General features: G+C 54.5%; 1 protein-coding gene across 2 annotated transcripts; it reads right to left on the bottom strand.

Moving 5' to 3' along the window:
• Nucleotides 1-749: 749 nt before the first annotated feature.
• On the bottom strand, nt 750-36,085 carry CREB3L1 (cAMP responsive element binding protein 3 like 1). Of its 2 annotated transcripts, none has more exons than XM_070564972.1 (12): nt 35,514-36,085; nt 15,990-16,218; nt 12,842-13,029; nt 10,533-10,611; nt 8,096-8,253; nt 7,254-7,403; nt 7,043-7,101; nt 6,805-6,873; nt 4,918-5,017; nt 3,901-4,027; nt 1,640-1,907; nt 750-1,465 (listed from the first exon to the last, which is right to left on the bottom strand). In XM_070564972.1, exons 1-12 carry the CDS (start codon nt 35,613-35,615, stop codon nt 1,429-1,431), a joined length of 1,566 nt encoding a protein of 521 aa, XP_070421073.1. In that variant the 5' UTR covers nt 35,616-36,085; the 3' UTR covers nt 750-1,428. The 2 variants fall into 2 exon arrangements, with proteins under 2 accessions (XP_070421073.1, XP_070421074.1); XM_070564973.1 differs by having other exon boundaries at nt 8,096-8,250; nt 35,514-35,756.
• Nucleotides 36,086-57,057: the final 20,972 nt, after the last annotated feature.

Raw genomic sequence — 57,057 nt, 5'->3', positions numbered from 1 at the left:
CATGTTCACAGGTCCCCTCCATACCCTAGGGGAGGGGATGAAACAGGGCATGTCTGCCATGGGGCAGGAACTTTGGAGGCCATGTTAGAACTCTGCCTACCACACACAGCTAGCAAGTGGCAGCTGCAGCGGTCAAACACAGCTCTTGTTACTCTGAAGTCTGCTTTTGTAATCCAGCTGAGGCCAAGGATACAAGGACCAAGGCAGTGGCAGGTCCTAGGAGGGTCAACTTGGGTACCACGTGGAAAGCATCTAGCACAGTGCTTGGGAACTTGGAGGAGCCTTGGGGTGGGGGAATGCAGCAGAAATCTTTGAGCGTCTCGTTTGAATTCTGCGCCTGGCTGGGAGCGGGAACCCAGCAGATAGGGATTCTTACACCCCTTGCCCCCCCATCGCCTGCCGTCAGAATATAAAATAAGGGGTTGGCCCGGTGGCACAGCGGTTAAGTTCGCATGTTCCACTTCGGCGGTCCGGGGTTCGCCAGTTCAGATCCCGCGTGCGGACACAGCACCGCTTATCAAGCCATGCTGTGGTAGGCGTCCCACGTATAAAGTAGAGAAAGATGGGCACGGATGTGAGCTCAGGGCCAGTCTTCCTCAGCAAAAAGAGGAGGATTGGCAGCAGTTAGCTCAGGGCTAATCTCCCTCAAACAAACAAACAAACAAACAAGTTAAAAAAGAAAAAGAATATAAAATAAACCTACTCTTGTTACCCCCCGCTCCCCACAAAGAAAGGCACAGAGTCAGGAATTGATGCTGCATCTTTTTTTTTTTTTACTTTTGCTTTCTTAAAGCATGTGCTGAGCCGGTAGGTGAAGCAATTTGGCAATTCAAAAGGCCCAGCGGCTTGGGCAGCGGCAGGGGGAGGCCAGGGGAGGGGTGGGGGGGGCCCTCTTTCCCCGGCCGGGGAGCAGCAAAGCCCGCACTAACTTCATAAAATATAAAACACGGGAGGGGGGACGGGGGGGGGGAGACGTGTACAATACAATACCTTAGGGGATTGGCAATAATAAAAAATAAGGTTCATTATTTACAAACAATTTCTGTTCTTGGTCTCTGTACAGTGGGGGGTGGGGGGTGTCGGTGAGTTGACGTGTGTGTTTGTGGGTGGGTGGGGGCGGGGAGGCAGTGGTCGTGTTGGTCATTATGGGGGGGCAGCCCAGTGAGTGGTTTATCTGAGGACGGATGGTTGTGGGAGGGAGGGGTCAGGATGGAGTGGTCCGCCCAAAGGAATGATCCAAATGTCAGGGGGCGAGGAGAGGCCCCAGTCAAGATCTGGGGCAAAGAAGGGTTGGGGGAGAAGTGGAACCCTTTCCCCTGGGATGGGACCCCAGGGGGCAGGGGTACGAGCCGGATCCGGGTTAGTGAGCAAGACAACCCCTCTTCCGGGTGCCGGGGGGATGTCCTGGGTCCTGGGTCTTGGCACGGCCTAGGAGAGTTTGATGGTGGTGTTGGGCCCCAGATCCCTGGAAAGAGAAGAGAAGTCAGGGGTCACCCTGTCCAGTAAGGACGCACACCCGTCTGCAAGCTGGATCTGGACACAGGAGGGATGGGAGGGTGTGGCTGACATGGGGACCAGGGGGCTGGCAGAGGGCAGGTGGAGCCTGGGACCCCAGGAGGGGAAGGGGCCGCCCGCCCACCTCTCGTGGAACCACTCCTTGGGATGGGAGAAGTCGGGGCTGGTGCCGTTCCCACTGCCGTCCTTCGGCCAGGCTTCGCTCAGGTACTTGCTGGTCTCGTGGGTGCTGTCCAGGTGGTCGAGCTGCAGGTGGTCCTGGGGGCGCTGCTCCGCCGGCCCCCCTGGCTTGATTTCCCAGCCGTCCGGGGGCTCCACAGGCAGGAGGGCGCTGCGGCCGTCCTCCCAGGAGCCTGCGCCCTCATCGTAGAACAGGAGGCTTCGAGAGGGCACTGGAGAGGGAGCCTGGGGTGAGCCACGGCGCCAAGGAAGCCCCGCCTCCTTCCTCATCCCGGCCACGTGCGTGCCTGGATGTGGGCCCCGGAATCTCACAGGCCTGAGTCCAAATCCCAACTCTAACAACACTGAGCTGTGTGACCTCAGGCGAGCCAGGTCCTTAACCTTTCTGAGCCTCAGTTTGCACATCTGTAAAATATGGATGCTAGGCCCCACCTCCCGCAGATGTGAGGTTTGAACGAGATAAGACAGGGGAAGTGATGCAACCTGTGTTTAATCAGCACTCAGAGAAAGCAGCTCTTCGGAAGCAGAGGGTACAGGCCCGGGCGTCTGAGAGCTGCCTCTGGTCCTACCTGTACTACCCACTTTCTGTGACCTTGACGAAATCGCTTCCCCCTCCTGGGCCCTCCTGTGCCCTTCGGGGAAATGGATGGGAAGAAAACACACTCATTGGATATCCACTGTGTGCCAGGCCTTGTGCAAAGCCCTTCGGCCTATAGTGAATCATCGTCCTCTCCCAGAAAGTCTTGGGAACGAGATATTTTTAGCCCCGTTTCACAGAACGGGTAATTGAGGTCCCAGGATATCAGGAACGGTGTCCCATGCTAGTTGTGAGTTGGTGCTGCAGGTGAGAGGCGAACCCGGGTCTGCGTGGCTCCAGGGTCCTCCCCCGACCCCGCACGCCTAACAGTCCGTGTGAAAGGTGCTCCCTGGAATTGTGTGATGCACCCGCTCTGCAAGCCAGCCCCCTCCAAAAGCCATTTGCTCCTGCAGAGGTGTCCCCCTTGCCCTGCCCAGAGACAGGGCCTGACGCCCGCTGTGCTCACTCCTCCAGGCCCTCCCAGCCTCCTCCGACTCGACTCGGGCTTTATTCAACACTACCCGCACCCGCCCCCCAACTTCCAGCCCTCCTGTCCGCAGCCTTTCTCTCCCTCCAAATGCACACGGCCCGCTCTGGCCTCGGAGCAACGGACACGTGGCTCCCAAGACCTCACCTCCCTCTCTCCCGCCTCCCTCAGCAACTGTCCTGTTCTCTCCCTCAGGCCGCTGTGCTTGTCCAGGGAGGGTTTCCACTCCCTGCCTCCACCTCCTCTGCAGCCTCCTCCCCTCAAGGCCCTGCGGGGTCCAGCTCCTCCTCCAGGCAGTGTCTCACTTTCTCTCGGACCTCCCATCTGTTTCCTCTTCCTCCTCCTGCCCTGCCAGACAGCTCGCTCCTGCTCAATGATGAAGGACACTCTGGAAGTTCCTCTGTAGGTCTACCCAAAGTATCTTCTGCCTCTGGAGATCCACAGTATTCTCTGCTGTGCCCTATGCCAGTTCTCCTTTGCCGCCCACGGGTTGTATCTTTTCTCTCCTCCCTGGAGCTCTTTAAAAGGGAGGGAGTGTGCTCGCATAGAAGGTGCCTTGTCTGTACCAGACACTCTGCTAAGAGTGTTCACGTACCGTGTCAGGTGTGACTGACTCTGATCTCCGTACCTCACGGTCCCCTATGGGATGGCAAATATCTGAGCCCACACCACCACTGCCCCTCCTCTGCCTGTGGGAGACATTACTCATGGATCATGGCTCTCCTTCCTGTTGATCCTGAGGGGTGCATCAGAGTCCTTCTTAACACAGTGCTTCAGGCAAACACCACCATCTTACTGGAAATGGCCCTAGAGCTGAGACTCATTTGCTATCCCGTTGTGAAATACTGAGGGTGCTTAGCAGATGCCCCATAACCACTGGCACCATAATACATGGGGGCTAGGGTGGGGACATTCCTATTGTCCCCTAAACCTACCTCCCCTGAGCCACTCCTGGGTGGGCTGGGAATCTGGGGGCGGGGGAGTCTGCATTGTAGTCCCAATTCTACAACTAACATTGAATATATCATAGACCCTTGGGAGGCCTCAGTTTCCCCATCTGTAAAATGAGGAGGTAGAATGAGATGGTGCCAAGCCCAAACTTGGCTCCTCTCTGTGTCTGGCTTCTGCCTGGGGTACTCACTCTGACTGGCTGTGTAGACGCTGTCAGTGGCCATGGGGTCCTCCTTCACGGTCTGGGAGCCGGAGGAGAACTCGGGGAGGCAGGGCACGAGGGAGCCCAGCACCAGAACGAAGCACAAGGCTGCCACCTGGTAGTGGAGAGAGCGGGGGGTCAGACCTGGGGGAGGGAGGGGCTGCAACGCTGGCCTCCCCCAGTCCTCATCCCCCAAAACCAGTGGGTGCCAAGGGCTCCGTATTTTTCCAAGAAAGCAGCCCCTGGAGCCCACCCCCCCGACATGGGGTCTCCCACCCTCTGTGGAGAAGGTGGAGGAGGCTGCTCAGGCCCATTGTGGGGGCACCACAGGCAGTGCTGGAAAAAAGAGGGAAGTAGCCAGTGCGGTTGTCACCTACAGGATGGAAAAATCAGGAAAAGAAGAAAGGGGGAGGACTGGCGGGGGCTGGGACAAGGGAGGGGGACACAGCGTGACACCAGACTCTCAGCAGGGGGAGCTAAGAGTCACAAAGCCCGAACTAACCCGTGCCCACATCATGGCTCTGCCACCTCAGCATCTCAGAGGGGCTCAGGAGGCAAAGGGCTGGACATTTCCAGGAGAGGGTGGAAGAGGGACCAGCAGCGACCTGAGCCACACCCTGGGCACTCTTGTGGGTTTTTAGACATTTGCTCAGCTTTCTCCCCACCATTCATTCCAGAAAGGACAAAGTCCACACTTCCCTGAGTCTCCCCGAGCCCTTCACTCCACAGGGTATGGAAGCCGCCCCCTCAAGGGACTTGCCCTGCCATTGCCTAGCTGGGTTCACGTGAGTCACTACATATGCACAGTGTAAGAAGTGGTCAGGGAAGGTCATGTTCTAGAAGGTTCCATGGGCTTGGTGAAAGAGGCTGGGGTCCGTGAGAGCTTGACCCGAGGGACGTCGCCGGCAATATTGCCAATCCCTCAGAGCTCTCCCCATCCCTTAAAAAGCCAGCCTGGGGAAGGCTTGTCCTCCCGTGGCCCTGTGGGGAGGGAACGGCACCTACCATGAGGCAGGTCCCAGTCTGGGTGGCGGCCATCTTGTAAGGTCTGGAGATCTTGTTGGTGACCAGGGTCTGGAGTTTCTGCAGCTGCTGGAGCAGGGTCCTGAGGAGGGCACAGCGGTCACCCGGCAGGCTCCAACCTGGCAGGCATGTCTGCCTCCTGGAGCTCTCCTGGGGCGCACCTGGGCGGACTCCAGACTTGCCTTCCACACCAGGTGCCCATTCAGCCAAGACAGAGAAGGTCACCTCCCACTTGGCTCCTCTGTGTGGTGGCTCGGGCACCTGGGGCCTCGTGGGGAGTAGCTGGGCCACCCTGTGGGAGCTCAGGGGGACCCTATGATGCTCTTGGCCAAGATGGGGGTTGGAGGAGGGCCTGCCCCACCCGGGCTCAGGTCACCTTTTTCTCACCCTCCATCAGCCACAGCTAAGTTGACTCTCCCTCCTTTGTAACCCACAACATCGGAAGGGCCTGTGAATGTCCAGTAAATAGCAGCTACCGTGTTTGTTAATTGTGGTGGTGTTTTCGCTTTTATCACAGCCCCTCTAACAGCTGGTTTATTTATGGATTTCCATGTGGGTCTCCTTCGCTACCTGTGGGCCCCCTGAGGGAAAGGGCTGGGTCCCACCCAGCGTGAAATCCTCTTGGTACCCACAGAAGGTGCCAGCCCACGCTTGGTGAACAAATGTTTCATCATCTCTTTCCTCCACCCAGCCCAGCGGCGGGGGCTGCAGTTCCCAGAATGTACAGCAGGTGGCGGAATAGCTCCAAGGGCCGGGCCCTATTTTGGGCCACAGAGGAATCTGGGCCAGGGGCAAGGGGTGAGGGGTGAGGGCCCCGGCTCCCCTTCCCTGAGTGGGGGGCCTTCTCCAGGTCAGCCAGGGGAGGGGCTGGAGGCCCCTGAACACGCCTGGGGGGAAGGATGGAAAGAAGGAACAGCTTCCTTGAGCACCTGCTCCATACCAGCTGTTATCTGTTATTTTGATTAATCTCAGCAAATAATTATTGAAGCGCTCCTGTGGGCTCATGGCTGGGCACTATCAAGAATTCAGAATAATAACCATAAAAGAAGAAGAAGAAAGCTAACACGAATGGAACATTCTTAGATGCCAAGCACAGTGCTGGCCCTTGTCTTACAGCGTCTTATTAACTTCCTCATCTGGACCCCGGGAGATGGTGCTCGTCCCATCTCCGTTTAGACAAAGAAACGGGTCCACGGAGGATTGAGTTTTCCCGGAATCACAAAAATGGCAGAGCAGGATGAGAACTCTGAGCTGTGACCTTAGGTAGCTACGGCGCGCCAGGCCCGCTGCCGGCTCTCTACTGGTGTTCCTAGAACTTCATTGTGCACGCAAGTCACCCAAGGGTCTTGCTAAAATGCAGCTTCTGATTCAGTAAGTCTGCGGAGGGTCCTGAGAGTCTGCATTTTGAACAAGCCCCCAGGTGTTGCCGATGCCGCTTGTCAGAGAAATTCCCTTTGTGCTAGCAGGGATGGACACCAGGGGTTCTCAAACTTGACGGCGCGTCAGAATTAGAAAAGAAGGAGGGCTTCTGAAGACAGATTGCAGAGCCCGCTGGAGTTCCTGACTCAGTGGGCCTCGCGTGAGGCCTGAAAATAAGCATTCCTAATGAGTTCCCAGGTGCTGACCACACTTTGCAAACCACTGCCCTCGACCATCTCACCTGAGTGTCCCCCCTCTGGTCGGGTGTCTAGAGCTAGAGCAGATGAAGAAGGCTGGGAAACCGGGGTCCCGGGCTGCTGTCGTCCTGAACTCAGATATTGCTCCTCTCTCCCGCCTCCCAGAGCTACGCCAGAGCCAGGCACTGGCTGCAGAAGGGCAGGGGGTGGGGGGGGGGGCGGTTGGGGGGACGACGCAGGTGGCACCACCCACCTGTTGGCATTCTCCAGGGTCTCCACCTTCTTCCACAGTTCGTTGTTCTCTGATGTAAATGTCTCCACCCTGCGGGCCCCAAGCAGGGACGGACTCAGGGGCAGCCCCCAGACTCGCTGCCCGCCCCCCCCTGGCCCTGCCCACCAGCATCCCAGTCCCTGGGCCCACTGCCCCTGGCGCCCTGTGAGGGAGGACCCGGGGGGCAGGGCAGGCTGGGCAGTGGCGCCCAGGACCTTACTTCTTTTCTAGACACTCCACGTACTCCTTCTTCTTACGGCGGCTCTCCTGGGCCGAGATCTGGTGGAGGAAGCCCCCAGACATGGGTTACCGCTGCCATACATCCACTTCCTGGGGCCCCCCGCTTTCAGGGCTGGCATCCCCAGGGGAGCAGAGGCCCCCGCCCACCCAGGAAGCCCCAGGGCAGGGCGGGGGTCTGGCTCACGTTTTACCTTGTTCTTGATTTTTCTGCGGACCCTTTTCAGAGCCTTCTCCTCGGCTTTGGTGAGGGGGAGTTTCGTGGGGATGGGGTAGCCCTCAGCAATCAGCGTGCGCTTCTCCTCCTCTGTCAGAAGCAGCGGCCCTGATGTCCCCTGCAGTTTCTGGAGGATGGAGGACACGGCGCTTAGGAACCAGACAGCCCGGGGGGCAAACGGAAGCTCTGCCATTTACTGTCTGTGTGACCTGGGCAATGCACGCAACTCTCTGAGCCTCAGTTTCCTCATCTGAGAAAGGGGGTGAATCTGAATTAACCCACTAACATGTATCAAGGGCTTAAGATGGTGCTGAGAGCCTGGCATATTCGGCACTAAGTACATTGTTGGGGGGCTTCCTAGACCCCATCCGGGACCCCAGAACCTCAAAGCTCACTTGTCCAGGGCCCCCAAACAGCAGCCCCCTCACTCCCCTATAGTCTGGACTTGGGAGGCTCCACACCCCTCCCAGGGCTCAGGACCTGGCTCCCTGTTTCCTGGGGGATTGATCCCCACACAGTGCTCCCTGGAGGCAGCTTGGGCCATCCCCCTGGAGCCCAGGAATGCCACCTTCTAGTCCTGGCTCTGCATCAGTGTGGGTCCAGCTGGCCTTTTGGACCTCTCCACCTGTTTCCTATTTACTGCAAGGCAGGATTAAAAGAATCTCACTTCCATCGGCCAGGCAGGCACCTCTCTGAATCCTGACAGGGGAGGGGATCAGGCTTGGGGGCCCCCAGACCCTTCCCTGCTGGCTGGTCATGTGCCAGGGTGCATTTACTCAATTCCTTGCCTCCAGGGTCAGCCCACCCCCAGCTGCTTACGTGCGGGGCGGTGAGGAGCGGGGAGGTGGAGATGGCTGTGGAGGAGCGGGCCATGGGCCGGACAGGGCTGGAGGGGGGCAGAGAGCGGGGACTCTGGGAGCCGTCGCTGTCACTGCCGTGGCTGCTGGGGGGAGTCGGAGGCATCTGCACCAGGTCTTCTGGGGAACAGCAGGGGAAGACAGGTTAGCAGGGTTGCACCCAGCTCTGCTCGGACGTCAGAGGTCAGCAGAGTGTGGGCCTACACCAGCCCTGACATCATGGTCAACACTGCTGGGACCTTGACTAGTTGTCACCTCAGAAGCCCTTCTGTGGTGTCAGAAAGACAGGAGCTGATATCCCGGAAGCTAATTCCTGAGTGCCACCCATCTCTCACACTACAGAGGCCTGGCTCCTTTTTTTTTTTTTTTTTTGAGGAAGATTAGCCCTGAGTTAACATATACTGCCAATCCTCCTCTTTTTGCTGAGGAAGACTGGCCCTGAGCTAGCATGGACCTCAGCAAAAAGAGGAGGAAGCCTGGCCCTGAGCTAACGTCCGTGCCCATCTTTCTCTACTTTATATGTGGGACACTTACCACAGCATGGCTTGTCAAGCAGTGCCATGTCCGCACCCCGGATCTGAACTGGCAAACCCCGGACCGCTGAAGCGAATGTGCGAACTTAACCGCTGCGACACCGGGCCAGCCCCGAGGCCTGGCTCCTTTAAGCCTAGTCCTTGTGTGGATATCAGAGAGGCTGGATTCTTGGAGTCCCTCTCCCATCCCAAAGGGCCCAGGGTCTTTGAGCCTCCAGCTTGGCAACCCCAGGAGGTGATTGGAGTCTCCCCAGAGCCAGACTCCAGGGGATCAGACTGGGCAAGCAGCAGCCTCTGTCCCTTTCTTCCTTCCACCCCAAAGTTCAGCCATAACTACCCCAGGGTTTCCATTTCTGACTTCAGGGAAACAGGACATCAGGCACCAGACTTTGAGCAGACCAGCCAGGAGCACTCTCTCCCCAGCCTCTGCTCCATGCTGTCCCTCTGTGGCCACAGCACCAGAGAGACTGACACTCTGCAGGTGGTCAGGAAGAGGCCTGGGCAGAGCCATGAGGACCCAGGGCCCCGCTGCGGGGAGCACTCCCAGGACCACACAGAATGCCCAGGTGACTCCAGCTGCGGGGACCTGGGGCTCTACTGAGCTGCAGAGCAGGGCTGAGGCGGGAGGAGGACCTGCCCCGTCCCCCCCAGGCCCTGCACAAGGCTGCCTCCTGCGGGAGCCCTCTCTCCCCTCTTGGACTCTTGTTTGCCTCTCAGGGACGCCACACTGTAAAGAGCACTGAAGCTGGAGTCAGAGAGACCTGAGTTCAAGTCCTGATGGTCACACCCCTGACTGTGTGACCTCTGGTTACATTTATTTAACCTCTCCCAGCCTCACTTTCCTGTAGAATGGGGATGAAAGGGCTCCCTGTGTGGAGCCATGAGGAGGCAATGAGCTGATGCATGTGAACTGGCTTTACGAATTGAAGGGCATTCTATACTGTAAGGGGTCGCCACGCTGGTCCCTTCCTACCCTCTGTGAATCCTGTCTTCTCTCCGAGGCAGTCAGCACCTTGAGGGTGAAACTTGGGCCTTATTCATCCTTCTAAACTTTGTGGTCCTTAGCCCAGGGCCTGACACCCAGGAGATGCTAAACCAATGTTTATGAATCGATGTGAATCGATGTGGTGGGATTGGAAACATTCACTTAGCCCTTTCTCTTTCTGGCCCATCCAAGAAACGTCCTCCCCTGTTCCCTTCTCCCCCATCGGGTCTGGGGATGTGCTGCCCAGGCTCCCTGGGGATCTGCCATCTTCAACCCCTATCACTGCTGTGCATCTGGTAGTCTGTGGCCCTCACCGCCCTGTGATCTACTTGGGTACAGGGATTGTCTTCTCTCTCTGCTTTCCCAGTTCCTGGGACTGGGAGATGCCCAGTGAACTCTGGATGGATGGATGGATGGATGGACGGATGGATGGACAGAAGGATGGGTGGGTGCATGGATGGTTGAATGGATGGATGGACAGATAGATGGATGGGTGGATGGATGGACAGATGGACAGAAGGATGGGTGGGTGCATGGATGGATGGATGGATGGATGAATGGACAGATGGATACATGGACAGATGAATGGATAGATGGATGGATGGATAGAAGGATAGGTGGCTGCATGGATGGTTGAATAGATGGCTATAGAGTTAGTGAATGATGGGAGAGGGATTAGCAGAGAGGGTGAGAGGATACCGATATTAGTGATGACAGTCGTAGACTAGGAAAGAAGCGGAACGGATGGAGAGTGGGCAGGGAAGAAAGGATATTCTGGGGAGAGCTGGGGGTACTGAGGGAGATGCATGGGCTGGACCAAGGGAGTCGGGATGTTGTTGCCTAGGACTGGATAGGAAGAGTCCCCCTCTGGACACACGTACCTGGTGTCACTTTAAGGAACTGGTTCACCTCCTGGGGCTCTGCTTTGATCACTGGCAGCTGAGTCATTTCTCCTGGGGCCTGAGGAAGAGACAGGTCCAGCTCCATCAGCTGCCCTGGGGCTCTCCCCGCCACGCAATCCAACCTTCCTCCCTCCCTCCCTCCCTGAGGCTGGGGGACTGCCCTGAACAGTTAAGGACGTGGCTGGGCTCAGAGTTCTGCGCACCGCCCAGAGGGGGCCGAGGCAAGTTCTCATGCTTAGAGAAGCCAAGTCAGACCCGAGAAGAGAACGGTGGCCAAGTCATGCAGTTCACGCCTTAAGCTCAGACAAAGAGGCTTTCCTGGGGCCTCTGTGGCCAGGGCCATCTTCTCAGTGGCAGCTGACCCTGCATGGACTTTGAAGGCCACATAGGCCTTGGAGTGTGGGTTGCCATGAGGATGAGAGGTAATGCCTGGCACATCGTAGCTGTTCAATGAATGGTAACAACAGCACACTCAGAGGGGGCATTAACTGGCTGGGGGCTCAGAGAAATCTCCCCGAGCAGCTGACATCTGAAATGAGTCCTGAAGTATACATAAGAGTATTCCACATAAAGGATGGGGCAGGTGGTGAGTGAGAGGAAAAGCATTCCAAGCAGAGGGAAAAGCGTCCACAAAGGCACAGAGGCCAGACAGAGCATGGCTGGATCTGGAAACTGCAAGTATTCCGCGTGTCCAGAATGTAGGCGTGTGTGTCAGGGGCAGAGCAGTATGACACAAGCCCAGAAGATCTGGGGGGCAGGGGAGCAGAATCCCAACAGTGGAGTTTGAACAATGAGGAGCCCCTAATGGGTTTTGAGCAAGGGACCGAGAAAATTAGGTTAACACTCTAAACAGACGTGCATTCCTATTTCTTTATATTCCAACTTGCTGTTCCAGAAAGGACTTCAAGAACACGTGGCTTTCTACACATGACCACCAACACACGTACAAATGGTGTTCTCTCTGAGGAAGGCACTGTGTCGGGTGCTGGATTCCAGGACGGCCTCTGCCCTCAGGGTCTGCAGCCAGCAGAGAGAGGTCACGAGATTGTGCGTGGGACACAGAATCTCAGATTTGGGCAGATGAATAATAAGCACAAAAAATTAAAGGTGGCAGGGACCTTGGAGATTCCCTGGTCCACACCTCCGCTCAGCCCTCAAGTGACAGATGAGGGGCAGTGATGCAGAAGGATGATGGCATTTATGTGGGTCTCACAGCTCATCATTGACTGTGCCAACTCCTGGTTCCTGTGCCTTCCTAGGGTGTTAGGAGCTCAGGAGAGTGGAAGGTGTGGGCTCTGTCATCTGGTGGCCGAGTTTGGAACGCAGCTCCATTGTTTCCGACTGTGTGACTTGGGGCAAGTTCCTTAACTCCTTGAGCCTCAGTTTCCCTCTCTGAGGCATGTCCCCAATCTCTAAGACCCTTCCTGCTGTGGCAAGGCCCAAGGAGTCTCTGAACCATTCTTGGAGATGGTCTCAGAAGATCCTCCACATCTGCCCCAACCTTGATCCTTCCGGTCCGTGGTAGGGTGCAGAGGGGCTGATCCTTCTTGCCTTTGGCCACATATATTCTCATCAGTGAGCCTAGTGGCCAGCGGGGGGCAGGACCAGCCCACATCTGACTCTAGGGGTTTCAAGATGACCCCCATATAGCAGAAATTGAGGACTAGAAGCCCCTTAGAGGTAGTTCACGCTCCCATTCTACAGAGAAGGAAGCTGAGGAAGAAGGAGGGAATGCACTGTGCCCGGAGCACCAGTGAGGGCCGAGCTGGGACCCAGGGACAGGGCTCTGGGCCTCACCTTCCCAGAAGGGTCTTCAGACGTCAGCTTTGGATCTGTAGCTGAACATTGTTATCTATACATCCATGGAGTTGGGGGTTGGCATGGGAGTATGGGTTAAAAATACTAATCTCACGAATGCAACCAATGAAATATAGCACAATTTGTGTATTTCTATTTGGGTCTTTCTTCCTTTTTGAAAATCCTGATGCTTGGAGAAAAGCAAGTGGCCTGGGTTGTGTCCATTCCCAACATCCTGGACCGGGCCCCTGGTGCACGGTCCTGCCTGGGTCCCTGTAAGCTTCCTTCTGCACGCAGTGAGGGCCCAGCTGACTCTGAGGGTGTTGTGGTTTGTGCCCATTCTAGGATGGCGAAGAGGTGGCCGGGGGGACGCAGAGGCAGAGGACGCAGTCCTGAGGGTCACATTGCTCCCCATTCATAGAGATGCGCCTTCCCACAGAGACCCACCACTCCTCCCTCCCTCAGCCCCTACAAACAGTCCCCAGGCTCACCTGGTGGGGGACGACGGGCAGCCTGGACAGGGGGCTGAGGCCCAGCAATGGGGTGGTGGCCATGGCGGCAGCGGCAGCCATGGCCGAGGAGGCAGCCAGAGGGTCCACGGGCAGCTCCGGGCTCTGCTCCTGCTTCACCATGACGGAGCACAGTTTGTGTCCCAACACCCACGCTCCGTGTTCCACGTCTGGGGGAAGGGAGCAGGACCCAGGCTCAGGGGACTCCCAGGGCAGAGGGCTCAGTGCCCCTCCTACCCGCTGGGAGCTGCTCTGGACCGCACTGAGGAGAGATGCTAGGGGATACCAGGAAGCAGGCAGGACAGGGCAGAGGGGGGTGCTTGTGAGGCGGGGAGGCAGAAGTGGGCTGGGGCCAGAAGAGGTGGGGGCAGCTTCTTCATTCGGCAGCTTACAGCGTGGGCTTGGACGACAGACCTAGACCCTTCCTGACTGGCTGTGTGACCTTAGGTAAGTTGCCTAACCTCTCTGAACCTCAGCTTCGTCATCTGTAAAAGTGCCCGACAAGAAGTAAACATTCAATAAATGGCAGCTATTGTTGATACAGTTATTGTTATTCAGTAAACACTTGCTGAGTGCTGTGCTAGGTACTGGGGACCTAGCGAGAGTCACAAGCAGCATAATGTAGTTGGAATGGAAAGGGGAGGGGAAGATGGGGTCAGAGAGGCCAGCAGGGGTGGCATGGCCCTGGAGGCCGGGCTCTGAGCTATGACTTTATCCTACGGTAACGGGGAGCCACCGAAGAATTTTAAGCATGCTCAAATTTGTAATGTTAAAAAGATCACTCTGCATCCCATAACTAGAAGAACCTGCAACTATGATATACAACTATGGACAGGGGGGGTTTGGGGAGATAAAACAGAAAAAAAAAAAAAAGATTGGCAACAGTTGTTAGCCCAGGTGCCGATCTTTAAAAAAAAAAAAAAAAAGATGACTCTGCCTGTGTGTGCAGACTGGACTGGCTGCAGGCAAGATGGAGGTGGGGAGCCTGTTGAAACCATCCAGCAAGAGAAGCTGAGGCCTGAGCAAAGGCGGCAGCCATGGGGATGGACAGGAAGGACAGACTAGAGACAAATGGAGAAGGAAGACTCCATAGGACCGTGTGACTGGGGACAGGTGGGGGACGAGGGGTGTGCTCAGGTTTCCCAGGGCAGTGTCCACCTCCTGCCCACCTAGTGGGCCTCCTGGCCTCCCCTGGGCTCCAGGGCTGGCAAGCTTCATTCCTTTTCCTGATGGGAGCCCACAGTCCCCCACCCCGAGCCAGCCCTGCTCACAGTGGCCCCAGCACCTGGCAGCCAGAGAAGCAGCCACTGAGGCAGGTCCCGAGTCAGCCTGCGGGGGAAGGGCTACAGGGACCTTTGGGGCCCGCTGCGGGTGGGGAGAGGGGTCAGAGGCTCCTGAGCCCCCTCGGAGGCCAGGCCCCACCCTGCTGGGAGCATGACTGGCTCAGCTCTGGGCCACAGGCCGCTCCTGAGCATCAGGAACACGCACAATCTTCCCAAATTACAGGCCAGCCCGCCAGCCTCTGGGGAAGTGGACCCCTGCAAAGGGCCCAGAGACAAATGGCTCTAAAAATAGACTTGGGGGGGCCAAGGCGGTGCTGGGCTGGTCCAGCAGGGGTGGATGGAGAACCTGCCATGGGAGGGAATGCGCCCCATACCCTGCTTGGCTGAGGCCAGGGCATGCCAGGAAGCTGGGACCTCAGCGGCCACAAGCCCGGAGCCACTTCAAACCCCAGAAGGTGTCCCTGCCCTTGGGGGTGGGGTTGGGGAGGGGCTACAAAGGCCTGTCTCTGCCCCCAGGGAATCTCAAAGACCCTCAGCACAGCTCTAAGCCTTTGATATATATGAACTCATTTATTCCTCCCCACAATCCTATGGGGCAGGCAGCATTATTCTCCCCATTTAACAGATGAGAATATCGAGAAACTCACTCAAGACCATTGTCCTCTGAAGGGAAAGAGGAGTAAGAACCCCGCTCATTGCTCTAGCCACTACAGTATTAACAGGACTTTTACAGGCATGATGAGAATAGCCACTAATTATTGATATATATTATGTGCTGGGTACTTTACATACATATTTTTTAATCCTGGCCAGAGTTCTCAAGGTACATGTTATCTTCTTTTTATAACTGAGAAAACAGAGGCCCAGAGAGGTTAAGTAACTTGCCCAAGGTCACACAGCAGCTGATGGAGGCATACCAAAGACTGTTTGGTTCCAAACCCAGTAACCCTTACTGCCCCCCGAGGCTGGCAGATGGGGTGGTGGCAAGGGTGTGGGGTTTAGAATCAGGGGGGTTGCTTGCTCTCAAGACCCCACTCTGTGTTTTACTCTGTGTGTGACCTAGACAACTCAGCTTTCCTGAAGCCTCATTTTCCTTATCTCTCAAATGGGGATTATGGTCAAAGCAATTCCTACATCACCTGTGAGTTGTGAGAAGTAGATGAGATAATTAACATGAAGGCACTTATGAGGGCTTTAGAAATGTTTATTGCGATTCCCATTTGTAGATGAAGAAACTGAGGCTTCCAGAGGCTGAGTCCCTGATCCCCTCGCCAAATATGATGGGGCACGATGCCTGTATTTGAGGAAATGCCCAAAGGAACCATTTCTAGGTGGGGCACAGTCTGGAGTTCTCGAAGGCTCATGATGTGAGAGGATGGACTCACAGGGCCCTTTGCTTAAAGTGGGGGAGTTGGGGAGAGGGGACCTTTAGAGGACCCTACCTTCGGGAATAAAAGTAGGGTGCAGGGGTCTCTCCCAGGTGGCAGTCAGAGGACATCACAGGATGGGGGGTAGGTTCAGAGTCTGGGTAACTTGTCCACATTTACTGTTTAACCGCCCCCAGCCCCTGGACCGTTCCCTCAAAGTCAGTTGTTCTCAGACCCAAGCATGCATCAGAATCACTTGGAATGCTGGGCCCTACCCACAGGGTTCCTGATCCAGCAGGTCTGGGTGGGACCTGAGAATCTGCATTTCTAACAAGCTCCCAGTTGGTGCTGCTGGTCTGGACCACACCACTGATCTAAGTCAGCAAAAACCCCTTTCGAGAAGTGCCCATATGAGATTGATGTAGTGGCCCCTCTGGTCCCTCTGGGCCCGTGCTGTCTCTGGGTCCTCCCACCCTTTACCTTGGGTGGTGTCCTCCATCTTGATGGGCACCAGGGGGCTCTGTGGCGCCGAGTCCCCGCTCAGGGAGTAGCTGTGCTCCGCCTGGATGCCCGGGGTGGGGGAGTCCAGTTCCATGTCCAGCAGAGGGCCCTTCTCGTCCAGCACGGGGTCATCAAAGAAGCTGCTGAACAGGTCGTTGGAGAAGTCCTCCATATTCTCCGTAAAGTGGTCCAGATGCTCTGGGAAGTGCTAGGAAGAAGGAAGGGAGAGCGGGGAGGCAGCTTAGCTTGGGAAGGGGGTGCAGATGCTGCTGTGGTGGTCCCCCAGCCCTGCCACGACCATCACTGTCACATCAACCTCCCCATGACTCTTCCCGGCCATCATTAATACCACCACACCACCACATCCCCACTCCCCACATCCCCAGAGCCAACTATTATCATTTCTATCATTACCACCAGCACGGTCATCACGATATCTCCACCACCACCTCCACCCTCATTGTCATCATCCTCAAATGGCAGCTGTGGATGGCGTGAAAGAATCCCTGGCCCAGGGGACAGGACATGTGGCTCTGTGACCTTGGTCACATCACTTAGATCGCCCATGTCTGTTTCTCAGTCCATCCTACTTCCTTCATGGGAAGACTAAATAAAAGAGTAAACGTGTGTCTACGCCAGCAAATTTGCATCCCAAAGGCAATATTAGCGACTTCTGTTTCTCTTTCGCTCAGATGCAAGGTGGTGAGATTATAGAGGCCTCCTCCCCCCACCTCATTAGCACTGTCCCCACCTGTCCTCATGCCTCCAGCATCCCTCTTTTCCAAGCCATTCTTTATACCAAGACATTAGACTCTGGAGTCACATTACTTGGGTTCGAATCCTGGCTTGTATACCTTCTAGCTATGACTCAGGGCCGTTCAAACTGTGGGTGGTGACTCATGAATGGATTACGAAATCAATTTCACAGGTCACGACCAGAATTTAAGAAAAAATAAAACAGAACGAAAGAGAGAAGAAATATCAGAGCACACTGCACATAGAGAGCTTGAGTACCTGGTGAAATTTTTATCTGTTATGTCTGTGTGTGTATGTTTCTGGTCATGATGTAAACTATACTTCTTAGAAACAAAAAAGTCTGAAAAATATTGGTCTCCGTGATCTTGGGAAAGTTAATTAACCTCTCTCTGTTTCATTTCCTCCTTTGTGCAGTGGGGACAGTAACAGCTCCGTCTGCTAGGATTATAGTGAGGATTTAAGAAGTTAATACATGTGAAGCATTTAGAATAGTCCCTGGGACCTAGTAATCATTCGACAAACGTGACCTCTTCTTATTCATAAAGCACCCAGTGGCTGCCACATAGTAGGTGCTTATTTTTTCCTCTCTAAAGGAAAATTCCTCTCTAAGGAATCCTAAATATGTAAGGAAATGTTACTGCTGTCTATTCACTATTCACTGACTGGATGAACTTGCTGGTGGGTTGGAAGAGATGGTGGGGGGTTCTCGTCAGACCCTGGGGGCCCAGCTGGTCAGTGCGTAGGGATGGTTTCTGGGGGATTGGCTCAAGGTCTGTGGGTGGTGGCTCCTTCTGGCCTGGAATACTCGGAGGCTGTCCCAGTCCAGAAGGGAGGAGCAGAAAAGCCCTCTGCCTGAGCATAAGGGTCAGAAAGCCACATCCGTCCCTGGGGAGCAGGGAGAGAGCACAGCTCTGCCACCAGATGGACTTTCTTTCAACTCCTCGCTCCACGACTGTTATTGCATTTCTCCATGCCTCAGTTTCCTCATCTCTAAAGGGGAAATAAGAATTCCTACCTCACAGCACTGTCATGCAGATCAAACATTTGTTAGGTGCTTCATACTCACCTCAGGACTACAGGGGAAAATGAGTAAATACACATAAACACTTAGAACAGTGCCTAGTATGTAGGGAGCGCCTGATCATTGTTAGCCATTATTCTTATGAAACCACAGCTTCTAAGAGCTCAACTCTGGGCTGGGCTGAGCTGAGCTTGGAGCCAGTAGGGGGAGGTGGTTTGGTCTTCCCCCTGAAGATCAGAGAATCCAGGACAAAGTGAGTTCAGAAGGCACATTCACTTAGGTGCTCTGCTTTCTTCCCAGTTTGCCAGAACGCATCCTTGCCACCCTATATTTTTGTCGTGGTTTTAACCTTCCGAAGGGCTTTCACAGCGTTTCGTTTTATTTGATCCTAACAATTCCCCAATGACATAAGGAAGTTGCATATGGGCATTTGACAGATAGGGAAACTGAGGCCCAGAGAGCCAAGTAGAAAAGGGAAGGGGTCACAAGCCCACCCCACCCAGTCCTTCTCCAACAGCGGCAGACATTCCCCTTTGCAGGAGCTGCCCGTGTGCCAGATCGTCAACTCCCAGAGGCGGGGTCTGTATCTGGTCCACCTGCTGGATCCCAGCACCCCGCCCATGAGAGCCACTCAATAACTTCTGGTGGAGGCACAGGACTTTGTACCCCAGAGGGTAATGCCATCAGTGTGTCAATCGTGCACCAGTGGGTGTGAGGCAATACCAGGAGGTCACAGGCCTCAGCTGAGCAAGTTTCTAAGAATAACTGATCCCAGATGAGGGCCATTTACAGGGGACAACCCGGGCCCCCAATCGCCCAGCCAGCGCAGGCAGGACTGTGCTGGCCACACCCTCCGCACAGCCTGGGCCAGCCCAGCTGGGGGCGCTTGCCCGGCTCTCTTTGTCTCTCTCAGGGTCTCTCTAAGGCCTGCTGTGGGGCCCCAGTGGGAGGGGGCTGTGAAGAGAGCGAGGGCAGTGAGTCAGCCGCTAAGGTATTTCTCCAGCAGCTGCTTCTCAGGAGATAAGGGTCTGCCAAGCCTTTCCCCGGGAACTGGGAGAGGAGCACAGCTTCCCAGTCTGGGCTGGGGTCTCTGAAGGCCTAAGCGCCAGGCAGATGCGCCAGGTCCTTCTCAGAGACCCCTTTTGGGGTGCCCAGAGGAACCTGCTGAGGGAGCTCAGTTGGCCCCCTTTTGTGAGCAGCCCCCACCCTACCTGCTGGAAACGGCAGCCAAGGCCCAGCAGGATGGAGCTTCAGAGAGTGGGAGCCAAGTGGAAGGGGAGGGCGGCCAAGGGGCAGGCCGGGTAGGGGCGGAGGACACTCAGAAAAGCAGGTCCTCCTTCTCAGGGCTTCCTTGTGTGCGAGGTGGACCTCCGTGGCAACAGTGGGCATGTCCCATCACCCCTAGTCCCACCTCCTGCTCCTGGGAGCATGCCAGAAGGGACTCCCTTTGGAGAGCTCTGTAGTCCTACTTCCGCCTGGTGTCTGGCCTCCCAGAGCAGCTCAGTTATGGTTGGTTTATACCATCAATTTAGATGCAGAAGGGACCTGAGAAAGCCCATGGTCCATGCCCCCCACCCCTACCTCCATTTGCTAATGAGGAAACTGAGGTCCAGAGAGGGAAAGCCGACTCCCCAGGGTCACACAGCGAGCTGGTGATGTTGAGGGAGGGGTTCTTTGCAGCTCGGGGCTGCACAGGAATGCGGGGCACCTTATCCCTGTCCTCTTACCTCTTCCTCTGCACCCACCCTCCCCTCAACCCTGGAAGGCCCACTCTGGCCATCTCAGGCCTCCTCAGCTCCAGCACCGCCCCTTGGTTTCCCCGCAACCACACCCAGCTCTCGCTCCAGCTCACACACGAAAAGTTCAGGTTTCAGACTATCCGATGGAAATTATTAGGGGTGAAGGGCAGGATTCTATAAACGGCGGGGGGTCGTGGGTCCACGTTGAGGGGGATGGGGTCCCACTGGGGGTGAACGTCCTATGGGGGAGTCTTTCCAGGCAACGGGGGTGGGAAGTGAGAGAAGGAAATATTATGATGTGTTCCCCTCCTGCTTAAAGACTTTTTCCTACAATCCTGCCAACATAAGCTCCTTCTCGGCTGCCATGCGCGGCCGGCGCCGGCTCCAGTCTCTCGGAGGAGAGGTCCGGGGCCGTCCTGCTCGCAGCCCCGCACGCCCCACCTCTCGGCGGCACCTCCTCCCGGACCTGGTCTCGGCCGCCGGCCCTTTAAACCTAAAGGAGGACCGGGTCCTGCCCGCGCGGCGCGGCTCCCCAGGAGTTAACGCAGGCGCGCTGGGGGCCGCCCCCCGCGCAGGGATCCGGCCCGCTCATTGGTGGGATCCGCGCAGCCCTCGGCCAATGGGAGGAGGCTGCGAGCGTCCGGCCGCGGCGGCGGGAGGAGCGGGAGGCGGGCAGGGCTGGCGCGGAGGAGCGTCCCGGCTCCGTGGAAGGCCAGGCAGGGTAGGGCAGGGCAGGGGTGCCAGATCGGACCTTGTGTCCCCTTCTGCGCCTGGGGCAGAGGCAGAAATGGCCCCTTTGAGCTTCCAGGTGGGCCCGGCAGTCCCACCGTGACCTAAGTCCCACGGTGTCCTAAGACCCTGGTCGGTTGCACGGCCCCGACCCCGCATCGCGAGCCTGGGGAATTAGAGAGGGAGGGTCTCCTCCGACGTGTCCCGCTCGAAGGGGAACCCAGGCCCCAATCTTAAGTCCTTTCGCGTCTCTTCCAGCTCAGCTCCTTCCGCCCCTCCTCGAATAATCCTACCACGGGGCGCACTGATGGGGCAGCCGGGGCTCTGTCCCTAGTGGTGGGAACGGGGCACTCCTGGGGCGCTAATAGGGCCGTCTGAAGCTCCTCTCAGTTCGCCTCCCCTAGTTCCTCCCTTGGGGTCAATGCAGAGAGAGGGAAAACTCTGGGGGCGCAGCTGTCTGCTGAGGGGGCGTGTGGGAGAAGCATCTCCCCGGACAAGGCAGCCTCAGAGCGCCCCCTTCCCTCTGGCCCCTAGCCCCTCAGCGTCTGCACCCCCATCCCTGGCTCTTGCCCCTCCCCCAGCCCAGGCTGATTCAGTCTGGGCTTGGGGAGAGGAGGGAGGAGACCGTAGTGGGTTCAGGCTGAGCTGTGGGATAGGAGTGGGGGGAAATCCCGAGCCGGACATTCCTTCCGAGAGAGTGAGCGCTGGGGAGAGATGGGAGGAGAGTCCTCTCACATTTCCCCCTTCCCTTCTCCCGCAGGCTGCACACCGCCCCCCGCCCCCCGCCCCCCCCCCCCCCCCCGCCTCTCGCCCCCCTACACACACTGACCCATACATTCCGGGACGGTTACTTGCCTCGTGGTCACTAGAAAATTGCCCCCGTTTCAAGCTGAAGGGACACCAGTCTGAGTCACTGCTGTGCCCTGAGTGTGTGTGGGGGTAGGGTCAAGAGAGAGCAGGGAGGGGCTTACGCGAGGGGTGGTGGGTCCCTGGTACCCAGCTGTCAGACAGTCCCTCCCTGTTCTTCAGCATCACCATCCAGCCATTTATCTGGGGGTCGTCTTCCCAGAGCTGGACTCTAGAAGGCTGTCCTTTGAAGGGGAAAAGGCCCTGGACTCAGAGGCAGGAGGCCCCAGGTCAAGATCCAGCTGTGCTCTGAAACCTGGGCAAGGCAGGTGGGTGTCTCCTCTCCAGGCCTCAGTTTCCCCATCAGCTACCGTCTGTGCCCCTATTGAGGCAGGGGTGGTGGGGACAGGGTGAAGTGAGCTAGTTCTCAGAAAGTGGGCTCTTTTCCTCTGCCCTGGCCTCCGGGGACTGGGAAGGGATGGAGTCGGTTCTCCCCGTCCCTGGAGCCAGCCCCTCCCTGAGCCTTCCTGGCAGGGCCGTGGGGGTTAAGGGGAGCGCATTGTTCCAACCTCCAACCTCACTCTCATCCCTGTTCCCCACAGGCCTGGGGAAGGCGGCTGCTGAGTTTCATATTTTCCCCTACAGAACTATTCACCACAGAGCCCAAGTCCAAATAAGCAGAAATGCTTGTGTGTGTGTGTGTGTGTGTGCATGCGTGTGCACATGCTACGCAGACATGGGCTGGGGCTCCTTCTCACACAGGGAAACACCACCTCTCTGACAGCGCAGGATGTCAGATCCACACCCGTGGACACATTCAGACAGTTCCCTATGCAACCTGGCACAGGTGGTCTTGCACAAACACGCTCTCATGGGCTCACAGAGGCTGACGCTGGCAGGCACTGACACAGACCCACCAAGGACACACTCCTTGGGTGTGACCAGACAGACATAGATTCTCATATGCTCACACGCATACATGCACTCACCCCAGACACGGTCACAGACGTGGTCATGCACACTCTCACACGAACACACACAACATCTCACAACACGGCAGAACTGAATGCTAAGAGTGCCAAGCCACATGTCTGAGTCATGTGACCCCCGTGAGGAAGCTGGGGCTAGGACAGGGAGGGTTAGGACTGGAGGAGGGGGCATCATGGGGATTGAGTGTTCCTGTGTGTGTTTGTGCTGGAGAAAGGAAGGGGGAGAGGACGGGGTGGGCGGCACTCGCCACAGGCTGCTTCTATGCAGAGCGGGGTCCCGGGGAGGGTGTGTATTCTCTGCAGCCCTCAGTCCTGTTTGTCTGGCCCTCCAGTTGCCCCTCCTGACACGGCTAACCCTTCCTGGTTGGACCACAGGTCCCTCAGGAAGGTAGAGAGCTGGCCTGCAGGTTCCGGGCCAGCCCCTGGCATCGTCCAACCAGGCGGCCCATGAATGTGGCCCAACCCTGGGGCTGGTGCCAGGTACTGTCTGGGCAGGAGGAAGCGATGGCAGTGAGTACCGCCGCCCAGGGCTGGGATGAGCTGTGACTGGCACCCCTGAGGGCCCAGCAGCCCATGGTCTGGCCCCTGGAGATGTTGGTCCATAGGCAGTGGCCAGGGGATCCCTGTGGGACAGCTCAGGACACTGGAGACTAAGTGGCAGGGCTGGTGCTGGGGCCTCTGGAACATAAGGGCACCTTCACATCCATTTACTCATCACTCATGCATTTGTTCAGTCTTTACTGAGTACCTACTGTGTGCCCAGCCCTGTGGATACAGAGATGAACAAAACCTGATTCCTTCTAGCAAAAGGCTTTGTGACCAGCGGCGTGACTACCCCATTTATGAAGCTGGTCCAAGGCTTGAACTCTAGAACATTCTCCACCTTACATCAAGAGGGATCTTCTAACACACATATGACTGTGTGACTCCCCTGCTCAATAACCATTGATGACTCCCTACTGCCCTTAGGATCGTTTCCAAGTTCTTTTCGTCTAGCTTGAAGTGATCCAGCCACGTTGCCTCTATGTCTTACTGTGTCCAATTCCCATCTGTATCTCTAGAGCCTAGCGTTGGTCCAGTCCATGCTAGGTGCTCAGGTGTTTGCTGACTGACTGACTGACTGACTGAGTGGGTGAATGAAGGAATGTGTCAGTGAGCTAAAGGACTGAGGCCTTTTTTTTGCAGCTGAGCCTCCAGGAATGACCGCCCTGGATTCCGCTCCCATGCCAGCTTGTTCCCGCTCCAGCAGTTTCCATGCACCTGGACTCTTTTTCTCGGCTCCTCCCTAGTGGGGCCCATTGTACCCATTCTCCGGGTTCTTCTTCCCCAAAGCTTTTTTGTTCTGAAGCCCCAGCCAGACCAGCTACTGGGGGACCACAGCCCCCCAGCTCAGCACTGGAGGAGCTGCCTCCAGGCTTAGGCCAGGCCCAAGAGTATAAACAGAGCCCAGTGGCCAACTGGCCGAGCTGCTCTCCCGGCCCCTGGCCAGCTGGAAGGCCCTCCTCGGCTGGAGCCTGCCACCAGGCGCTGGCTGGAGTTCCCTTGGCCTCTTCCCTCTCCTTAGTGCGCTCTGCGTTGTCCTGGCCTGTCTGAGTTGTCCTCAGGTTTTATTTTTGGAAGAAGTTGCTTTCTCTCTCCTTATTTACTCCCTTTCTTCGGGGAAGGAAGGTGTGGGACCCCTGGGCTCGGCTGGGGATCAGGCTGTGACTCCCGCCCCTGGGGTCTGGCCCTCTCTGGGGCTCTAAGGGAGGGGACCTCCAGAGACTCCTGATCCATCCATTGCTTCAAAGCCAGCTGCCTCTGCCCTCCCTCCCCCACCCAGTGTGTGACTAATGCCTGCCCCTGCCCTTCTTGAACAGCCCCACAACAGCCAAAAGAAATCATTACAGTTTGGGAGCCCAGAGGAATTCTGGCATCATTAGGCCCATCCCTGCTTATCTGCAGAGGCAGTGTTGCTCAGTGGTTAGGAGCAAGGCAGGCAGACCCATCTGGTTCTAATGCTGGCTCTGCCACCTCCTGTGTAGCCTTGGGCAAGTTACTTCACCTCTCTGAGCCTCAGTCTCAGCTAGAATATAAGGGTACTTATATCTACCCCATCAGTTTGCTGTGAGGATTAAATGAGATATTTGTTAAGTGTTTTATGCAACACAGGCATTTGGGGGGTTTGATTAAAGGTAGCTATTAGTATTAGTACAGAAGGAAAACTGAGAGCTCAGGATGGCACAGCTCAAGGTAAGCAGCCATCTCCAGAGTCTTTCCTCTGTCTCTAGCTCCCTTCCAAGGAGGAGGTGGGCGGAGGGGGTGGGGCTGGCATCAGTCCAAAGGAGGAATCTGCTTGAGCTGATGGCACGGGCAAACCCCTGGGTCGTCCGTATCTGCCTCCTCCCACCGTGCCCAGGCCTCCTCTGGGGCAGGGTTTCCTCCACCGCCCCCAGGGGCCTCTTTCCTGCTCACGGAGAGTGAGGAGACCCCAGCACTCAGCCCCAAGTGGACCCCAGGCCAGTGGGACTCTGTGAGGAGGGGCAAGCTGGGTCCTGACATCACAGAGCGGAGAAGCTGGAGCCACAGGCGTCTGGGCCAGCTGGGGCCCTTCCAGCCCGTCCAGATGTCTCAGGAATGTGCTGAGCTGGGAGCTACCTCGCTCCCTCCCTCACCACCCCCAACCCTCATCCCCTCATCTGCTTGCTCAAGCTCTGCCTCTGCCCCACCCCCTCCCCTTCCTCTTTCATCTCTCCCCTGGAGGGCCTCGTGTCCACTTTCCCTCCAGTACCCTCCCCCAGTCCAGCTCCCTCTCAGACCTCTGAACGGGTCATGAGGGCAGGACCCCCTCCCCTTCTGCAGACCCCACAGGCTGGCCATGTGGGGTGAGGGGAGATGGGAGCCTGAGCTAACTGGGAGGGGAGCGCTCTGAGCAGATAGTGCATGCCAGATCCCAAATGTGGAACTGATTTGCAGCCCTGGGAGAGAAAGGGGTGAAGGCTTTGGGGCGGCAGAGGGCAGGGCTGGGCCTCCTCTCTGGGAGGATGATGAAAGGGGCTCCGGGCATCTTGTCCCAGCTGATGGGTGGGAGGGCCAAGGAGGCGAAGTGCCAGGCTGGGCTGGGCTCAGAAGGAGGGCTCAGATCTTTTGAGGCCTCTGGGGCCAAGAGGGACATGGTTTGCCTTATAGTGGAGGGTCCTGACCTGTAGGAGGGGTCGGGGAACCCTGTTTAGGGTCCTGGGGTTGGACCAGGAGGAAGGACATGGTTCAGGCCGGAGCTCTCAGTCCCAAAGACAGACAGCCAGTCCCTCTGCAAGGGTGGAGGTCTTTGGGCCTCCCCAGGCCAGCCTGGCCCCCAGTGCTAGGGAAGAAAGAGCCAGAAGGGAAGTGGTACTCCTGGCCCAGTGTGAGAGTCACCTCAGGGCATGGGGTGGAAGTCAGAGGAGAGAAGGGACCTGGGGTGGCTGCTGCCTCTGGCTGCTGTGGGGCTCAGGGAAGGCCCACAATTCTGTCTCCCCTGAGGGAGGTCCCTTGTCACCCAGATTCCCCAATGGACTCTAGGCCTCCTAGTGCTGAGATGGCTCAGAGTTGCTGGGACCACCACCTTGTCCAGTTCAGAACTATCATTGGCTCCCTCCTGCCTGCTGAAAAAACTCCAGCTCCTAAGCACAGCGTTCCAGGTCTGTCATAAACGGATCTCAACCTAGCACTCAGCCTGGGGCCCCTCAGCTTTCTTTTCCCTCCAGCCTAGTGTGTGACCACTCCCAGCTCCTCCAACCTGCTGTGAGCCCCAGGGCTGCAGGGCCTTTGCTAGTACCACTTCTTGTGCCTGGAGTGCCTTTGCCCTTTATCTCCTCATTCTAACACCTCTCATCTTTTAAGGCCCAATTCAAATGCCGCTTCCTCCAGGAAGCCCTCCTGGATCACCCAGCTGGAAGAGTTTTCTCCCTCTTGTGCCACTTATAGACTGTTAGGTCACTGGTTAATATCATGCCTTGAACTCTAATTATTCACAATGAGACTCATCTCTCCTTCTGAACTTTAACTTCCTTGAGGGTAGGATCTGGGATAGAGTTCATCCTTGAACCCTGTGCAGGGCCTTACACAGAGCCTACCATACAGTAGGCCTAATAGTAATGATGATAATAAATAATAATAATAATAATAATAGTAGTAGCTAATATTTATGTTCCAGGTACTGTTCTAGCCCCTTCCATCAGCATCTCATTTAAGTTTCAGAAGATAAGGTAGGCACTATTAATAACCCTATTTAATGTTTGAGGAAACTGAGGCACAGAGAAGTTAAGTAGCTTACCCAGCTTCATTCAGTTCACAAGAGGTTGAGCCAGGATTTGAACCCATGCTCTGATGGCAAAGCGTGTGCTCTTAAGCACACCTGACAATACTGGTTGTTGAAGGAATGACTGATTTCCTGCTATCCCATCCCAACACCTGCTACAGGGTCAGAAACGAAATACGTGCCCCCCGTCCATGCACTGGGTCCTCACCTGGCACCCTGGTTTTGCTCGTCCCTGGCCACCTGTCTCCTGATGCCCAGAAAGACAAAGCCTTGAGAAGGGGCCTGGCGTCTCCTGGCTTTACCCAAAGAATCTTCCAGCTCGAGAAAGGTCAGACAGACAGGAAAATAAAATCCCTATGATGAGGGCTCAGCACAGGGGTGGGGAAGGTGGGACGTTCCTCCAAGGGCTGTCCAATGCCGGGGACCTTCCTTTCCAGCAATGACAACAACGATCAGAATAAAAACGGCAGCAACAGCTATTGTTTACAGATGGCTCACCACGCGCCAGGCCCGTGCGAGGCCCTCTACACAAGGTGTCTAACGGAATCCTCATAAGGACCTATGTTCCATGGTCATCCCCACTTTATGGATGAGGAACACGCTGGGAGACGGAGGGGCACCTGTCCAGGCTCACACAGATGACAAACAGCGAGAGCCAGGATTTGCTCCCAGGTCTGAGCAGCTAAAGGCAACCACTAATGGCCAGGCCACCTCACCTCAGGTACGGCTCAGCTCCCCAGTGTTTGTCGAGGTATCTGCCACTTGACCTGTGGACTCGCTGCCTGGTCGGGTCAGGTCTGGGAGCAGGCACCAGGTCTCAGGACATTCCTGTTCAGAATCTGCCCACCGTGGAGTGGACTCAGGGCCTACAGCTCCCCTCTTCCCCAAACCCGTGCAGCCTTGAGAGACCAGGACATTTAGAGCTGGGTCTATTTCTTCTGCCGGGAGTGAGTCCCCGGGTGTCCATTCTATTCTATTTTATCATTCATATACATGCCTTCTATGCATTCTTTTACGTGCACAATATAGTTCATAATGGTAAAGGCCATCATGGTAAAGTGAAAGATAGGTTTTAGGTTGAGATTTAGCTTAAGATCACTCTTTGAATAAGTAAATAAAATCCACTTAAAAAAAAGTACCATCAAAGCTGGAAGTGTGGAAGTGTCCTTTTGTCCACTATCCATCCACCTACCCATTCATCTATCCATCCATCACCCCTCCCCACTCCTTCCTTCCATCCATCCATCCATCCATCACCTCTCCCCACTCCTTCCATCCATCCATCCATCCATCCATCATCCCTCCCCACTCCTTCCTTCCATCCATCCATCCATCACCTCTCCCCACTCCTTCCATCCATCCATCCATCACCTCTCCCCACTCCTTCCATCCATCCATCCATCACCTCTCCCCACTCCTTCCATCCATCCATCCATCCATCCATCATCCCTCCCCACTCCTTCCTTCCATCCATCCATCCATCATCCCTCCCCACTCCTTCCTTCCATCCATCCATCCATCACCTCTCCCCACTCCTTCCTTCCATCCATCCATCCATCATCCCTCCCCACTCCTTCCTTCCATCCATCCATCCATCACCTCTCCCCACTCCTTCCATCCATCCATCCATCACCTCTCCCCACTCCTTCCATCCATCCATCCATCCATCACCTCTCCCCACTCCTTCCATCCATCCATCCATCCATCCATCCATCCATCCATCATCCCTCCCCACTCCTTCCTTCCATCCATCCATCCATCACCTCTCCCCACTCCTTCCATCCATCCATCCATCACCTCTCCCCACTCCTTCCTTCCATCCATCCATCCATCACCTCTCCCCACTCCTTCCATCCATCCATCCATCCATCCATCCATCCATCATCCCTCCCCACTCCTTCCTTCCATCCATCCATCCATCACCTCTCCCCACTCCTTCCTTCCATCCATCCATCCATCCATCCATCACCCCTCCCCACTCCTTCCATCCATCCATCCATTCCCCGCTCCCCACTCCTTCCTTCCATCCATCCATCATCCCTTCCCACTCCTTCCTTCCTTCCATCCATCCCCCCTCCCCACTCCTTCCATTCATCCATCCATCCCCCCTCCCCACTCCTTCCTTCCATCCATCCATCCATCCATCCATCACCCCTCCCCACTCCTTCCACCCATCCATCCATTCCCCCCTCCCCACTCCTTCCTTCCATCCATCCATCCATCCATCCATCCATCCATCCATCCATCACCCCTCCCCACTCCTTCCACCCATCCATCCATTCCCCCCTCCCCACTCCTTCCTTCCATCCATCCATCATCCCTTCCCACTCCTTCCTTCCTTCCATCCATCCCCCATCCCCACTCCTTCCACCCATCCATCCATCCATCCCCCATCCCCACTCCTTCCTTCTATCCATCCATCTATCCAATAAATAAACATTTCTTGACCACTCAGCCGCTATAGCTATAACTACACAATAGACAAAAACAATTCCTGATACTCCCTGAACTCTCAGTCTAGTTCAGTGATGAGGAAACCAAGCCCTAGAAAAGAGAAGTGATCTGCCCAAGGTCACACAGTGAGTTAGGGAGCTGAGGTGAGGTCCTTCCAGGCAGAGGAGAACACACGGGCAAAGGCTCAGACCTGTCTGCCTCCTGAGCAAGTCCTCTCCATGGCTGCTTTCAGACTGCCTCCCGGCTCTCCACAAGGGCCTGAAGAGCCTGCCTGACTCCACTGTTCTTTCATTTTTGGTATTCTTTTGGAAGGGAAAAGGGGACAGCTGCTGCTGTCCAGCTGTTCTGTGGACCACACAGCCCAGCCCAGATGTGTCAGCCTCTCTGTGATGGGTGAAATGGCTCCTGGGCTAAGAGCCAAGGGCCAAGGAAGCTGCAGTGAGGGCTCTGTTCCCGGAGAGATGGGAGAAAAGGCACGCGGGAGCTGGCCTCAGGAAAGCCCAGTATTGCTCTGGCTGTCAAGTTGGCCTTATTGAGGATATGGTGTGTCCAGGCCATCGGGATCAGGATCTTTGACCTTCCAAGGAAATCATCTTTGCCCTGTTTTCTCTGATGGTTAGAGTTCTGGGCCATATCTTGCCCCTCCCAGCTTCTCCTGAACCAACACCCCCACCTCTACCTTCTCCTCAATCCTGGTCAAGGGTCTTGTCATATATTCTGACTTCCCCTAGCCTGCTCAAGGGGGTGACACAGTGTTCCAGCCAGAGCAACGCTCATGGTCTTAACTTAACTCCACCCAAATCTTCCTTATCCATCCTGCCCCCTGGAGCGCTGAGACTTCCAGAAGAACAGCCTGTTCTCCAGCATCTGGAGCTGGTTTCTTGAGGGAGGTTCAGGGGCAAGCCAGGTCCCAGAGAGGGATCCTCCTGGAGGCCTCAGTACTAGGACTTGCAGGAGGCACATGGTATGGGGAGGGGAAGACACAAAGCGTGGGATGTCCTTCATCCTCCTGTCTCCTGGCACAGTAGCCAGGCCAGACATAAACAGACCCTCCTGGGGAGTCCTGGGAGCTGCCGAGCGGAGGTCCATGTTGCCAGGCGGGCTGCAGAGCAGCATCCGGAGTGAGTATGAGGGATGCTGCATGGGATGGGATGTGGGCCGTCTCCTCTCACAGGCCAGGCAATGTGCTGGCTCTGCCCCTGTAGCTCTAGGCATCCCCGGTGCCCTAAGGATGGGCGTGGCTGAGGATGAAGGCGGGGCCCCTCTGAGAGGAGATCCCAAACTTTCCTTGCCCTAGAGGGCAAAGTTCAAAGCAGAACAAGAGCAGGAGAGATGGTTCTGTCTCCTCTGTGACTCATTCCACGGGACCACTGCCCAGAGGACAGAGTTAACTGTCCCCTCCTCTCTAAGTCTCAGGGGACAATGATGCCTATAAATGATCCTTGATAAAAGGGACACAGCCCCAATCCTCCCCACTGAAATTTTTTCCAGTAGCTCCTTTGCCAGTAGGGTTGAAGACATGGGAAGGGAGGCTGCAGAGGTCACCTCCTCTGAGAAACCTCTGGTGACCTCCGGCTGGGCTGGATGCTCCTCTTCTCACCATGCTCTGCTTCACCATGGCGCCCCGAAGTGCTGTCACTGTCTACGTCCCTCTCTGAATCTCTCATTCAGCTGCGGGGGGCTGGAGGACCAGGTGTGCCTCCAGCCTTCATCCGGGTAACCCTGGCCCCAGCACAGATGCTCCTTCAGTGCCCAGGTGTTGAAGGACCAGATGTGTGTACTGAAGAATGACCCTCCCCAGCTGGTCCAGGGAAGCCGGAGGGACCTCCCAGCAGATTGGGGCACACAGAGCCTTTCTGTGGGATCGAGCATACCCATCACCCTCAGGGCTGGCCAGGCCAGGACCTTGAGAGCCCCAGGGCCCCTTCTGGAATTATCAGTACACTTCTTCAACACGCAGGCCTGTCTTTTTAAAAATATTCTCCCCTTCTCTTACAAAGATTGCCTGGTCTAAAGTAATTTTCTCTACAAATACAGTAAATCCTTGAAATGGAGCAAAGTTCACCACAATGTGATGGAAACTTGGCTTCTGTCCTGTGCCTGGCAATAAAGGTGGCAAAATAAAGGTGGGCAAAACTCTTATTTCTGTGGGGCTGGTAAAGAAGTGACTGCCTTTAACTCGTGGAATTTTCTCAGTTTGGTTCACTGAATGCAATAAGGTTTCGCAGTCTTTACTTTTGCGCCTTCTGTGATGGCACAGACAAACTGAAAAATATTATTTTTCATTGATCCTGCAATAACACAACTCCACATTTTAGAAATGAAAATTTTAGATTCAGCTTATTGCCTTCTGGTGGAGTTTTACTATATTGAGTACTGTTTTGTGCTATACTAGGTTTATGGCAGTGAACAAAACTGACGTGACCTTGCTATCATGGAATTTACTTTCCATGGAGGAAATGGACAATAAACCAATAAATTAACTGCAAACTGGGATAAGGGATAAAGCAATCAAGGGCTGAAGCAGAAAATGACAGGCACTTGGGGTGGTTCAGGAGGCTACTCCAAAGAGGTGACATTTGAACGGAGGCAGGTGAGATGGAGAGAACTGGAGGGAAAGCCATCTAGATAGCAAGAACAGCATGTGCAAAGGCCCTGAGGCAGGACTTTGAAAAGACTTAGTTTTCAGCTAGGTAACTGTGGGTCCCAGAGTCCCAGAGCAATCTGAAGGAGAGGAAACTGGGGAAGATGGAAGCCTTAGAGCCTTAATGCTCAAGGGTGAGGCCTAAGCCACAAGTCCAAATCTGGTGTGGGTCAGCTAGCTCTAGACTGCCCTAGACCGGGGGGCTGCAGGGCTGTGCATCACACTATGGGGATAGCTCAAGGCAATGACAACTCATTGGAAACCATGGAGAGCCCCTCCTGAATCTCAGAGACAGTGCGGCTGCAGGGTCCTGATGGCCAGGAGCAGATGAGCTTAAGCACCCTTGTTCCCCCTCCCCAAAAGATGTGGAAGCTGGCCTGGGCCCCCTTTCCTTCATCCAGCCATGGTTGGTTGAGGCCTACTTTGGATGCAGCAGTGAGCAAGACAGATGACCCCCTGCCCTCAAGGAGCTCATAGCCCCAAGGGAGAAGCAAAAACAAAACAAAACTCCGCTGTCCCAACAAACTGAGTGTTTTGGAGGAGGAGTGGGTGTCTGGGGAGATCTCCCTTCCCAAATAGGAGGCCTGGGATTTGGGCTGTTCCATTAGTTTTTCTCCATTAGTTTTTTTCTAGCAGATTCTACTCTGAGAACTGAGTGCCTTGGCCCTTGGGTCCTCTTTCCTGTTGGTGAGAATTTAAAGAGAAACACACACACACACACATTCCCCTTTTAAGGGCTCTTAAAGGCCCACACACAGACATAGCAACACCCAAACACACATATTTCTCTAATCTCTCTAAATCCCCCAAAAGGGGGGTGGCGGTGGTGATTCTCTGCTTCCTCATTTATCTCGAGGGAAGCCACGCTGGGGGCCGGGGGAGCAGCCCTCAGCCTCAGCCCCATGCCCCCCTTCCCCTGGGCTGTCCCTGGGTCCGGGTCCTCCCCACACCTTGCCTCCCCAGCTGCCCCAGGTAAACGAGTGTGCTGGGCAAACATCCTTGCCGCTTCCTGCTGCTCCTCTCTGAGACAACAGACGTCCTCTTCCTCGTCCTCCTCGTCCTCCCCACACCCTCCCTGGCTGGGGCTTCTCTGGAATCCAAAGCCATTTCCCCCTAGAGAAACCAGAGTCAGCCCTTGCCCTTCACCAGGGGAGGGAGGCAAGAGGCACCAGACCCAGTGTCTGTATCCGAGACGCGACCTGTTCTCCCTGCGGCCCTTGATCTCGGTTCTCGGGGCACCAGACACTCTCTCATATCTGCCCGGGGCCCAAAGGATCAGAGGGTAGAGGGAGGGGGCTCTAGGGCGGCCCCATCAGGAACGGTGGGAGAGTGGGGAGGGGGAGGGAAGAGCAGCCCCTCTGAGGGGTGTCTCTGAGAATCACACAGACAAGATTGCAAGAGCAGGGAGGTATCTTCACAGAAGAAAAACAAAACAAATCCCCCGGCCACCTCCAGGAGCACCTGCCTTCGCTTTGCCAACTCCTCCTCCCATCTCTGTCCCAGCGAATGTTTGTGTCCTGCCTAGTTGTGTTCACGGTGAGCGTACTTTTTGAATTTTGCTTTTTGCCCAGAGCAACAGAACACGCACATCTTCCATGTGACTAAATGGCCTTCATCTGGATTTTTAGGAATGGGGGATACCCTGCTGTCCACCTTCCAGACTGAGAAGCACACAGACTCCATCCCTTCCCATCCTTAACCCTGGAAACATTTTCCTATCCTTATGCAGGATCAAGAGAGAGTTGTGGGTGGGGTTGGTATGGGGTCCCAGCTGGAAGGGGACTTAGACATCTAAATGGAGGCACCAGAGAAGGTAAGTGACTTGCTCAAGGTCACACAGCAACCCCTAGCCGAGTAGTTCTTACCACCATCCTATCTAGTCTCTGGAGCTAGTTAACTGTGGAAACTTACCTGCCAGGCATCGTCCTATGTTCGTCTTTAATTTCCTCACTAAATCTTTACAATAACACCATGGGAATGTTCTGTGTCTCCATTTCCCAGGTGAGGAAAGCAAGGCCCAAGGGAAGAAAAGTGACTTTGAACTGCCCAGCTGGCTGGCGGCAGAAGTGCCACTAGAATCCAATTTCCTGATTCCCAGCCCAGGAGTTCTTTGTGTCTGCTCTTTGGAATCCTTTCCTCTCCCCCGGCCTCGCCTGGGCCTGAGGGCAGGAGCTGCCCAGCAGGGCTTCCCCCCCCCCGCCAGGCCCAGTGCTGGATCCCACTGTCTGGTCGTGCCTCCTTTCCTGCGCTGGACCAGGCCCAGATGAGCAGCTGGGGATGCAGGCTGAATGGAACAGCGGGAAGAGGCTGTCGGCGGCAGCAGAGTTCATTCAGAAGAAAGCCCAGCTCAGAGCGCCTGAGGGCTCCGGGAAGCCCACGGGGGCTCTGCCCACCCCCGTGGCTGCAAAGGCACCAGCTTCAACAGACGCCCCTCCCTCCGACCAGTATCTGTTACCAACTCCAGGAGGGGGGGATGGAACCCCAGAACCCTGCCACTTTACTCCTAGGATCCGTGCCAGACCATCACAGAAAGACTTGATCCAACCTTTCCCCATTTTACAGACAAAGGGACCGAGGCCCAGGGGGCCCAGGGAGGAGAGCCTGGGGGCCCAGGCTTACAGCAGGAGGCAGAAGCAGAGGCAGGACTAGAACTCAGGCCTCTCCACCAGCATCGCAAGCCCCTCCCCTCCTGGCTTGGCCCGTCATCGGCAGAAGTGTGCTTCCTCTGCCTGGGACCAGGGGCCTTCCTCAGAGAGCAGGGTGACCCGGATGTGCCGCCTAAGGGAGGACTTCAAGATCTGGCACCCCATGCGTCCCTGCCTCAGGTTCCCGTGCTTGGCTTGTTTCCCCGTTAGTCTGGTGGCCTGGGACAGTTTACGTGGAAGTCCAAGATGCCCAGTCCTTTTAGTCTCTAGTGTCTTGGCTTTTGTCTGGCCAAGTTCATCTTAGTCCCAAGAGGTAGAGACCAGCAGGTAGAGACGCCTCTGCCCCCAGGTGATCCCTGGGGGGGGTGTGTGTGACAGAGAGGGAGACTGGAGGTTCATTGCAAGGAGGAGTGGGTTCCCCCCAGGTTGTTCGAGCTGCCTGCATTTCAGCCGGGCAGGCCCTTCTGAACCCAAATATTTTCTCCTGTTACTGAGCCCACGCCCCTCCCCCAGGCAAGGCCTTAGGGCTGAGCCTGAGAGGGAGGGAAGGAGAGAGAGAAGCCACGTTTCCTTAGGGAGGGAGGGGGAGAGAGAGAAGGACAAGTCCAGAGACAGTCACCGCGACACAGGGAGAGAGAGAGAAAGTCGGGGAGACCAGAGGGACAGAGAAACCTAGAGACACAGCCATGGGGAGGAAGGGCTCCCTCCTCCTGAGCGATCACCCTGCGCTGCGCTGAGCAGCTGTTCCTCCCTGGGGGATCTCGGGCCGGACTCCCGGGGGCGGCCGCGGCAGCACCCCTAAGTTTCCAAGTCTGGCTCGGAACCGGGGTCTGGCTCTGGCCTCCTGGTGGTGGTGGTGGGGGTGGGGGTGGGGGTTCGGGTCTCTGGCCCTCCGTACTCTCCCCTGTGCGCCCCCCAGCGGAGAACCAGCCGCAGAGCCACCGAGGCCTTAAAGGGGGCGCAGGAAAGGGCGCCGCCACTTTGCGCCCAATCTGGTCCTGGAACCGCGGGGTGGGTGGAGGACGACTAGAAGACGTGGGCGGGGGGCAGGACGGGTGTCTCTTTTGAGTTCATATCCGAGGATCGGATGGCCCCGACGCCTCGACGTCCCCTTCCCCTGGAAGGCGGAGGCCAGTGTGTCCACAGACGGAGCCCCCAGGAGGGGTGCCCCCTGGCGCGAGCTCAGAGGCCGCGGTCCGGGTTCGGGTTCTAGGGAGGTGTCGAGGGGTCTAGTCGCCAAATCTCAGAGCTGTAAGCACGTGTCTCTCCAGGGGACCCTACACAGAGCCCCCTCCCTCGCTTCTGCCCAGTGATGTGCGGTCCCGTCCTTCAGGGGGAGCCCAGGCGCGCCGCGGAGAGGGGTCGGAGGGATGCAAGGGGGACGCAGACCCTTCATCTTACCGCATTGTTGAGGAAATCCGACTCGTTCAGATCCCCCAAGTCCAGGAAGCTGGATCCGGGGAACAGCCTGTCGGCCGGGAAGGGCTCCAAGACGGCGTCCATCGCGGCCGCTCCGGAGACCCCTTCGGCGGGGCTTCCCTCACTCCAGGGCGGCGGCGCGCCCGGCCCGGAGCTGCTGCCTGAGCGCTGGCAAGCCGGCGGGGGCAGGTCCGGGGCGAAGCCCCGCGGGAGAGGCGGGCGGAGGCGGCGCGGCCCCGGGTGGGGGGCGCGGGGGCGCGGGGGGCGCGGGGGGCGCGTGGCCTTAGGGCAGCGGCGCGGAGCGGGCTGGGCTCAGGGGCCCCGGGCGCACCGCGGGCATTCAGCCGACTCCTCCTCCTCCTGCTCCTCCCGGGGCGCAGCTGGCTTCCATGGGGAGCCCGGGAGAGGGGCTGAGGGCCTGAGGAGCCCCCCGGACAGGGTGGGAGCCGGGGGCGGGGGAGCCGAGCGCTCCCCCGAGACCGAGTGGCCGCCGCGCGCGCCGCTCTCTCTGCGTCTCCCTCTGCACGGCTTCTGTCACTTTCCTCTGTGAAACCGGGAACCCCGGGCTGGAGAGCCCAGCTGGCCGAGGCGCCACGCCCCCACATCAATATTCACGATAATTTCATATTAATGAGGAGGGGGGTGTGGCCCGAGGCATCGCCCCTCCTCTTTTAAAGAGACCGCTGCAAGCTAATCTTTCTTGCCAAGGAACGCTCAAGGAAGGGGCTTGAAGCAACATCGTCCTGGAGCCAATAACTGTGTTCCTGGAACCTCGGCATCTTGTTAAGGTTTTGGCAGCCTCTCTTCCCATAAGTTCATGAGGGAGCTGAGTTATTTCCAGTCTACCAGCCTTATGCTAGAGCCTGAAGCAAATCTAAAGTCAGGGAATTCCATCTCATGGTCCCCTCAACAGGTCTCCTGTCAATGGGGAGATTTTCACAGGCCTCCTCCTCCAGGAAGCCTTCCCTGTTCCCCTGGCTGGAGCAGTTAACCACGGCTGTACACTCACGGGACATCGTGTGCTTATCTCCGCGTGGCGCCTAATGCGCTATTGTCATTGTTTGCGCATGAGTCTATGACCCCACTGGACTCTGAGATCCCTCAGGGCAAGGACTGCACCCAGTTTTCCTGTGTGTGAAGGGGCCTGGTGAACAACAGAGATGGCCGAGGACCTCTCTTCTCATCAAGCATCAAGTCCCCCTAATGGTTTTGAAGGGCGACAAGTTGGAGAACAGCGGCCATGGAGTCCGCCTGAGCCAAGACGCTGGCTGGCTGCATGCCCCATGGTCACCAGACACTCCCAGGCCCCCTGGATCCATTCCCTAAGTGGCCCCGCTCCTGAGCACAGCTTAATCTCTGGAAAGGGCTGATAAACAATTACCAGGCACCTGAACAAATGGAGGTGGTTCAGAAAGGCACTCCCTCCGAGGGCTGGGCACACAGTTTCCTGCCCAGAAGTCATTAATAGGATTAAGTGTGTCCTCTCTCTCTGGGGCTTTTAATTAGCTCAGGAACCAAATGGCCTTTAAGAGGCAGAGATGTCATTGTCGTTAAGCCAGGGATGTCATCGAAATGGCTATCTTGGTGCGGAGGTGGGAGAAGGACACACACACTGAGGCTGAGATGGCAGCTGTGTGCTTGCCTGGGGCTGGCAGGCAGGCACGTGGCTTTTCCTCCATCCCATGACCCAGTTGACATAGTTCTGGAGAATGAAGTTCTGACCCTCCAGGCTGTCACATGACTGTTAGCTCCCGGGCTTCCCGGGGAATTTGCTCCTGAGAAGCTGGGAATACAGCCCATGCTCTGGGGACCAGTTCGCCAGCCATGCAACTTTGAGAAGTTAGGCAGGCCCAAAAAGAAATCAGTTCACTCTCAAAACAGCGGCAGGTGAAATAAGGGTGCTGAGACCACGAGTGTTTTCCTGCAATGCATCACATCTGGCCAACTGGGGAACGTTCAAACGCTGAGAATGTGGCTGATCCTTTTCCGGGATGGGGCAGCGGTCTCTGGCTGGGGGAACAAACCAGTCTCTGGTGGGTGAGCTTGCGGCCGCAGGTGTCTGGAGTCCTGGCTCCTGAGCCAGAGTCCTTGCAGGGCCCCAGGAGAAACTAAAGTTCCCCTCGCCTGAGGTTGGCTGGAAATTGTGCCTGTGTTCCTCCCAGGCTGCTCTGTAATTAGAGACACAGGCACCATTTAAGTGATTGGGGAAGATTATACAGTTTTAGATAAATAGGATTAGAATGTCGTCTCTTTCCTGATTCTTACCCAGGTGAACACCCCAGGAAACCAGTGACAATAATCCTGGGGAGACATTCTGGTTCCGTCGCCTCCTGTGGAGTCTGAGAGCACGATCTCCCAAGAGAAATCCTGGGGGGAAGGGATGGGGGGGAGGAGAGAGGAGGGGATGGGCGGTGCAGACGCCGGCACGTAGTAGGAGCATGATGATTTTTTTTGGGGTGCGGGGATGGCAATTCCAGCAAAGGCGAGAATGGCAGGGGACTTACTCGCACGTTCTCCAAGTATTATTGAGCACTGACGTACAGTCCCTAGACCCGCACTGGCGATACAGTGGTGATTAAGAACATTCCAGAGTCCGTGAAGAAAGCACGAGTAACAAAACTTTAAGATGATTTCAGATAGTGATAGGACCGTGAAGGAAATAGAATAGTATGGTACGATTGAGTGGGTAAGGTGGCCTCTCTGAAGAGGTGATTTGTAAGCTGGGAACTGAATTGTGAACGGGAGTCATTGATGGGGCAAAATGGAGGGAAAAGCATTCCAGGCAGAGGGAACAGCATGTAGAAGAGAAAGAGAACGAAAGACTGGGAAGGGCAAGCAGTGACATGGGAGTGAGATGATGACGGGGAACCCCAATGCCCTACACAGACCCGGTACATATGGTCATACTGAGGCTCAAGGCTCCAATCTATTCAAGTACTGGAAAGAACTGTGCCAGTTCAGATGAGAGGGCCCACTGAAGAAAGCCTTCTGGAGCAGCGTATCCCTTCTATATGGGCTCGTCAAGATTTTCCGGGGTTGGAAATTAGATGGCTCCCAGGCTCTGAAGTCTGGGTTCTGACCCAACAGGGAGGGCCTGCTGCTCCCTCTGGCCAGTCCCTGGGTCTGCTCCCAGAGCCCTGCTTCCTCAGGCCCCTTCTCTCCATCTGAAGGGGGTGGGGAAGGAGGCCACAATCGGTTCCGTGGACACCCCCAAATACTCCGGGTGAAGAAAAGCACAGACCGGAGCTCTTCCTGTTAAGGGTTCACAAACATCTGGCTGTTGGTCTCCGGCAGCTGCTCCAGCTGCGAAGCGAAATGAATAAAGACATCGCTAGGCAGTGACGCATGGGAGGGAAAGGATAGTGACAGGCTTCCTGCCTGTCCCAGGCATATAAGGTCAGGTGGAGAGAGAGGCTCCTGCCGGGCTGAGCTGTGAGCAGGGATGAGGTGTGTGTGCGAGGGTCGGGGGCTTGGCTGGGGACCGCCGCATTTTGACACCCCTAGGGAGCCACTGCCCTTCTCCGGGTCTCAGTTTTCACATCTATAAAATGGGAGAGGTGTTCATGAGCCCTAGGGACCTTCCCAATATGTCCTCACCAGGTTGGGGCCCAGAGGGGAGTGGAGGGCTGGGGTGGAGGGCATTTTCCAGGCTCCTGCCCGGAGCCTCTGGGAGGGTGCAGAGCTGAAAGCTGGGTGTTGACACTCGGCAGGCAGGCCCTGGGTGGTGGTGAGAAGGTCACCCAAAGTAAACCTGTTGTGTTTGCCTGGATTGTAAAGGGAAAAATGCTTTGGCACACACCAACAGGAACTTCTGAGAAACGAAAACATATTCATCCTGGAGATTACTGACTTCCGGGGCGCACATGGGGCTCTCTGTTCTCGGTGGCTCCTAAAATGGGCCGCATGGCTGCTCCCCCGTGCCCCCCGCTGGGGCAGGACCAGGAGTCCCCGGGGGTGGCACCCTGCCAGAAGGGTGGGATGGGCTTCCAAGCCGGCTCTCTCTCTTCCCCGTCCCCTCGGCCCGTGGTTCCTTCTCCGCTCCACCCTGAACCATAAAAACACCTGACATTTACTGAGTCCTTGCCTTGTGCCAGGCACTAAACGCCTCACTTATATCACCTCGTTTAATTCTTGGACGGAGCTGGTGAGATAAGTACCATAGTCACTGATTCCGAGATGCTCCTTTGAACGTCTCTGAAATCAGAGTCTGTCCTATAATGCACGGTGTGTTATAGTCGAATGGACAGTGCTTTTTCCTTCTTAATGTACATAAAATACTGGTGCATTGGACCACTGATGACATCTTAGATTCCACAAAATGAGATATTACTGTCATCCCCGATCTGCAGATGAGAAAAACGAGGCTCAGAGAGTTTGTATGACTTACCACTCCTTTATTTTACAGGAACCCAGGCCTAGGGCCCCAGGAGGCTGGCCTTAGGTCATCAGCTTCGATGGGGAGAGATAGGACTGCAATCCCGGCCTCCAGGCTCCCTCCCCAGCCAGGGCCCTTTCCACTCACCCCAGATGAACTGGTTTGCTCACTAGGGAGAGGCAGGAGCCCAGGCGAGCGCCTTCCAGGGCCTTCCTCAGCAGCTAATGACTCACCAGCCACCCTGCCTTGGAGAAGGGCCTTAAAGAAAGATTTTTTCCCCTCTCCAAATTCTCTGAAGACTGAAGTTCCTTAAGGACTATGAAAACACTTGCCTCCCTTCCAGCTCCTTTTCCTGGTAATTATTTTAGCTTCTCTTTCCCTGAATTTCTGCTCTACTGTCCCATCTTGGCCTGGCAGCAGGCCGTTCCCTTGGCACTCTGTCAGCTCCACCCGCTTCCTGCTTTCCTCTCAGTCCTGCTCTGAACTCACTCTTCTTTCTTCTACCTCGAATCACCTGCACCCACTATGCTTCTAGAGGCCTCTAGAACCCGGGCCACCAGCTCCAACCCCAAAGACACACATTGGGGCACACAGCCCTTCATCCCCCTTAGTGTCCAAGTCTAAAGGAAGGGAGAAAAATCAGTGAACCTGTCTTTCCTCTTGCTTCGGTGAGGCCCCTGCAAGTCCCGCCCCAGCTAGGGCTGGCGGAGCTAGAATCGTGGGACTAAGAGGAAGGGCAGGGCCGTGGAAAATCAGAAGCTCCACACCGCCTATGATCGACTGCACTTGACAAGGCCCCCCCCTCCAGCACCTCCCCCATGCCTCAGTTTCCCCAACCTCCAAGGCTGGTGGGGCTGAAGTGGCTGGTCACCAGGAAGCAGAGAGGCAGCCTCGGGCATTTAAATCGAAGGCTTTGCTAAAATGCGACCAGGCACAGCTCAGTTCAGTGGGGACTGACAACAGTCAAGGTCAAGCCAGGGCCTCAGATTCTGCCCAGTAAAGTGAGGGTTTTGGACAAGACGGTCTCTCAAATTCCATCCCACCAGCTCTGAACTGCTATGATTCTGTCTCCCTCTGCCCAGAAGCCAAATGTGGGCCTGGCGTGTGAGGGGCCCGTGTGTTCCCTGGGCACCGACTGGCCAGGAGCCGAGCGTGCAGCCCACGGCAGTACGACGGTGCATGCGCACGCCGCTCAGGAGGATGATTGTGTGTCTGGAGGTGTGGACCGACGCGGGGGGCTTCTCTCCTTCATGCACGTGTGTGAGCCTCTGGAGGAGGAAGCATCAGATCACACCTAGGGGCAGGCCCAGCCCTCTGTGCACACCCCTGCCAGCGCATGCGGCTGCAAATCTGGTTTCCATCTTCTTCCAATAGGCAGCAGGGCTGGGGGAGACTGAGTGGAATATTAATTGTGCTTCTGCACGTGGCTGAGCTCCATGAATGTGGTGGTCGGAGGGAGCAGCCTGAAGCTATGTGGGGAATGAGGGGGCATCTGCAAGGGTGGGGTTCCCTGGGGTTTATAGGCCTGCTTGGGAGGAGCTGAGACCCAAAAGGGTGGGTGGCAGGGGAAGGAGAGAGCTTCTGAGACAGAGGATCTGGGGACAGAAGAGAAGAATCCAGCTAGGTTTAGGGCTATTCGGGGTTTGCCTAACTTAGAGGCACACAGTCGGTGATCAATAAGTCTGCTGAATGATTGAAGAGCTGACCACGCACATGCACAAAGATCTCAGAGACGACTTACCCGGGAGAAGAGAGAAGATCGCAGGACGAAGGAAGGAAGTGGGCACATATTAAGCACCTGCCATGTGCTGGCCACTCTGAGACTCACCATCAGGCACTTTATTTCATTTCAAACACACAAAGGCCCTAGGAGATATTTTCGCCCTCCCTGCACATACCTCCCCCCTCCCAAACTTGCCCCTTTTGTAAGGTCCGGACAAGAAATTTTTCTTTGACTTCTGAGCTGCTTTCTGGCTGCTTCTGAGTGGCAAGTCTATTTTTAATCTAATGGACACTCTGGGTTTTTAGCTCGTTGTGTTTCCTTCCTTGCTTGGGCTGCCAGGAAGCTCAGAGATGAACATGCTGGGGCCCATCTCTTGCCGCAGGATCTCATGGGGGTGCTTTTCACAAACTAACTGCGTCCCTGGCTTCATCTTAGGTTTCTATCCCCTTTTCCCATATCCTTTTTCTTCTATTAAAAGCCATCTAGGGGGCCAGCCCTGTGGCCTAGTGGTTAAGTTTAGCATGCTCTGCTTTCGCAGCCCAGGGTTCAGTCCCTGGACATGGACCTACACCACTTGTCCGTTGCCATGCTGTGGCAGCAACCCACATACAAGATAGAGGAAGATTGGCACAAATGTTGACTTGTGAGTCTCCCTCAGCAAAAAAAAAAAAAAAAAAAAAAAGCCATCTAATTCCATTGCCTGTAGGGTTTCCCAAATATCTTTCATATAGCCTGAAGTGAGACAAGGAGTAAATGCAAAAATATTTTTACTTTTATAGATGAAGAAAATGAGGCTCAGAGAGCTTGTGTTATTTGCCCAAGGTCATACAGCTATTAAGCAAGAGAGTTGGGAATTTGCTCGTGGGTCTGTTTGACCTCATCTTTCCACTGCACCAGGCTCTAGGATGGACAAGTTGCACAGTAACTAGGGGGCTTCCCGGGGAGCTGGGAGGAGCCTGGGGCCTTTGCAGACTCAGCTTTTAACTCCCATCTGCCCTCAGCCAGGCTCCCCTCCTTGAAGAGCAGGTCCAGGTCGGGGCTCCCATCTGATGTCATACAGAGAGGGGGCTCTGGGGGCCCTGGGCATCCCCATCCTCAGGGACCAGCCCAGCCCCCCTGGCTATGCAGAACAACCCAAAACCAGCACAGCGGGCCTTGGCAACCACCAGTTAAAGTGAATATATATTCCAGATGCTCCAAGGAACGTTGCTGGAGCCTCCAGAGCTGCAGGGCGGACCAATTCCCTGGAGAAAATGGTGGCTGCGGGCCCAGGGGAGTCACGTTTTTTGCTCAGCTCTATGGCAACCAAGCACCAAAGATCCAAGGATCAGGGAGAGGGGCCCCAGTGGTGTGTATGCTGCGCCCCGATCCCATCGGACCTGCCCGCCAGGAGTCTATACCCTGGATGAAGATTAGGATTCCCAGTGTAGGCCTTACACTTAGTGAACTCATCCCTTACAGGGGCTGGCACCACACACCTCCACAAACGGGGGCCCCTTGGGGAAGGCACGAAGAGCGAGTCTAATGTCGAGCGGAAGGGGTATTGTTCTGAGAACGGACGGTCTCTGACAACCCGGGGGACACTGGCGGAGAGGCACGGTGACACAGGGCCAAGGAGTCAGGACTCCGTTCCTTGGTGCTGCCCAGGTGAGTCCTGGGCTCTCCCCTGTGGGACACCTTCAGACACCAGCACGCGTGGCCTTGAGGAGAAATAATCGTAGAAATAATGATTTTCACACATTGCTATTTCTGGTGGCCCTGTTGCCCTTCAGTGCTGGCCGGTTCCCAGTGCATATCTCAATCTTCCGAGTCTAGAAAGAGCTCCCATAAATCAATAAGACAAAGACCAACAATCCAATAAGAATACTGGCAAAGAATGGGAAGAGCGAGTCTGGTACATTTACACAAGAAGATTTATCGCGTCCCAGGATCTATGCTAAGCACTTCCTGTGCGTTTCTCATTTAAGCCCCACCACAGGCCGTGGAGGCAGATACTGTGATTACCTTGTTTTCCTGAGGCTCAGAGAGGTGAAGTCACTTGCCCAAGGTCACACAGCGACTTGGTCTGACTTCATTGTCCGTACTCATAAGGTGTGAGTTGGGATGACAGCCACCGTTTACTGGGACCGGAGGCCTCAGGAAAACCTGGCAGGGACTCGGGAGGGAAAGCGAGAGAGGGGCAGCCAGCCGAGGTGTAGCAGCTTGGGAACAAGCCTAGAACCCTGATACTTAGGCAGAGGGATTTTTTGGTTTTGTTTTATCTTTTTTAAATTTGTTGAATAGATAATGCATTACACAACTAAAAAAAAAATTAAAAAACGGATACAACAAAAAGTAATCCTCCCACCCTTATATCCTAACCACTAAGTTCCCACCCTTCAACCAACATGTAATTAATTTTATTACATTCTTGGGCATCCTTCTCCGGGAGGGGTGTGTGTGTATGCACATGTATATGTATATACATATTTTTTCTTTTTTTAACTGAAAAAGAACATGTCATATTTACTGTTCTGCATCATTTGAGAAAATTTATCGGTTTTAAAGATCTTCGCATATTCGTACACAGAGAACTTACTCTTTCTTTCTTTTAAATAGCTGCACAGCTACCCATTGTATGACTGTACCATGATTTGTTTACCGGTCCCCAACTGATGGACTTTTTCTTTTTATGCCTCTAAGCTGTGACAGCAGCTGCCACTCTTTTTATTTTTTTAAGCATACTTTTTGGTGAGGAAGATTGGCCCTGAGCTAACATGTGTTGCCAATCAGCTCCCCCTTTTTTCTCTCCCCAAAGCCCCAGTATATAGTTGTGTACCCTCGTTGTAAGTCATTCCAGTTCTTCTATGTGGGACGCCACCTCAGCATGGCTTGATGAGCTGTGTGTAGGTCTGCGCCCAGGATCCGAACCGGCGAACCCTGGGCCGCCAAAGTGGAGTGTGCTTGAACTTAAGCACTCGGCCGGCCACAGGACCAGGCCCCTGAAGAAACTGGATCGTTTCCAGTTTTTTACTTAACAAACAATGCTGTTATGATAGCCCTGTTCAAGCACAGCACTGTATATCTGTAGGATGTATTCTCAGAAGTGGGGTTGCTGGGTCAAACAGAATGTGCATTTGTAATGTTGATAGATACTGACAAGTATTTCATATCAATTTGCAACCCCACCAGCAATATATTGCCTGTCTCTCCAACAGAGGATATTTTCAAACTTCTGAATGGTTTCTGGTTTGCATTTCTCCTATTATTAGCGAGGTTGAGAGTCTTTTTAGATGTCCTAGAACAATTTTTTATGTTTCCTTTTCTGTAGACTCTGTCCATACTCTTTAACCTTTTTAAAATTGGTGGTTGGTCTTGTCTTATTGATTTCTAGAAGCTCTTTATATACGAGGGAGATTGTGATATGATTTGCAACAGCAGTGGGGCCACAACTGGCATCCTCTCTGGGAAGGACCATAGAGGTAGATTCTTCTCCACACCTCCACTCTGTCATCCAGCCCAATCATTTATTCAGCGTGCATTTATGGAGTACCTCTTGAGTGCCAGGCTCTGTGCTTGGGCATCTGAGATCAGAGGTGAACAGACAAAGCCCTCGAGTTGCTCAGACTCTGGTGGGGGCCAGATCTGTCATCAGACAGGTTGCAGTCCAGTGTGAGATGAGCTGTAGTGCAGGGATTCAGAATGAGTGCTTCAGGAGCATGGGGAGGAAGCAATAGCCTGTGCCTGTCCGGTGGACTGACATCTGTCTTCACCTGGGCTGGCTCAGAGCTTTGTCCCCCCTCCCCCCTCCCTGTGGCTTCAGCTCTCAGACTCAGACCGTGCAGATGCTCTGCGCCAGGAAGATGGCTCCCTCAGCACACCGTACAGAGTGCTTACGCCCGCCAGACCTCCAGGTGCCCGTCTTCTCCACTCTGCCTCCATCCCTGCCCTGCACTTGTCCTCCCCGTCCGATTCTGCCCTGTCCTCCACTGCTTGCCAGCTGTTTCTAACATGCATTCCTCCGCTGCTCAGAGGATGGTAATCTCCTTGATGGCAGGAAGGGAGACTTTCCTCTGGGTCCCCTCCCCTTAGTACTTAAATCTGGTGACACTCAGCAAAGGCTTGTCAAATGATTGATTGTCAGATGGCTTGTTGGATGTTAGGGAAGTCGGAAACCACGGCTCACCTGGACTTGGGGTGTGTGTGGAGGGGAGGCGAGAACGGTACAGATCAGGCACAGGAATGGATGGTATGAAACCCCAGCACCAGGGCCCAGCCAGGAAAGTGTTAAGCTTGCCACAGTTTTGTATATGAAATGGCACCAGAAAAAAACTGTGCAGACTAGCAATTGAGCCCTGTCTCATCCTGGTTCAAATGACATTGTCTGAGCTTCCCCAGCCTCGCCTCCTGCACTAATTACAGACCTGCCCTGGGGAGGAAGACCAGGGCCAGGAGGTCCTCATTACAGGCTCCCTCGCCGGAGGGAGCAAACCCCGATGACCAAACCCAATGACCAACAAACTCTCTTGAAGAGAGACCCAGGGCTTCCTCTGATGGGTCTCTCAGCTGCTGCCTGGCTGGGAAAGGGTTAAGTATGCCTGGACTGAAGGCCAGAGCGTAACAATGGGGGGCCCAGACCCAGGCTAAGGGAGCCATCACTAGTTGTGCGTGCCCAGGCCCAGGCCCCTTCTTGTCACTTGCCCCCCGAGAGGGCTGCTGCCAGGACTGTGTCAGGGCCTCCTCACTGTGGTCGCCTGCCGGCTGCCTCTCCCTGTGGCCTGTGGAGACCTCGCCTTCTTTAATCTTCCATTTATCTCCAGGCCTCGCCCCTCTGAGACTGGCTTTGATGTGGGGCCTGCTCTCAGGGGAAAAATCAAGGGTTTCTGAGGCCTGGGCAGGACTCTGCCCACTGCCTGCAGCCCAGGCGGGGCCCAGAGGTCTCCGCCATCAGGGTCCGACCCCGAGGGTGACCTCGGCAGACAGGGCAAGAGCTTTGGGCCCTGGTCTTCAGGCAGATGGAGGGGCTACTGCCTGGTCCCCAAAGTGGAGGAGCGGGCTCAGAAGTAAGAGCTTTGTTATCACATCGCATAATTTGCTTTTACATCTGTCTCCCCCATGAGACTGTGAGAATAATAATACTAATAATAACAGCATTATTGTGTACCAGCTAAGCTCCAGGCACCAGGCTAAGCGTCTTCCGTTTACGACATCATTGAGTCCCTGTAAGGCTGTGCTGTCGGTATCATGTTAAAGGAGAGGAAACTGAGGGTTATTGATTCGTTCATGGTCATAGAAAAGTCTTGAGTTCCTACTATGTGCCAGGCACTGTTCTAGGCGCTGAGGATGTGGTAGTGAACAGAACGGACACATTCCTACCCTCTGTACTGGGTGGGGAGACAGGTCACAAACGGTCAAATACGTAAAGTTTCATGTCACGTAGAGAAAGAGCCTTGAAAAAAGGAGAGCCCAGAGTGACAGGGCCGTTGCTTGGACTCATGGTGTCCTCGTCTGTAAGGTGACAGAGACCTGAGTGTCGGGAGGGTGTTAGCTGTATGACTGTCTGGGGAAGTGTCCAGGAGAGGGGATTGCAGGGGAAAGGTCGGCGGTTGGAGGTACTTGTTTCGCTCCAGGCACAGCCAGGAGGCCAGCAGGACAAGGAAGGGACAGCGACAGGAAGTGAGCTGGGCAAGGGAGCTGGGGCTGGGGCATGTGTGGCCCGGCTGTGGAGTTCGGATTTTGTTCTGAGTTTGATGGGAGCCGCTGGAGGTTTTGAGCATGAGACCGACTTCATCCAGTTTATGTTTTGGATCTGAGACTCAAAATGTAAGTTGCAGAGGGTAACGACGACTCAGGCTCTCATGGCTAGGCAGCTGTGAAATGGAGACTCAAACGCAGTTTCTGTCTGACTTGAGGATGGCCATGATGCTCCTGTCTCCCAGGAGGGGCAGGGACTCTGTCCCATTTGCCTCAGTGTCCCCATGCCCAGCAGAGGGCCTGGCATGGACCAAATGCCCAGCGATCTATCTCTTGGAGAGAAATAGATCAGTTCTGGCATGTCCATGGATGAGGCAGAGGGGTTGGGCAAGTCATTTAAATCTCTTGGAGTCTCAGTTTGTCTATCTGGAAATGGGGGAGAAAATAATATCTGCCTTGTCTGTAGGACCCCACCTGGTGGGGACCAATGAGACCCGGTGTGACGTGAGAGGGCTTCGTGCAGTATGAAGTGTCAGAAAATGCTCTGCTGTCCAATTTTGTCTGTCGTTGCTCCCAAGTCGGCTCTTGACATGATTGCTTAGGGGCACAAGGCATGCCTGTGTCACCTGTCTTGGGTGTGTGTGTGCCTGTGTGTATGCCCGTTCACCTGTATTGACAGCATCTAGAGGCAGCTGCCTTGGCCTGGTGGTCTCTGGGGACTGGACCTCCAAAGTTGGAGAAAAGGGAGTGGAAGACATAGAAACAGTGGCTTCCCCCCCCCCCCGCCCCCGCCCCATTCATACTGGGGCCCCTGGAATTTCCATAGCTCCTTCTACATCTTCTGTCGCAGCTCAGAGTGAAAGGGGTGGGGATTGTCTGTACACCTGTCCATCCCGCCTGCCCGGGGATAAGGACTACTCCTTGTTCTTTGTACGCCTTGGAGCAACATAGCATCTGGTGTCTGACTGGTGCTTAGTAAGTGATGGATGGATGAATGAAAGGTCCATAGTCCCTGCAATCAGAAGGGCCTGGAGTTACGGGGCTTCTGGACTCTACCAGCCAGGTCACTGCCTGGGCCTCAGTTACCTCTTCTATAAACAGGGCTTTTGTGTTCATTCATTCATTCATTCACAGTCATCTCTTGTGAATGTTCCAGAACTGTGGTATGTTCTGGGCATACAGACATTAATCAGAGTCAGTGCTGCCCTCGAGAAGCTAAGAGGCGTCACAAGCACAGATCACTAGCAATGCAACGTAAAGTGATAAATGTCTTTCTGGAGGGAACCCAGGTGGCGCAGAGGAAGGAGTGGTCTGCTCTGCATTTGCAAGGAGGACAAGAAGATTTCACAGTATAGGGGGTTCTTGACGTAGGTCTTGGAGGATGAGTAGGGGCTGGGTGGACAGAAAGAGAGAAAGGCATTTTGGGCAAAGAGAACAGCATGGCTAAGATCCTTGGAAGTATGGCAGAGCCTGTGACCAGGGAGACACTGCTGACAGCTGAGCATGGCTGAAACTTTTCAAGACAGGGAGGACCAGGTGAGGTGTAGGGCTGGAGAGGGTAGCCAAGGGCTAGATCACGCAGGACCTCGTAGGTCCCACTGAGGAATTCTAAGAGATAGCCTGAAGGCAAACGGGAGCCAATGGCAGATTCTATGCAGGAAAATAGCATGAGCGGGATTTCATTTTCGATTGACCGCTCTGCTGTAGTGTGGACAGAAGATTGGAGGTGAGTAAGACTAGAATCAGCGAGTGGAGTCATGAGGCTGTAGCTGTTATCCGGGCAGGATGTGATAAGGGCCTGAACAAAAGTTAACAACTGCTAGAGTTACCCAGCGCTCGCTCTGTGCCAGCCAGCCTCTGCGTTAAACATTTGCAAATATTATCGCCTTTCATCCTCATTGTTACCCTGTGAGTTGATGCTGTTATGATTATGACCCCTGTGTGACAGATGGGGGAACAAAGGCTCAGTCACAAGGCTCATAAGAGGCCGAAGGAGGAGTTGAAGCCACCCACCCTGAGTTCAGCACCCAATGTTCTGCTAACTGGTGAAGGCAGTGGGTGGAAACGGCTGGGAGTCCAGAGCTGGCTAGCAGGTGGGCCACCAGGACATTGGTCAATGGGATCGACAGTGAACCCAAACAAGCAGGGAGCCCCTGCAGCTACAGGTTAGGGGTTTTGGGATGCTGTCCAGGCTCAGGAAGAAGATTCCAGTGTGTCACTGTTACTGTGGGCCCTCCCACGGGGTGCTGACATGAGGCTGGGCTCCATCAGAGATCGCTGCTGCCCCTGGAGACATCACTGACTTTACCCCTCTCCCTGCAAGAGTTCTGGGAAAAGGGGCCCCACTGCTCCAGTTCAGGCCCTTCGAGAACATTCTTGAGGCTTCCCCTGTCTTTCCAGGACCCCGCCCCTCACAGGGGGCACTGTTAGTGTGTGCACGCTGGTGGGTGGCTCAGCTAGTACTGGTCATCTCAGGGTCAGGCCCTGGCCTTCACCTGCCTCAGGGTGGGCCAGGGGACGGCCCATCTCCTTGGGCCCCACAGACCCCCAAAGCGGACTGGGGCAGAGTCCCCTGAAGGAGTGTGCCCCTCGGGCCAGAGCTGGGAAAGTGGGATCTGCTTCCTGTGAAGAGGTTGCCATCTGGCAGTGTGGGTTTTGTTTGTGCTTCCCTCCTGGGCCACAGTGCAAGAAGCTGGCCTCCCCACTCACCTCTGTGGACTTTTCCAGGTCCCGCAGCCGGCTGGGTCAGCTGACGTCAGGAGACCGATGGCCTGCGCACAGGGCTGCTGACTCACCCCCAGCAGTGGACGCCGTGGCCTCCACCTGGAGCTTTGCTTTGCCCTTCACAGGTCAGGGAGTTGGTTTTCTTTTTTTAATAAATAAAGCTGAACCTGACTCACAACTCAAGAGAGGCCACAGCTTGCTCGGAGCCATCAACATCACCATGGCAACGGCGCCATCCGTGAGCCCTTGAAAATGTAGTTATCAACAGCGACCTGCATCTTCCTTCTCAGCGGACAGCAGCCCTGGGCCTCCCTGACCCTCTGAGCTGAGTGAATGGCTCAGGGCCAGGTCTGGGCTCCCCCAAAAGCAGGCAGTTGAAAGTAGGGGCCTGGAGTTCCCACTCACGCTCATCTTACCTGCCTGCTGCTTGCACAACCTTCTGGAAGGAGCTGAGACCAATCTCTTTCACGCTGGGGCAGACACTAGGGGTAGACACGATGCCTACATTTGGGAGCCCCGAAATCCAGGATTTCTATTGGGAGGATAAAATTGTGTGTTGGGGACAGCTGCAGAGATGGTAAGACCTAGAATTAAAAATGAATCATCGTCAACATCATCAGCATTTATTGAATGCCTACCACCATGAGTCAGGCAGTGTATGAGATACTTAATATACCTTGTCTCTAGTCGCTTGCTCTGATTACTTATTTAGAGGCAATTTTAATTAATAAATTAATTTAATAATAATATCTAGCATTATTGAGTGCCAGACGTTCTGATAAGCACTAATTCTTATTTTCACACTATGATTATCCCTGTTTTACAGATAGGAAAACTGAGGCTTAGAGAGGTTAACCAATCTGCCTGAGGTCCCTCAGCTTTCGAAGTATGGAACTGAGACTTGAGTTCAGGGGCTCTGACAGGCATGCTCATCATTTTGTTATAACCTGAGGCTCAGTTGAGGTTCAAGCTACATCCTGAGCAGATGGAGGCTCCAGGGTTGCCTGGTTTGGGAGATCTCCTCTAAGAACCTTGACTGGTATTTCTCCCCTCAAATGGCTCCTAATCACCCTCATCATGGTCACCTGGGGCGATTGGAAGAAATGCAGATTCTAGGCCCACCAACCTCTACCGCATCCCATTTTGGGGAGTGGGCCCTAGGATTCTGTATTCTAGGCAACTCTCCAGGTTGAACTCTGACATTTGAGAATTTAGGGTTGGCTGAGCTCCTGGAGAGCAGGGAACATGTCTTCTCTGAGATCCCCAGGGCCTGGCCTTGAGCAGGGGATCAGAAGGACTGAAGAATGAACTGGGCCCCATCGAGTCCCTCAGGTCTCTCCAGAGTCAGTCCTCCCCTGGCTCCCGAGAGTGCTGTGGTCTCTGCCTACTCACTCCCCACCTCCTCCTAATCTCCATGGCCCCGCCTCAGCCCCCAGACCCCAGGCAGGCTCTGCCCACTGCCCTGACTCCCCCTGCAATGGGAGGAGTGGGGCACAGCTGTTGCCAAAAAGCTCCATTTGTTGGTAGAAACAAACTCAGTTCCTTAAGCCAGCTTTCCAGACAGGTAACACTCCGACGCCCCACGAAAATGTCTTCGGCGGGCACCCACGGGGTATAGAGGAAAGCTTGGTATCTCTTCCTCTGACAAGTTTTAACCATAGAAGAAGCTTATTTATCAGAGCAAAACACCCAGATATCAAGTAATAAGGCTAGCAATGTGACATGTGAATTGTGGAATATTAAGCAGCCATTAAAAATTAAGAATTTTGAAGAATATTTATTGATGTGGCAAAATGTTCACCAAAAAAAAAAAAGAGAGAGAGAGAAAAAACCAGGATACAAAACTATACACACCGGAAAGAAGTTTGTGAAATGTGGCAGAGAGGTCAGTGGGCCCCCCATATCTGTTCACCCCCTTGGCCATGGGAAGAGAACCCCTACTTCGATAATACCCTATTTCCCAGGGACCTTGGGACTTAGTTCTGGTTAGTGGGGGATAAGCGGAGGTGAATTCCAGGAAGTGTCCTTTGAGGAGAAGCGGCTTTCTTCTTGGCTCCTTCCTCCTCCAGCAGTGTCTTGGGTCACAAGTAGAAGGCATGTGCTGAGGATGGAGAGCCCCAGTCAGAAGGAGCCCGAGTCTGATGGTCACGAAGCTGTGGTACCAGCCTGGGCTGCTTCCTTCCGGATGTCATTTACTAGAGAGAGAAATTAACATGTTTAAGCCCCTGTGACTTCGGGTTTCTGTCATTTGTAGCTGAAACAATCCTAACCCATAGCCTATATATTGTTAAGTAAACAAAAAAATGCAACTTAAAAATAATATAATTCTAGAAAAAAAACAACACACGTTGGAGAGGTTGTGGAGAAAAGGGAACCCTCATACACTGCTGGTGGGAATGCAGACTGGTGCAGCCGCTATGGAAAACAGCATGGAGATTCCTCAAAAAATTAAAGATTGAAGTCCCATATGACCCAGCTATCCCACTACTGGGTATTTATTGAAAGAACTTGAAATCAATAATTCAAAGTAACATATGTACCCCTGTGTTCATTGCAGCGTTATTCACAACAGCCCAGATGTGGAAGCAACCCAAGTGCCCATCCACTGATGATTGGATAGAGAAGATGTGGTGTATACATATACAGTGGAATACTACTCAGCCAGAAAACAGACGAAATCGTCCCATTTGCCGCAACATGGATGGACGTTGAGGGTATTGTGTTAAGTGAGATACGCCAGACAGAGAAAGACAAACACTGTATGATTTCACTCATATGTGGAAGATAAACAAACACATGGACAAAGAGAACAGATTAGTGGTTACCAGAGGGGAAGGGGTTTGAGGGGGTGGGCATAAGGGGTGAAGGGGCCCATTTATATGGTGATGGACAAATAAGAATGTACAACTGAAATTTCACCATGTTATAAACTATTATGACCTCAATAAAAAAATATGATTCATATGATTCCAATTTTATTTCAAAATGTGTGTTCATATAAATTTACATAAAAAAGTGGACAGGAAGGTTAAAAACTGAAATATTAGCAGAGGTTATTCCAGGGTGCTGAGGCTACAAGAATTTTATGTGTTCTTCCATTTGCCTATTTGTATTTTCTAACTCTTCTACAGTGAGAGTGTAGTGCTTTTCAGATGAGAAATAATAATAAAAGCAAGAAACGGTGCGGTCCTACATATGGGTCCCAATCATAAAAAATATACCTTATTCAAGATTACATGGAAAAAAGACTGAAAAGAAGTGTACTAAACATTAACATTCAAAGGCATGGGAAATTGTTCAAAATATATTATGAAGGGGAAAAAAGGTTGTTCAATCATACAATTCCATTTTTTGGTAAAAAGAATAAATCGAACCTAAAATGAATACAACATTATATGTCAATTATATCTCAATTAAAAAAAAGGATAAAGTGACATAAATATGTGCCAGAATAAGGACCAGAAGGAGATAAGCCAATACATAAATGGTCTGGTGCTAAAGGAGAGATTCTGGTGGTTCTAATTTTTGTCCTTATACTTTTTGGTATTTTCTCACAATACATCTGGATGAATCTTATTTATTTAAAAATGTTTTTATTAGGGGCTGGCCCTGTGGCCAAGTGGATAAGTTTGCATGCTCCATTTTGGCAGCCCAGGGTTTGCCGGTTTGGATCCTGGGCACGGACCTACACACCGCTCATCAGGCCATGCTGTGGTGGCATCCCACATAGAAGAACTTAAATGACCTACAAGTAGGGTACACAACTATGTACTGAAGCTTTGGGGAGAAAGAAAAAGGAGGAAGATTGGCAACAGATGTTAGCTCAGGGCCACTCTTTCTCAAACACACACAAATATTTTTATTTAGGAGAATTTTAACAATACAGAAAAGGACTGTTACAAAGAACAATGAAACACACACTTACATCCCCAGTGCCCAGAATGAAAATGATTAATATTTTCTTATATCTAATTCCTGTCTTTATTTTAAAGAAACAAAGAGTGACAGTAAATTCCTCCTTATGTGCGTCTACCACGAGCATTGAAAAAATTTAAATTAGAGAGAACATGCCATGTTTGGAGTGGCCCAGGGTGGGGCTGTGGGAGGGCACGAGAGGACCATTCAGGGACTTTTAACTTCCTTCCACCTTCAGCCAAGGGTTTGGCTCTAAGTGCCTATTTCCAGGACGGAGGCAACTGGGTGCAAGGGTGCCAGATTGGCCTGGCCCTTCCCTGGAACATACAGCGGCAGGCAGGGCTGGAAGAGGAGGGTCCCAGTTGAGCACTTCCCTCCTGAGGTCAGTTGGTGCCCAACTGGTATTTACAAAGAGGGTGGGGCCCAAGACACCCGGCTCTGAGGCCTCCGCTCTCAGGGGAGCTGGCCCACGGGAGGCCACAAGCAAAGGGTGGCAAAACCACTGTCTCCTGCAAGGCTCAGAGGCCCGGCCGCAGCTGGGAGGATTCTGGGAAACAAGAGCCCCGCAGCTAGGTGGTAAAGTGGTCAGTGGAGGTTAAGGAGGTCCAGAAGGAGGAAGGCAGCAAGGGAAGGGGTGGAAGCACCCACATTTACTGGGCCTTCCGTGGGTAGTTATTACCGCCATTTTACAGAAGAGAAAATGGAGGTTCAGAAGGGTTGGGTGACTTGCCCCAGGCCTCACAGCTCCCATTAGTCCAGGCTGAGATTCAGATGATCCCAACGCCGCACCAGGCTGTGACCCATGGGGTGATTAGGAGGGAGCCATTCCGATAAAGACAAAAAATAGCAAATGTTGGAGAGGATGTGGAGGAAAGGGAACCCTCACACACTGCTGATGGGAATGCAGACTGGTGCAGCCACTATGGAAAACAGTATGGAGGTTTCTCAAAAAGTTAAAAATAGAAATACCATTTGATCCAGCTATCCCACTACTGGGTATTTATCCAAAGAACTTGAAATCAACAATTCAAAGAGACTTATGCACCCCTATGTTCACTGCAGCACTATTCACAATAGCCCAGATGGGGAAGCAACCCAAGTGCCCATCGACTGACGAGTGGATAGAGAAGATGTGGTATGTATATGTATAATGGAATACTACTCAGCCATAAAGAAAGACAAAATTGTCCCATTTGCAACAACATGGATGGACCATGAGCGTATGATGTTAAACAAAAGAAGCCAGACAGAGAAAGACAAACACAGTACGATTTCACTCATATGTGGAAGATAAACTAACACACGGACAAAGAGAGCAGTTCAGTGGTTACCAGGGGGAAGGGGGGGTGGTGGGATGGGCACAAGGGGTGAAGGGGCACAGTTATATGGTGACTGACAAATGATAATGTACAGCTGTAATTTCACAATGTTATAAACTCTTATGACCTCAATAAAAAAATTAAGAAAAGAGGGAGTCATTCTGCATTGCTCAGAGCCTGGAGCAAGGCTTGGGGTCATTTGGAGGTCAATGTTCAGGAGGTGGTGGGATCTGGGGATGAGCTGTTCCGAGGCCGCCTGTCCTCACTTGGCATGAGTCCACAAGAGTGTGCACCAGCTGGCCCGGAGGCTCAGAGAGGCCGGGAAAGTCTGAACTGATTTCGGAGAAGAGTTTCCCAGTGTCCTTTCGTCTTGACTTTCGAACAAGGGCCTCCAGGCCCATAGCCAGCTCTCCAGGAAAATATCAGAGCACCTCCTGGGAACTGAGAGGGGAACGAGCGGGGAGCCACTCAGCCCTTGCTACCCCAGCTGCCCAATGCACAACCCTTCACTGTCCTCTCCTGGGCCGAGGTAGGGGTCAGGGTGATGTGTCCACACTTGCCTGTGCGCATGCGGGTGCATGTGCACACACACACACACACACACGCGCGCGCGGGCGTGCGCGCGTGCGCGTGCAGGCATAAACAGGGGCAATCTCCCGGTGGACTATCTTTTTCGGGCCTGCCCCTTGTCTCCACCATCTGGCACACATCCCAAAGGTGGCACAGGCCTGGAGGCCCGGGCTCGGTCATGGACGGGCTCTGTGAGCAATCCATTTCCTTATGGGCCTTCTACTTCCCTGACTTGAATGCCAGGGCCAGTGCCCTTTTGATGCCAGAGTAGACGGCAGAGAGAGACCACAGTAACTCCTCCTGGGGAGGCTGGAGTTTTCTGTCAGGGTGGGTTGAAATTCTGGCTCTGCCACATTCTGGCTGTGTGACTTTGAATGGGTTCCTTAACCTCTCTGAGGCTCAATGCCTTTACCAAATGGGGATTTTTTTGTTGTTGATGATGATGATGATGATAAAAAACACATACCTCCTCTTCTAGTGGCTGGAGGATTAAACCCCACAGTGCACAGAAAGCGTCTACGTGTTTTGCACAGAGCCTGGCATGTAGCGAGCACCCAGTGGTGGCACTTGATATTTGTGGAGCTCGCTGCCTCTCCCATCCCAGCACTATCTAGGATCCAGTCTTCACTCTGAAGTGCAGGGGAAACACAGAACCTCCATCGCCTTCTCCGGCACTGAGTATTCCCCCAGCTCAGGACCGCGTCAGTTACAAAGTCTGAGGACCAGCCGGAGGAAGCACCGTGGTTGAGTCTGAGATGCCAGGGCAATGGGTGCCAGTCCCTGGGGAGACCAGCAGGTGGCCCCCGGATGCTCAACCCCAAATTCTACCCCTCCCCAGTTTGACTGCCCCACCCTGGGCCCCACCTTATCTCTTCTGCCCCTGCTCTCCGAAGATCCTCACAGACAGGTCACTGATTCCCCTGGTGCTGCCCAGGCTATTATTATTATTAACAGCAACAGTGACGGCTGTTCCCATTTGCTGACCGCTGGTTCTGTGCCAGGCACTGCACGAGGTGTGGTCTCATTTCATTGTCATGGCAACCCTGAGAGGGGGGACGCTCTTTCCTCCATAATACAGACAAGGACACTGAGGTCCAGAGAGGTTAAGTGACTTGGTCACACTGGGAGGAAGTGGCCCAGCGGAGACTGCATTGAGGCCTGGGGAACCGGAGCGGCAGAATGGGTCCTGATGGGGGGAAGACATTCTGCAGACTCAGACCCGCTTGA

Source organism: Equus przewalskii, chromosome 11 (assembly GCF_037783145.1).
Source record: "Equus przewalskii isolate Varuska chromosome 11, EquPr2, whole genome shotgun sequence".
NCBI classification, from domain to species: Eukaryota; Metazoa; Chordata; class Mammalia; order Perissodactyla; family Equidae; genus Equus; species Equus przewalskii.
This window is presented reverse-complemented; position numbering and strand designations above follow the sequence as displayed.

Excerpts from the sequence above, each read along its gene's own strand:
- CREB3L1 (XM_070564972.1), bottom strand. The coding sequence starts at position 35,615 with ATGGACGCCGTCTTGGAGCCCTTCCCGGCCGACAGGCTGTTCCCCGGA. Across the intron at positions 16,219-35,513 it reads CGGATTTCCTCAACAATGCG|CACTTCCCAGAGCATCTGGA; the intron begins GTAAGATGAAGG and ends CCTTCTTCCTAG. Across the intron at positions 6,874-7,042 it reads GTGGAGTGTCTAGAAAAGAA|GGTGGAGACATTTACATCAG; the intron begins GTAAGGTCCTGG and ends TGGGGCCCGCAG.